Genomic DNA, 52,864 nt, shown 5'->3' on the forward strand with positions numbered 1-52,864 from the left:
GGGAGCCCACACACCTCATGGGGCTGAAGGAAGCCCAGGGTAAGTATAAATACACCACTATTAACCATATCTGGATTTCTTTGTGATCTGATTTTTTTTTTTTTTATGACTGGATTCTAAACTGTAGCCATAACAGACTGATGTAACATCTGCTTCATTCTGCTGCAAAACAAACAGTAAAGCTGGCCATACACTGGCCCGATTTGCCGCCGTTTCGACAGCAGATTCGATCACTGGGATCGAATCTGCTGCCAATCGTTCGCGCTAAACGCACCCGCCGATTTCCGCCTGAAATCGGATTGGTCCATCGATCGCGCCGTGCGGGAAATTACCGTCGATTGCCCGCGGGTAGAGAGCGCGTCGCTAGCGGCGGCCGATCCGATACAGGTATACATTACCTGACGCTGGCTCCCGGGCATCTTCTCCGCGCTGCACCGCTCTGTTCCTGCTTCTATCCCAGCGTACATTAACTTCCTGTGTCACTTCAGTGACCAGGAAGTTCATATAGAGGGCGCTCTATTTGAACTTCCTGGTCACGGAGTGACACAGTGTACGCTGGAATGCGGTGCGGGATGCAGGGATGCGTGCATTGCGGAGAAGAGAACCCGGAGCCAGCTTCAGGTAATGTATATGGAGGAGGGTGGGGGGGACAGGCGGCAGGAGCAGCTCAACAGATTGTGATCGGTTTCAGGCTGAAATCAATTCACAATCTGTTTGCAGTAAAGGCAGCCATACGATCCCTCTCTGATCAGATTCGATCAGATAGGGATCTATCAGTTGGTCGATCTAATGGCAAATCGACCAGTGTATGGCTACCTTTAGTAATGACCTTTAAAACTAAAACCTTATCAGCATAATTTCCTCAGCCACAGAACGGTGTGTTTACTTCTAATTACTTTTCAGGATGTCAGGCTAAATTTGACTTTCTGTCTAGATAACAGAACAAGTTTTTTTTAAAACACTTGTCCAGGAAAACAGAAAGTGACCTCAGACACTTTCTAAGCAGGACTAGTACTTTATGTATATATGCTTCCCAAACACTGGTCCGCATGACAGCCGGGGGCCCCAGTCTCCCTCACTGGCTGGGGCCCCCAAACCACCATACTACACCTAGAGGGAAGTGCAGGCAAGACCTGGACCTCTCACCTCCAGGTAACTCGCCTCCACTGCCTCTAAACTGAATTCTAACTGCAACAAACACAATTGCTAACTTCCAGCTAGAGCAATTTCCTGCCTTTATTTGGTCAGCAGACGCCAGTCAGCCAATCAGGTGTACTATTATACACCCTTTGCCTGTATGCCTAAAGTTTAGATAGTTTACACAGCATATCTAGCTGCAAACAGCTTCAAAAGTTTATGATTATTTATTCCTGTGATACAATAAGGGCAGCCATGTTCTGTTTGTCACAGGCTGAGGGCTGGAGATGCTATCAGCTTGCCTGTGTGTAAATTCAGTCCCCTCTCCTCCTCCCTCCTCCCCTCTGCCTCTGAAATCAATGGCTAGTAACCTCCTCCTCCTCCTGCCCAGACTGAGCTCCCATAAGCCCTTGCTACAGTGCCAAGGCACAAAAGGAGCTGTGGGCGAGGCTTGTTTAGTTTGTATGGAATTAGAATATTAAAACAAAAACAAAAAAGTATTTGGCTTGAGGAATGCCCTATAAACTATATGAAAGGAACACAATTATGCATTTTGGATCCACTTTTAACCAATCAAAGGCTGCTTCACACTAGCAGCAATACAAGTAGGAGCACAGGGATACTATAATATCTGTTATTTTAAAATTGACCATTGGGGGCAGAACAAGCCTCATTTCTGAGGGAATCGCTGCATCATCAATGTCATCCACGGCATCTGCTTTACCCCTTTCTACCACAAGGTGTCAGTGATGCGCTATGGAACGCTCGCAGAAAGAGGTGGAACGCACAATCACGTCCTATGACATGCAACAACACGAGCTTTATTGACAACTTCCGGTTTTGTTGTAGCGGTACGGAGCGCTGGTTGGCAAGAAGTGCAGCAGATGACATTTATTCTGAGATTGGGGAATAGAATCCATAGTTAGGTGAGTGACAGACAGATGTACATTTGTTTCGCTGGTTTGCGATTCCTAAGGATAAAGTTATAACTAATAGTAATAATAGTTTTTAGAATTACAATTGCAATGGGAAATGTTCCTTTTGCACTAATTGCATTTTATTTATTAAAAGCAAAATACCCATCAAAAATACTATTTATGTTCTAATTACCTGATAATGAGGCTGCATGTGCACAAGAATGATGGTGATGCAACATTTCTCTGTTTTAGAACTATGATGACTTTTATGTGATTGTAGCATGCAGATCCTCCCATCTAGCTTTTGGCTGGTGAGCACACCTGTCTGTTCAGAAAAGCATGTGTTTTTTTGAATTTTTTCTTTATTGAAGATAGTGTACTTTAGGGGACCCATCAGGAAACCTCATAGGGAACAGCTGGCCAATCACAGCACCTTTTGCAGTACAAAGCGTTGTGATTGGCCGAACAGTGTGGCTGTAGTTTACTACAAGCTATCTAAAACCTAGCAGTTTGAGAGGGTGCTGTCCACCCAATCACATTACTGGAATTTCCCTATGAGGTTTCCTGCTGGGTCCCCTAAAGTAGACTAGCGCCGCTATTTATTACAATAACAATAAAATACCCATCATGCAACACATATCGGTACTTGTGTATTATACCGTCTAAAAATTTGACAGCTTGCTATTTAAAGGGGAACTTCCCCAGGATTGAACGTCATCCCAATCAATAGCTTATACTCTGTTTCCCATGAGAAATCTTTACCTTTACTGGAATAGATCATCGGGAGGGTCTGTGTGGCTGATATTGTGGTTAAACCCCTCCCACATTGTGATGTCATGACCATGGTCCTGCCAGTTTGCTGTTTGTGAACCTCATTGCATTGTGGGAAATAAAGTCTTTTTGCAATTGCCACGCGAGCAGTATCATCCTCTGTGCAAAGAACTCTCAGTAATGGACATTCCGCGCACATCACCTGGCAGAACTAAACCTGTCACTACCAGTGATACATTTCAGAATGTAAATCAGTGAGAAGAAAGATTATACAATGGGCAAACACTGACTAGATAATCTTTAAGGGCTCGTTTCCACTTGTGCGGCGTGCGTCTGCGAGACACGCGCCGGCACTGAGCGGGTGGGCGGGATCTCAGGCGAATCCCATAATCGCAGCCTCCCGAGCGAATTCTGCGGGGGGTTCTGGCCGAATCGCTACCACAAGCGATTCGGCCGGCGGCGCCATTCTCCCCTATGGCAGAGTTTCCCTGTGCGATTCATGTGCGGGGAAACTCTGTGGAATCCCGGCGGTTTCCGCGATAGTGGAAACGGGCCCTAAATTAATATTGTAAAAAATAAACAAATTTATTCATAATGTTATTTTTTCCCACAATCCTTCAGGGCAAGGTGAGACGTCGCCCCTCCCAGACGCAGGAACAGACAGCACTTCCCCTATAAAACATTGTAACAGTTAGTCCACCCTCAGTGCTGTTTGTTCCTGCGTCCAGGCAGGTCGGCATCTCCCCTAAGGATTGAGCCTGTGTGCTGGGCTGCAGGTTTTAATTCTATGGGCGGCTGAGATGGTGGTACCGAGGCCATCTAGCCTTCGCTTCACGCTGGACACCCGAGTGAAGTTTGCCTACCTTTCTGCTCCTAACTGTAGGAGGGCAAGTGTGGAAGGCATGGCGTTCTTTTCCCGCTCTGAATGAGGTTGGTTCCGGAGCGCAGGTAAGCCGCTGGCGTGCTGTTGCGGGCTGAGCGTGGGGAGGTGCATGGCGCATGATGGACGCCGGTCCAGATGGTTCCCCTGTGGCGTGTATCTTCCGGCGGGTATGTCGGAAGACGCGTTTTAGCTTGTCGGGCCTTCTCTCCGTCACTTCCGGTTCCGCCTCTGTGAATTCTAGGCGGAAGCATAAGAGAACGCTGTGCGTGGCTGGCGGGCATTAGTTACTCTGCAGAGGAGAGACTGCTGTCTTGGCTGCTGGATGTCTCCAGGATGTCGGCGCCGGATAAGGCAGAGAGTAACCCAGCCGCTCAGAAGGTGAGAGTATGGGATCTCTTTCTGAGCCATACGCTAAGGTGCATTTGAATGGTGCTTATATCTGCTGTTTTTTCTCTATATATTTTTCAGATTAAACAGAATGATGCAGGAGATAAGGCGAGGCCTCCTCCTACCTATAAGCGATGCCCTATGTGTAGCGTTAAGATGCCATTGCCATACTCCAAAACTTTGTGTCAACAGTGTATGGAGAAAGTTTTAGGAGAGCAGTCAGGTCCCTCTGTACAGGAGACTTTGCAGGCTTTTAGGGAAGAGATTAACTCTTCATTGGCTTCATTTAAATCCTCTTTAACAGTAGCATGTGCTTCTACTTCTCAGGTTGCTACTGTGTCTGTTCCTGTTTTGAATCCTATCTCAGAAAGTGAGAATCAGGATCAGGGGGAGACAGGGGTTAGTTCGGCTGAGTCTGACTCTAGAGAGATTGAAATTGATACATCTTCTAGATTCAAATTTCGTGTGGAGGATACTGAAGCCTTGATTGCAGCTATTAATGATACGCTGGAATTGAATAGGGATACAGTGTCTGGTCTGTCCATACATGATCAATTATATAAGGGGATGGAGGAGAAAGAAGGTCTTACTTTTCCTGTCCACAATGCTATTAAGCAGTCGATTCTTAGAGAATGGAAAGATCCTGAGAAGAGGCTGCTTATTTCCAAAACAGTAAAACGCAGATTTCCTTTCACTGTTGAGGATTCGGCTCTTTGGGACAAATGTCCAAAATTGGACGCTCCTTTTTCCCAAGTTTCCAAACCAGGTGATTTGGCATTTGAGGATTTAGGGGATCTTAAAGATCCGGTAGATAAGAGAATTGATGCTTATCTCAAGAGATCTTGGGAGGCAACGGCAGCTTCCTTTAGGCCTGCGGTAGCTTCTACATGTGTAGCCAGAACACTAGAATTATGGGTCAATCAACTGAAAGCTAGCATTCTGGCGGGTGCTTCAGTTGAACAGTTATTGGAATCCATCACGGTTATAAATAAGGCGGCTAACTATTTGGCAGATGCCTCGGCGGAAGCGGTTAGGTTTACCGCTAGGTCAACGGCTCTGGTGAATGTGGCACGCAGGGCTCTGTGGTTAAAAACTTGGGATGGTAATTTAGCATCCAAAAACAGACTGTGTGGAGTTCCTTTTTCTGGAGATTTGCTGTTTGGTCCAGATTTGGACTTGGCTCTAGAAAGGACTTCGAATAAAAGAAAGACCTTTCCTAAGAAGCAAAAAACGGCAAATAAACGTTTTTTTCGTAAACCAAAAGCTGATCAAAAAGAACCGGTTAGAGAGCAGAAAGGAGTCAAAAGATGGTTCTCTGACAAATCCAGAAGAGGGGGTTTTAGGTCTAAGCCCTCTGAATCTCAAACGAAGCCACAATGACTCGTTTGTGGCGGTGGGGGGAAGACTAAAATACTTTGCCCACAAATGGTCGATGATGGCAAAAAGTCCATTCATTCGGCAGACAGTCAAATTCGGTTATCAGATAGAGTTTGCTTTATCCCCTCCGTCAAGATTCATTGTGTCAAGACATCCAAAGGATCCGGCTCTTTTTCCCGAGATCCTGCAAATATTAAAAAAATATGTTGGATCAAAATGTGGTTTGCAATGTTCCAAAGAAGGAACAAAAAGAGGGTTTCTATTCAACAATATTTCTAGTAAAGAAACAATCGGGAAGATTCCGATTGATTCTAAACTTAAAGAGACTAAATCCGTTCATGAGAAAGAAAAAGTTTCGTATGGAAACGATTTTTACAGTAAGAGATCTGTTATTTCCCGGGGTTTTTATGGCATCTCTAGACCTCAGAGATGCCTATTGGCACGTCCCAATTCACAAGAGGTCACAGAAATTCTTAAGATTTGCCCTCCAAATAGACGGGCAGGTAAGGCACTTTCAGTTCCTATGCCTCCCGTTTGGGATCACTTCTGCACCAAGGATATTTACAAAAATCCTAGGCGAAGCTCTAATGCCATTAAGAGAAGAGTCGGTCCTTGTAGTGCCTTATCTGGACGACCTACTGATACTGGGAAATTCGGAGGCACAAGTAAAGCATCATCTGCAGAGAGTATCAACTCATTTACAATCCTTGGGCTGGATTATAAATCGAGAAAAATCATGCCTAGATCCAAGCCAAAATATGGTATTTCTGGGTATTCTGATAGATTCTTTAAGTCAAAAGTTGTTTCTTCCACAGGAAAAAGTGGAAAAGGTAAAATTGGCAGTTTGAAAAATTGCAGGAGGAGTTACGACCTACGCTAAGATTGGTCTCCCGAGTGTTGGGGTTGATGTCCTCAACAATGGTGGCAGTGCCATGGGCATTGTCTCATATAAGGAGACTCCAGCGTGTATTCCTGGAGAATTGTGACGGTCAGCCTCAAAGCCTGGAGATTCGTGTAAGAATTCCAGCATCAGTCTCCCTGTCCCTTCGATGGTGGTTGGAAGAGGTCAATTTGTTGAAGGGAAGACTGTGGAAAGAGCCGGTAGATCAGATTTTAACCACGGATGCAAGTTCGTGGGGTTCTGGGGCTCATGTGGGGCATTTGGCCTTCCAGGGCAGATGGTCAAAAACAGAGTCCCAAATGTCCTCGAATTGGAGAGAATTGAGAGCTGTGAAATTGGCCTTGATTCAAGCGAAGACCATTCTGGGTCAATCACACGTCCTGATTCAGTCAGACAATATAACAACGGTGGCGTTCTTAAACAAACAGGGAGGCACGAGATCCCTGTTATTGCAGGAAGAAGCGGAAGAGATTTTATTTTGGGCAGAAAGGAATGTGTTGTCCTTGAGAGCAGTCCATCTCAAGGGCACATTGAACATAGACGCAGACAAATTAAGCAGAAATGCAATTCGGGCTTCAGAATGGTCCTTAAACAAGAAAATATTTTTACAGATTGCGGAGAAATGGGGAACACCATCAGTGGATCTGTTGGCAACACAAGAGAATGCTCAGGTACAAAGGTATTATTCTTTGAACCCGAGAGACGATGCGATTGGAGTAAATGCGTTCAATCACCAATGGAATTTTCATTTGATGTATGTGTTTCCACCTCTAAATATGATCCCGGCTGTCCTCATGAAATGGAGGGATCTGAGAGGACGCATGATTCTGATTGCACCTCGCTGGCCCAGGAGGAGCTGGTTTGCAATGATGAAGTCATTTACAATCGAGGAGCCTTGGATGCTACCTCTCATACCGGATCTGCTAGTTCAGGGGAACCTGTGGCATCCGCATCCAGAGCGCCTGAATCTGGCAGCTTGGATCCTGAATTAGACTGGTTAAGGGGATTAGGAGTGTCCAATAAAGCAGCTCTGACATTGATCGGAAGTCGTAAAGATGTTACGAGAAAGATCTATTTAAAATACTGGAAGACTTTCCACCTTTGGTTGCGAAAGTCAAAGTTTGATAATCTATCTATCCCAGCAGTCTTGGATTTTCTCCAGGATGGTTGGGATAAGAAGTTATCGGTCAGTACATTAAAAGTTCAGATGGCAGCCCTTTCGGCTCTGTCGGGTCTTCCGATTTCTTCATCTCCTCTAATTTTAAGATTCATGAAGGCTGTATCAAGGAAATCTCCGGTTTTTAGACCGTATGTATCTCCATGGGATTTATCCATAGTGTTGCAGGGATTGTCTAGAGGGCCGTTTGAGCCATTGACAGAATGTTCCCTTAAGAATCTCACGCTTAAAGTAGTGTTCTTAATTGCAATAACTTCAGCAAGAAGGGTAAGCGAATTGCAGGCTTTATCAGTTAAAAATCCATATTTTCAGGACTTTCAGGATAGGTTGGTGCTACAGACTGACCCGAAATTCTGTCCAAAGGTGATGTCTAAATTTCATAGATAACAAGATATAGTCTTACCTACATTTTGTGTAGATCCAAGTTGTGAGAAGGAAAGAGTATTTCACACATTGGATGTTAGAAGGTCAGTATTGGAATATTTAGCCAGGACGGCTAGGTTTAGGAAATCAGATTCATTATTTTTATTATTTGCAGGCAAGAATGCAGGGCAGGCTGCATCTAAATCTACAATTGCAAATTGGATCAGGTCAGCTATTATTGAGTCTTATAGAGTAATGAAAGTAGATCCTCCAGCTTCTTTTAAGGCTCATTCTACAAGGGCCATGGCAGCTTCATGGGCAAATAGGGCAGGAGCTTCTCCTGAGCAAATCTGTAAGGCGGCGACGTGGTCGACCTTTTCTACATTCATTCGCCATTATCGAGTGGATGCATTATCGGCTCACGACCAAGCGTTTGGAAGGAAGATTCTCCAAGCAGTGGTCCCACCCTGAGGTTGTATTACTTGTTAATCGTCTCACCTTGCCCTGAAGGATTGTGGGAAAAAAGCAGAGTTAGTACCTGCTAACGATGTTTTGAACAATCCTTCAGGGCAACGATCCCACCCGGGTGTTTTGTCTTTGTCGGATAATGGCACTTTGTGTGGGTTAGTTGGTTGTTCACCTGTCGGTACTTGTCTAAACGCACTGAGGGTGGACTAACTGTTACAATGTTTTATAGGGGAAGTGCTGTCTGTTCCTGCGTCTGGGAGGGGCGACGTCTCACCTTGCCCTGAAGGATTGTTCAAAACATCGTTAGCAGGTACTAACTCTGCTTTTCACTACAGTTCCTCTTTCAAGCGGAACTGAAAGCATTAAAAAAACGAATAGTTTCATTTACCTGGGGCTTCTGCCAGCCCCCTACAGCCTTCCTGTGCCCACGCTGTTTCCAAACAATCTTCTGTTCCCCCGCCGCGTCCCACTGTTCTTCATGCCAACTTTTAAGTCAACGTCCACTGTGCCTGCGCAGCCCTGGTCGTGGCCAGGAACGTCTTGCGCAGGAGCAGTATGAGAAAATCTCTGAACGAGGATGCAGTGGACGCAACTTCCAGTAGCGAAAGTGAGCAGCGTTGGGGGAACAGAGGATCATTTGGTAACTTTGCAGGCACAGGTCGGCTGCAGGGGGCTGGCAGACGCCCTGGTAAGTGAAAATGTTCTTTTTTTTTTTTCAATGTCTTCAGCTCCACTTTAAATTACAGGATCTTCTAAAAAAATTAGCATATTGTGATAAAGTTCATTATTTTCTGTAATGTACTGATAAACATTAGACTTTTATATATTTTAGATTCAAATACACACAACTGAAGTAGTTCAAGCCTTTTATTGTTTTAATATTGATGATTTTGGCATACAGCTCATAAAAACCCCAAATTCCTATCTCAAAAAATTAGCATATTTCATCCGACCAATAAAAGAAAAGTGTTTTTAAAACAAAAAAAGTCAACCTTCAAATAATTATGTTCAGTTATGCACTCAATACTTGGTCGGGAATCCTTTTGCAGAAATGACTGCTTCAATGCGGCGTGGCATGGAGGCAATCAGCCTGTGGCACTGCTCAGGTGTTATGGAGGCCCAGGATGCTTCGATAGCGGCCTTAAGCTCATCCAGAGTGTTGGGTCTTGTGTCTCTCAACTTTCTCTTCACAATATCCCACAGATTCTCTATGGGGTTCAGGTCAGGAGAGTTGGCAGGCCAATTAAACACAGTAATACCATGGTCAGTAAACCATTTACCAGTGGTTTTGGCACTGTGAGCAGGTGCCAGGTCGTGCTGAAAAATGAAATCTTCATCTCCATAAAGCTTTTCAGCAGATGGAAGCATGAACCCACTTTTGAACCATAAACAGCGGCAGAAGCACCTGACCTGGGCTACAGAGAAGCAGCACTGGACTGTTGCTCAGTGGTCCAAAGTACTTTTTTAGGATGAAAGCAACTTTTATATGTCATTCAGAAATCAAGGTGCCAGAGTCTGGAGGAAGACTGGGGAGAGGGAAATGCCAAAATGTCTGAAGTCCAGTGTCAAGTACCCACAGTCAGTGATGGTCTGAGGTGCCATGTCAGCTGCTGGTGTTGGTCCATTGTGTTTTATCAAGGGCAGGGTCAATGCAGCTAGCTATCAGGAGATTTTGGAGCACTTCATGCTTCCATCTGCTGAAAAGCTTTATGGAGATGAAGATTTCATTTTTCAGCACGACCTGGCACCTGCTCACAGTGCCAAAATCACTGGTAAATGGTTTACTGACCATGGTATTACTGTGCTCAATTGGCCTGCCAACTCTCCTGACCTGAACCCCATAGAGAATCTGTGGGATATTGTGAAGAGAAAGTTGAGAGACGCAAGACCCAACATTCTGGATGAGCTTAAGGCCGCTATCGAAGCATCCTGGGCCTCCATAACACCTGAGCAGTGCCACAGGCTGATTGCCTCCATGCCACGCCGCATTGAAGCAGTCATTTCTGCAAAAGGATTCCCCACCAAGTATTGAGTGCATAACTGAACATAATTATTTGAAGGTTGACTTTTTTTGTTTTAAAAATACTTTTCTTTTATTGGTCAGATGAAATATGCTAATTTTTTGAGATAGGAATTTGGGGTTTTCATGAGCTGTGTGCCAAAATCACCAATATTAAAACAATAAAAGGCTTGAACTACTTCAGTTGTGTGTATTTGAATCTAAAATATATGAAAGTCTAATGTTTATCAGTACATTACAGAAAATAATGAACTTTATCACAATATGCTAATTTTTTGAGAAGATCCTGTATATTTACTCCTCTTTTTAGATCTACATATTATTGGAAAGCCAGGAATGTTGGCTTTCATTTGCATTATGCCCGTGTTGGCGTGAAAAACTTTTCCAGTATAATACGAAGTACCTAACACTGTACAGCGCTGCGTAATATGTCGGCTCTATATAAATACTAAATAATAATAATAATTGTAGTTAGATGATCTTTATTTTTCAGATTGATTTTGCATAGAAATGTTTGTTTTATTGATTTGGTAGTGCCATAGACATTATCTACGCACAGTGAAACGACTATGACGTTTAACCACTTGATGACCCACCCTTTACCCCCCCTTAAGGACCAGCGCTGGTTTGATTGATCTGTGCTGGGTGGGCTCTGCAGCCCCCAGCACAGATCAGGGTGCAGGCAGGGAGATCAGATTGCCCCCCTTTTTTCCCCCCTATGGGGATGATGTGCTGGGGGGGTCTGATCTCTCCTGCCTGCTGTGGGTGGCGGGGGGGGCACCTCAAAGCCCCCCTCCGCGGCGAAATTCCCCCTCCCTCTCCTACCTGCTGCCTCCCCCTGGTGTTCCGGGCTGCACAGGACGCTATCCGTCCTGTGCAGCCAGTGACAGGATGTGGTCTGTCACATGGCGGCGATCCCCGGCCGCTGATTGGCCGGGGATCGCCGATCTGCCTTACGGCGCTGCTGCGCAGCAGCGCCGTACAAATGTAAACAAAGCGGATTATTTCCGCTTGTGTTTACATCTAGCCTGCGAGCCGCCATCGGCGGCCCGCAGGCTATTCACGGAGCCCCCCGCCGTGATTTGACAGGAAGCAGCCGCTCGTACGAGCGGCTGCTTCCTGATTAATTAGGCTGCAGCTGGCGACGCAGTACTGCGTCGCTGGTCCTGCAGCTGCCACTTTGCCGACGCACGTTATGAGTGTGCGGTCGGCAAGTGGTTAAATGCTGTGCGCAGAAGGGACATTACACAATACTTGCACGCATGCTCTTGAACATAGTAGTTTGAACGATGTTGTTCACATCCGGCTGACTGCAAGATACCTGCCCAATAGTTGTCGATCCACCAATTGGATCAGGCAGAATACCCCATATCAGTCGCTTATCGTTGTCGTTTGATGTAGTTTGGCTACATTTTTTTATGATTGTCGTCCCATACGACGATATCTTTCGTTTTTTTGGATGTTTCAAATGACTTTAGCCTAGCTCGTGTACAAGGCTGCGCCTGTGACTGGGAGCGCTCTGTGCAGGCGCATGACCTCACAGTGACGTTATGCGCCTGCGCAAAGCGCTTCCAGCCGTGGTCGCGCGCTGTAGCAGTGATACCCGGCCGTCCAAGAAGAGGGGGCTGGGGGGCATTTAGAAAGATTGGAGGGGCAGATTGGAGAATGGGGGGAGCGGTGAGGCAGGACTATGAGCTGCAGCCCTGCCTCACAAGTGTCTGTCTGCGGCGGATCGCCGCCTCTCCCCCGCCCCTCTCAGTCTTCCTTCGCTGAGAGGGGCGTGGGAGAGGCGGAGATCTGCTGTTGACAGACGCGTATGAGGCAGGGCTGCAGCTCATAGCCCTGCCTCACACGGAAGTGCTCATTGCAGCAAAATCCACGACCAAGAAAGTCGTGGATTTTGCGGGGGAGAGGGAGGGGGAGTTAGGGGGGATTTAGATAGTTTACAGCGGCAGGGATGCAATGGTTTAGTTAGGGATAAAGTATTAAAAAGATTTATGACAAAAACCTTTTTTTTTTTTTTTAGAGACTTCAGAGTCTCTTTAACCACTTCAGCCTTCAGTCATTTTTCTTCTTATGCATCCGAGCAATTTTCACCTCCCATTCCTTTCGCCAATATTTTTATCACTACTTATCACAATGAATTGATCTATATCTTGTTTTTTCCGCCACCAATTAGGCTTTCTTTGGGGGATACATTTTGCTAAGAGTTATTTTTTTCTAAATTCATTTTAAACTGAATATTAAGAAAAAGTGGAAAAAAAAATCATTATTTCCCAGTTTTCGGCCATTAGCTTTAAAATAATACATGCTAACATAATTAAAACCTATGTATTTTATTTGCCCATTTGTCCCAGTTATTACACCATTTAAATTATGTCCCTATCACAATGTATGGCACCAATATTTTATTTGGAAATAAAGGTGCATTTTTTTCAGTTTTGCGTCCATCATTATTTACAAACTTATAATTTTAAAGAAATATTAGTTATATACCCTCTTCACATGCATATTAAAAAAGTTCAAACCCTTAGGTAGCTAGTTTTTTTTTTTTTTGTGTTTTTTTTAATTACATTTTTTTTCCATTAAATTTTATTTGGGTAATTTTTGGTGTGGGCGTTAAATGGTTAATTTAAAATGTAATATGTGTTTATTTAATAAAAATAAAGTATATGGATATAGTTTTACTGTAAAACATTTTTTTTTTTTAGTCCTGGAAGCGAGCACTCCAGGAAGTATAGGGAGGACGGGAAACGATTGAAAGATTGCGTGTAACAAACGCTGGAGAGGAAGCCGCGCTGAACAGCGCTACCACCGTGGCTACCTCCAGCTCCCTGTCTAGCAGTGTATCCGGGCCTCAGGCGTCTAGCACGCCGAGGACGGAACTGTCAGTTGCACATAGGGTTGCCTTGTTGCGTGCAAGCGCTCAGACAGGACCTTTATGCGGGGAGGAGGCGCGTCAGCTGACCGGCCGGTCGGCTGACGTCAGAGGAGACGCTCGCCGCTCCTCATTGGTTGTTAGGAGGGGGCGTGCCTGAAGGGTCTCTTCTGCTTCATACGCCTTCCTGTATCACTCGCAACTTGTCTGCTGTTGCGAATACTTGGTGTTAGCGCTCAGACCCTTAGATAGTTCCGGTGTGCTTTGATCCGGGAGGAAACCGAGGATTTCACACAAGATAGGAATTGTTTGATAGCCTTAACTAATACTTACTGTGTTATTATTCGTGTAAGACTCTGGCTCATCCTGACCACTCTCTTGCTCAGTGATTCTGTACCTTTGCCCATCTGATCTCGCTGCTGACTCTGCCTGTTTATATCTTCCTGTCTCTGCCTTCCGATTTTGTACTGCATCTGTCTGTCTGTTGCCGAACCCGATCGGTTTGACCACCCTCCTCTCACCAGAGGGCCCTTGACTCTGGTGAGGGGCGCTGTACTGATAGAACCCACCAGCTCCTCTGGTGAGGTATAGTTACCTATCAGCATTACTGTTGCACCAATCACTCTTTGCTATTTGTTGTCACATCAGCTTCTGATATACCAGCATTATAGGTGATTCTGCAGATCACCATATAATCAGGTATATATCTGCATTATAGGTGATACTGCAGATCACCTAATAATCAGAATTCTGATCCTTGCTGACACAAATCGTTACATTGCGGCTTCTCAAAGAAGCCCGTCAGTCTTTCTCCCGGGAACTTAGGTCAATGAATGGGAACAATGTTCCCATTCATTGATCTCCGGGCTAACGGGTGGCGGCGCGGGCGCACACAGCACCGCAGCAGCAGCCTTTTGGACGTAGTAGAAAACGTCCAAAAGGCTAAAGTAGTTAAGTGAAAATAAACCGATGAGAAAACGATTGCTCCCATCTTTCTACTTCTAAAATGACTTTTAGATACTCACAGTTTTATGTTGTGCTTAAAAACTTAAAGTTCGGTTTAGGTTCAGAGTCTTATGCTGGGCATACACGTTTCATTCTCCGCTCGTTCGTTTTTGACGCTTGATTCTGCAGTCAAATTCTCCTATCTTCCGCTCGTTTTTCTTATCTTTTTCCATTCACTTCTATCAGGAATCGAGTGGCAGAACAATCGAATGGGAGATCGGACATGTCGGAAATTATCTATCTGCCTCAAAAACAAACCGTGTATTCCCAGTATTATTGTTTTGTCTCGGCTCAATGACAGTCTTCCTCTTATCTCTGAGTGCTTAAATATATGAACTATTGACCTTTTTATCTATCCCCTACTCTCAGAAGCCCAGTTCTCTGCCTTATCTTGAATCTGTTTCTGGACTGGATAGGAAGCCAGTGGAGGGATTGAAGGAGGGTAGCTGCCGTGGTGGAGCGATGGGAGGAGTGGATAATTCTGGCTGCCACATTCATGATGGACTGCAGTGGGGCAATTCCGGTCATAGGGAGACCAGATAGAAGGGCATTGCAGTGGTCAAGGCAGGAAATTATGAGGGCATGGATGAGGAGTTTGGTGGTGGCAGAAGTCAGTAAAGGGTGGATCTTGCAGATGTTACAGAGGTGGAAGTTGCAGGACTTTGTGAGGTTTTGGATGTGGGGAGTGAAGGAGAGTGCAGAGTCCAGGATGACTCCCAGACAGTGGGCTTAAAGTGAACCAAGCACCTTTTTAGCACTCAGTACATTTCTATAGCACATGAAAAATGCATGCCAACAATCTGTTTCATTATTAAAATAAACTTTCATTTTACCTTGTATTTTACAATCAAAGTAGTTTTATTAGCCTGTTTCAGCAGACCTGACCGTCCTCAGAGCTCTCAAGAAGCCAATTGTTTTATTGAGCTAATTACCCAGAAGTAAACAATAGCTTTTCATCGACAAAGGGGGTGGGTAATTAGGACTGTTTCTTCAAAGACATTGTGTGTGTCAAACAGTCCTAATTACCCACCCCCTTTGTTGATGAAGAGCTATTGTTTACTTCTCGGTAATTAGCTCAATAAAACAATTGGCTTCCTGAGCGCTCTGCAGACGGTCAGGTCTGCTGAAACAGGCTAATAAAAGGTAAAATGAAAGTTTATTTTAATAATGAAACAGATTGTTGGCATGCATTTTTCATGTGCTATAGAAATGTCCTGAGTGTTAAAAAGGTGCTCGGTTCACTTTAAGAGGTAGGGCGAATGGTAGTTTGGTTAACAGTGACCTTCACATCTGGGAAGGTCAGGAATGACCAGGGTGGGAAGATCATAAATTCCGTTTTCTCCAGGTTGAGTTTCAGGAAACCAGTCTGGAATGTAGATTAGATAAAATATAGAGTGTAGATAGAAAATAAGTTACTTGGTGCTTGCTTTATTACAACAATACATGTAAAATTAAATTGATTATTTAAACATAATCTTACCCTCTCTTCACACGTTTGTCTCCAGAGTTGACCAGGATCAGCAGTAGATTGACCAGGATGTTGTGAAGCCAATTGTGCACTAAGAAATGTTGATTATATGTAGATATAGTTTAGTTATGTAAAGGTAGCCATACATCTAGCGATGATCATGTGGATCATGTTTGTCTGTATGTACCTTATGACTATATTAGGAATTAGATTGTAAACTCCTCTGAGGGAAAACTCAGGTACCCTACCCATACATCTAGCGATGATGGGCAAATTTGACCAAGAGACAGATTTGTACCTTATAGAATGTAATCCTAGAGACATCTTTTAGCTGCCCATACACCGCAGGCCCATTCATGAATGATTTCTGTACGACATCTTTAGAACAATTTGCCTCCTGGCAATGCATCTGCAGACTCTCTGCGCCAGCCATGTCCCCCCATGCACTAATACCTTGCCTGTCCGATGTCTGTCGCTGTGTCCCCACCCTTCTTCCTCATTTGTGCCCCACGTGGGTGCTGGAGTATTGCATGTGGGGCATGTGTGACGTCGCACACACGCACACACACACACACACACACACCATTTGATATATGGCGGCAACCACTTGGGGGCACAAATGAGGAAGAAGAGTGGGGGCACAGACATCGGACAGGCAAAGTATTAGTGACTGGACAATGGGGGGAAGGGTTCATCTACATTTGGGGGGACGCGGGGTCTCCATTGCGAATGTCGTTTGCAATTATCGCATGCCGTTACTGCCGCACATTCAATCTAGGACGTAAGTCCAAAATTATCCAGCATGTCGGATTGATGCATTCAACAAATTTCTCCTGAAATTGTTCAAAAAGTTGATTAAAGCGGACTCAAACCAAACATTTTTTTTAATTCAAAGTATTTAGTTGCACCACTCTGACACATACAAAGAATAAATAAACACTCCTTCAAGCCTATGAGCATTTCAGTGCATGCTTTTCACCTTTCTCTTTTCATAACTAGGGTTATACAGGTGGCAGCCATTACTTCTGAGCTTAGTAGGAGGTTTTAGATCATGGGTGTGTTTGTCATCAGCTACCCTCCCTCACAGGGGCGTCATCTATGTGAAATCTCACACAAGCTGAGATCACCTCCCCTGTGACATCATCAGTAGCAGCCTGCGTTTTGTTTTTTATCTCCTCGACCAGTCTGCCGGATTCTGTCCCGGCAATATGAAAGGAAGGGAGGCAGGGCCGGATTTGGACTTCCCAGTACCCTAGGCCCGGTACCACCAACCACCAACCGCCCCCCCCCCCCACACACACACACACACACACTCAGGGTGCATACACACATCAGACCATAGTCTTTGGAAAATGAAGGATCACAGACCAATTTTACCCCTTCCATGTAGTATGAGGGCCATACCTACAAAGTCTATTCTATTGAGCTGAACTCCCCATCAGATAGAAATCTTTGCAAGATGCTGCACACAAAGATGCTGTACACATGCAACAGATCAGTATCTGCAAAAGATCTGTTCCTGCAAAAGGTCCGTTTCTGCAAAATGCATTCATAGTCTATGATATCTGCAGATCCTCATACACACCTTGTTTAACAAACATTCATCTGCAGATCAGATCCACCAGGATGGATCTTCAGATCTGCAGATGATTGTCTGATCTGCAGATAATTGTCTGTTAAACAAGGTGTGTATGATGATCTGCAGATATCATAGACTATGAATACATTTTGCAGGAACGGATCTTTTGCAGGAACAGATCTTTTGCAGATACTGATCTTTTGAACGTGTTCAGCATCTTGCAAAGATTTTTATCTGATGGGGAGTTCAGCTCCATAGAATAGACTGTGTAGGTATGGCTCTCATACTCCATGGAAGGGGGTAAAATTGGTCTGTGATCTTTCATTTTCCAAAGACTGTGGTCTGATGTGTGTATGAGCCTTTAGGAAAATGAAAGATCACAGACCAATTTTACCCCCTTCCATGTAGTATGAGAGCCATACTCTACACAGTCTATTCTATGGAGCTGAACTCCCCATCAGACAGAAATCTTTGCAAGATGCTGCACACAAAGATGCTGTACACATTCAAAAGATCAGTATCTGCAAAATATCTGTTCCTGCAAAATGCATTCATAGTCTATGATATCTGCAGATCATCATACACACCTTGTTTAACAGACATTCATTTGCAGATCCGATCCACCAGGATGGATTTTTAGATCTGCAGATGATTGTCTGATATGCAGATGAATGTCTGTTAAACAAGGTGTGTATGATGATCTGCAGATCTCATAGACTATCATTGCAATTTGCAGGAACAGATCTTTGGCAAGAACAGATCTTTTGCAGATACTGATCTTTTGTGTCTGTACAGCATCTGTGTGTGCAGCATCTTGCAAAGATTTCTGTCTGATGGGGAGTTCAGCTCCATAGAAAAGACTGTGAAGGTATGGCTCTCATACTACATGAAGGGTGGTAAGATTGGACTGTGAGCTTTCTTTTTCCAAAGACTATAGTCTGATGTGTGTATGAACCTTAACGATCACTTGTTTGCAGGATACCTATGAATGTTTTCTCTCTGAAAAATGATGAATAATTGTTTTTCCTGTTAGAGCAGTGAGTCCCTAATGCCTGGTACGCACCAGATAGATGGGTTGAATCGATTTTCCGATCACTTATACAAAGTCGATTAGAAAAATGATCAGAAATCAGATTAGACCTGTCAGAAATAATCAATTTGAACCCATCTATGGCCTAGTGCACACCAAAAACCGCTAGCAGATCCGCAAAATGCTAGCAGATTTTGAAACGCTTTTTCTTATTTTTCTGCAGCGTTTCAGCTAGCGTTTTGCGGTTTTGTGTAGCGGTTTTGGTATAGTAGATTTCATGTATTGTTACAGTAAAGCTGTTACTGAACAGCTACTGTAACAAAAACCGCCTGGCAAACCGCTCTGAAGTGCCGTTTTTCAGAGCGGTTTGCGGTTTTCCTATACTTAACATTGAGGCAGAAACGCATCCGCAATCCAAAATCTGCAGCAGCCCGGGAGTATGCGTTTCTGCAAAACGCCTCCCGCTCTGGTGTGCACCAGCCCATTGAAATACATTACCCTAGCGGATCCGCACCCGCAAGCAGATCGCAAACAGCAGCGGAAACGCTCCGGTGTGCACTAGGCCTATCTGATGGCAAATTGCATGGTGTGTACCGGGCATGAAGTAGCAGAGCGGCATTCATCTCCCTCTCTGCTCTTCTGTAATCACAGATCTGTTGCATTTATTTTATAGTATTTATTGTACTGATTCTTTCACAGGTGTTTTTTTACTGTTTGCCAACACGGTACAAACATATATTTTTTTAATTTTTAGTATATGTTATTACTTTTGGTATACAAAACAGAATGTAACAATACAAAAGTATACAACAGTACATTTGCAATTATAATTATAGAGAAGTTGTCTATCTCATACTACTGCAGACTACTGCTGCCTTTAAAATGAGCCAGCAAGGGGTTAAGATTTAGCTTAGAAGGGGCTGTCATAAATCTCTCTAAGGAAAAAAAACCCTTATCTATCTGTTTAAGATTTACAATCCAGGGGGAGAGAGGAGAAGGAATGGCTCAAGTCATTAAAGCAGCCCATACACTCAGCCGATTTTCTGGCCGACCGATCGATCGATCGATCGATCGATCGATCGCAAATCGGTTGTCCGATCGACGGCCGATTTCGATCGATTTCGATGGATTTCCATCGAACTAGCAGGGTGGAAAATTTAGGTCGATCTGATGAGATTGCTTATCAGTTTGCATTGGCCTTAATGGAAATCTGATGGCAAAAAAATGCCATCAGATCGAATTTCAACAGATTTCAAACTGAAATCTATTGGAATTCTATCCTGGTAAAAAATGTTCTAAAAACGCATCAGATAGATCATCAGATGCATTTCTTATCTGTCTGCTGCCAATCTGACGAGTGTATGGGCACCTTAACAGAGTCTGACCAGCAATACATTGTTTAGCCCAGCTTGAGTTGTAAAGTGGAAATAATTCTGTTAAAATGTTTACTTTTACTGGATCAGAAATTGTCTACATTGTGATCCATGTTTCTCTCACCCCTGGCAATAAACTGAAGCTTGTATGTTCAGGAGATAGCACTGTCTCATCGCACACCACGAAGTAAGGAAAATACACGGAGCTCTGGAATTCTGACTGTGTGCAGCAAAGCCGGGGCGCTTTCGGAGCAGGAGAAATGATTTATTTTGACATGCAGCCTCTTATCTCTCTCAGGTCCTGCCGCCCTTTTATCCTTCTGATTTTTTTCCGCCCTAGGCCGTGACCTTTGTGGCCTTTGCAGAAATCCGGCCCTGAAGGGAGGGGTTCCTCCAATGAATGTAAAATATTTTATATTTGTCATCATGCAGCTGAAAAAAGGCTGCTATTTATTATTATAATTTAGAAAATAGATTTTATTTCTGTAATCTTGTATTTTTAATTTGAGTCCACTTTATTCATGCTGTTGGTGGCACAGATTTTCATCCCATGCAATAAAAATTATTGAATCGCATGGTTGATCAGTCACCAATATGACAGATATTTGGACTCTATATTGCGCTGCGCAAGATGTCAGAGCTACTTACATACTACATAATAATAAAACTATATATATATATATATATATATATATATATATATATATATATATATATATATACACATACATACAGTGGTGTGTGGCAGTAATCAGGCCTGGGGGGTGACTACAGAAATTGCACTTAGGTATGATAAACCACAGTTAAGTTATTTTTAAACAAGGGGGGCAATCAGTTTTTCACACAGGGCCATGTAGGTTTTGAGTTTTTTTTCTCACTAAATAATAAAAACCATCATTTAAAACTGCATTTTGTGTTCAATTATGTTATCTTTGACTAATAGTTAACGGTTTTTGATGAGCAGAAACATTTAAGTGTGACAAACATGCAAAAGAATAAGAAATCAGGAAGGGGGCAAATAGTTTTTCCCACCACTGTATATATATATACTTTTGCAAACCACTGTATGTATGTATGTATGCATGTATGTGTGTGTGTGTGTATATATATATATATATATATATATATATATATATATATATATATATATATATATATATATATATATATATATATATATATATATATATATATATATATATATATATTATATATATATATATATATTATATATATATATATATATATTATATATAATATATGTGTGTGTATATATATATATATATATATATATATATATATATATATATATATATATATATATATATATATATATATATATATATACACACACATACATACTGTACATATTGTGGGTGGCAAAAGTAATCGGCCCCGTTGAAGTTTTCCATATTTTGTCATATTACTGCCACAAACATGATTCAATTGTATTGGAGTTCCACATGACAGACCAATACAAAGTGGTGTACAAGTGAAATGTGGAACGAAAATCATACATGATTCCAAACATTTAAAAAAAGAAAAATAACTGCAAAGCGGGGTGTGTGTTCAGCAACCATACTTTGTAGAACCACCTTTTGCTGCAATTACAGCTGTCAGTCTTTTAGGGTATGTCTCTACCAGCTTTGCACATCTAGAGACTGAAATCTTTGCCCATTCTTCTTTGCAAAACAGCTCCAGCTCAGTAAGATTAGATGGACAGAGTTTGTGAACAGCAGTTTTCAGATCTTGCCACAGATTCTCGATTGGATTTAGATCTGGACTTTGACTGGGCCATTCTAACACATGAATATGTTTTGTTTTAAACCATTCCATTGTTGCCCTGGCTTTATGTTTAGGGTCATTGTCCTGCTGGAAGGTGAACCTCCGCCCCAGTCTCAAGTCTTTTGCAGACTCCACAAGGTTATCTTCCAAGATTGCTCTGTATTTGGCTCCATCCATCTTCCCATCAACTCAGACCAGCTTTCCTGTCCCTGCTGAAGAGAAGCACCCCCAGAGCATGATGCTGCCACCACCATATTTGACAGTGGAGATGGTGCATTCTGAGTGATGTGCAGTGTTAGTTTTGTGTTTTTGTGTTCTGTGCTGTGTCCCCCACATGGCTTGTGGCAAACTGCAAATGGGACTTCTTATGCTTTTCCTATGCTTTTCTGTTAACAATGGCTTTCTTCTTGCCACTCTTCTATAAAGGCCAACTTTGTACAGTGCATGACTAATAGTTGTCCTATGGACAGATGTCCCCATCTGAGCTGTAGATCTCAAGTTGAGGAGGAGCTTTCTGCACAAAACTGATAGGACGGTAAATTCAGTCATTGAAAGGGGCTAGGATGAGGACGCAGCCTTATGTATGCTACCGGGGCCTAGAGCTGGAGACGGGCCTCCCCCCTGCTATACTGCTCCTGAGGGGCTGTGCAGAGTATTATTGGAGCGGAGAGAGCGCATATGTTAACTCCCTGTTTATTTGTCCTGTATTTAGTGTTAATTTCATGAAAGCGGAGTTAACTTTTTCCCTCTGTTTGATTGGCAGGAGTCAGTCATGCCAATCTGCATCGTCTCCAACTGCCCCAGCAAGTCCAACAAGAGCACCTACTGCCGAGGGGTCATGCTGCATGCCTTCCCCACAGACATCACCAGGATCAAGAGGTGGCTGCTGCAGACCGGGCAGGACTTCGGCAAAATCGATGAGTTTGCCGAGATGGTGTATTCCCGCGCCAAAACCAGCGCCTACCGGCTGTGCTCCCAGCACTTCACACCGAACTGCTACACACTGAAGAAAACATTGAAGAACGATGCTGTGCCCACCTTGTTCTCACACCAAAAGGTTTTATTGCCACCCCTCTCCAAGAAAGGGACAGGAAAAGTAAAAGGGAAAGATGACGGTAAGTGCACAATAGAAAATCTTGTCCATGTCGCACCTTGTTAGATAAAAGCAACAAAGGAAAGAGATCCTGCATAAATACCACCCCACTCTGAATATAGGTGAATAATAATCAAAAAGGGTCTTTATTTATACAAACAATTTTCATAAAAACACTTAGAATCAGAGTACAATAGGAACAGCACACCAATAATGAAATGCATCATGTAACTAACAATTATAAATTAATTCACCAAAACACTCCCAAAAATAAATGAACAGCAACTCAAATTTCTACCCAATAGCACAAAATAGTAAACCAATAAATTATACAGTTATAATATGAGGCTTCCATATAAAGTGCAATATTATTGGTGCGCTGTTCCTATTGTACTCCGATTTTAAGTGTTTTTATGGATATTATACAGTATGTATCAATAAAGACATTTTTGATTACTATTCACCTACATTCAGAGTGGTGTGATAGTTATACAGGATCTCTTTCCTTTGCTTTTTGCTAAACAGTATGAGCCTTTCTGCACACTCTTTTTGATAATTGATTATGGATTGTTGATCACTACGGTTGATGGTGCTTGTCCATCTTTGTTTATAGCGTACACCTTATTGGCTGTCTGCGGGACCTCTCATACCTGCCTGTTATTACAGGTATTTTGTAGTATATTTGGCGTATTTAAGCAAACCTGTGAGGCTTGCTATCGGTAAATGTAGAAACTTGCCTCGGGAGGGGGACTCCTCTGGATCTTAAAGGTGCTTCCCCTGTCCTCGTATGCCAGCTCCTTCTAGTGATGGGACTTCCCTGCGCATGTGCACTAGCACCGTCCTGCTTGGGCTCTGGTGTAAATAGCCGAACCCGATCTATGCTATTGCCCAGGTGCAAACGGCTCGGCCTGGCTTTTTCCGCAGAAAGCCAAGTGGAACGGTGCTATTGCACCTGCGCAAGTGGGTTCCAGTTCTAGACTGGGGCTGCGGAGGAGGTCAAGGGAAGCAGTCTTTAGGATCCAGAGGCTTCCCCCTCCTGAGGTAAATACCAGAGCTGTGGAGTCAAAGTCGAGGAGTCGGAGCAATTTTGGGTACCTGGAATCGGTGGTTTCGTAAACTGAGGCGTCGGACTTGGATGCTTTTTGTACCAACTCCACAGCCCTGGTAAGTATAAGACTAAGGAGTTGGAGCAATTTTGGGTACCTGGAGTCGGTGGTTTTATAAACTGAGGACCCGGATTATTTTTGTACCGACTCCCCAGCCCTGGTAAGTACCCCTCCAGGAGTACTTTTTTTGGTACAGTTACAAATTAAATGAACCTATATTTTCATTGGCAGTATATAAAATGTCACAAATGTTTTGACCAGCAGAGTTTTGTGATCACAAACAGTCTCACTTTACAGCTGTATTAAACTAGCCTTCTAACAAGAATAAATATGTGAATCTCTGGGAAGAGGAAGTGCCAAGAGCGTAATGCTACATACGCATCCAATTTAAATCTGCAGATGACTGGCCAATTTTACCACCCCTATCCGTCCTGTGCTGATATACTCTGTGCTGATGGGGGACTCTGTTCCCTCTCCTCACCTGTCCCTTCTGTTTGTTCTACATGCATATGACTTGTGTGTTTTTATTTTTCCCTAACAGTTGCTTCTAATTGGTCATTTTTCTAGATCATCTGTTGGTGGAGAAGGACATTAGTAACATGAGCATGTTAGACCTCATCCTGGAGGTAATATATTTGCTGACTGGAGAGGTGAGACTTATTAATAATTCTGTCACTGTAATGATACACAGTCCTAACTGGGATTTCCGTGGCTACATAATGGCAATGAATATGTTTATATACAGGACTGCCTTGTATTGAAGAAGCCGTCAGGTAGAGCCCTCACTGCGATCACAGTGCCTCCACGTCCCACCCTGACCTCTAAGAGATACAGGAAGATTCTTCAAGTTATCAAGAAAATGACAGAGCTGCTGAAAGGAGAGGTGAGCAGTGCTGGAAATTATGAGCTATTGTCCAGTAATAGCATTGGTGTGTTTGGAAGGTAACTGCATCATTATGTGTTCAAGTGAAGTGACAGGGATATGGAGGTTGCCATATTTATTTCCTTTTAAGCAATGCCAGTTGCCTGGCTCTCCGGCTGATCCTCTGCCTCTAATACGTTTAGCCATAGACCCTGAACAAGCATGCAGCAGATCAGGTGTTCCTGACATTTTAGTCAAATCTGTCAAGATGAGCTGCATGCTGGTTTCTGGTGTTATTCAAATCAAATTAGCCATAGATCAGCAGGGCTGCCAGGCAACGAGTATTGTTTAAAAGAAAATATATATGACAACCTCCATATACGTCTTGCTTCAGGTTCCCTTTAAGTAAGATGTCAGGATCTATTTTTCATTTTTTTCCAAGTAGGACGGGAAGAATTTAGGAGGCAAAAATCCCTACAAGGATGTCAAGAGTAAGAATCAGCAGCCTGTAACAGCTCCAGGTAAGAGGAGACTTTCACTTTTTTAAAGGAGAGAACAATAGGGAGGACTAGCCTAGCTGTACACATCCTCTAAACATGAACTGGGAAGGACCCATGTGTACTTATAAACCATACACCTTAAAAAAAAATCATATTGTTAGCTCTTCTTGGGCGGGGAGTAGCTAAAACTAAGTTCCTTTGGGGCAGATCTGTGGAGGCTTTTTATGTAAAGTAGAGGATGGTATTGAAGGTACACCTAGATTTTTCTATCATCTGACTGAACATATTATTTCTTTGTCTTCATAACTGTGTATGTGTTTTTTTCCAATATAGATGGATCCAATAACAGAAATCCATCAGAGACACATTCTGGTCCTCTTTATTCTCTGGATTCTCCCACTGAATCTTACAACATCCCACAACATTATCAGGTAGCTGGGCATCTCACCAAACACAAGGGTCCTTATTCAATTCACTTTTTCTCCTAAGTTTTCTCCGAGGTAATTTCAGAAGCAGAAACCTTTTATTTGCCAAGCACAACTGGGTCATGTCCAGAATCAGGTTTGGCACATACATGGCTCAGAGTAGAAATAAGACTATAGGTAATGTAACAAAGCACAATTAACAGCTGTGTCAAGCAGATACATTACGAAACAGTGTTCCACTATACAGTCTATCGACCTTGGTGGGGGAGGGGGAGGAGGGAGTGAAGGGTTGAGCGCTGGGAGTAGAAGAGCATGGAAGGGAGTTCAAGAGGGTGGACGCTGGCTACTCTTTCGGCCTCTGTGTCGTCAATCTAGATTGGAGGTGGGGTGGAGACATGCTTCCTGAAGTCGACTATCATCTCGATGGTTTTGGCTGCGTTAAAGACCAGCCTGATCTTCCTACACCAATGGCCTATTTTGGCAACCTCCTGTTGGTAGGCCTGCTTGTAGTTCTTGGTTACAAGGTTAAAGGGGACCCAAACCTAACATTTTTTTTTTTAATTCAAAATATTTAGTTGCACCACTCTGACACATACAAAGATAAATAAACACTCCTTCAAGCCTATGAGCATTTCAGTGCATGCTTTTCACCCTTCTCTTTTCATAACTAGAGTTATACAGGTGGCAGCCACTAGCAATTCCTCCTTTGCTGGACACCTCCTACTCCACCAGTTTGCCGGATTCTGTCCCGGCAATATGAAAGGAAGGGAGGAGTTCCTCCAATAAATGTAAAATATGTTATATTTGTCATCATGCAGCTGAAAAAAGGCTGCTATTTATTATTATAATTTAGAAAATAGATTTTATTTCTTGTATTTTTAATTTGGGTCCACTTTAACAATGGTGGTTTTGTCAACAATTTGATGACCTTGACATTTTGCCACAGGATCGATGACAGGACGCAGCCTTGTGGGGCACCTTTGTTTGTGACTCTTGGTTGAGAGGAGATATCACCCAGGAAGTCTGTAGGCATAGGGTGGGATGGACCTCAAGTGCTTCAAGATTGTTCTGTAGTATGTGGGGCAGATGGTTGTCCAGTAGGAGGTTGCTGGCATTCAAGTTTGATTTGTACAGATGGTCATTTTTAAGCTTCAGTCAGACATCGATGGCATCATCGTTGGATCTATTTGCTCTATACGTGAACTGAAAATAGGTCCAGTAGGGGACACCTTGGCAATAAAATGTCTTTTAAGCCACCAGTACGCAAGAAAATGCTTGGAATAATTCTGTCAGTAATTTTCCACTTTTTGTCTCTGTGTTGTATCATCTGTAGGGAGACTGTGTAGATTTTATTCAGTGATATTTTTCATATTCCTTCAAATCTCAAATCAATGTTTTCTGGATCCCTTGTAGAACATTGACCAGATAAATGTTAAAGAAGAAGAGGAAGAAATGTACGTGGATGGCGATGGCTCCTTTATCACAGATCCACAAGATCAATATACTGGTCCTTTTTATTCCCAAGATTCATCTGAGGAGCATTACAGATTCCCTCACTGTCAGCAGGTAGCTGAAACTGATGGCCATTATTAAATATCTAATGTGCAAGATAAGTTGTGGTCCAGGAGCTGGGGATACTGGGACTAGGATAAGATGTGTGTATGTGGATAGAACTGGTTACTGTGAACCTGAAGCGAGGAAACTTGCTTCAGGTTAAGGGATGGGAGGAGGCGCCCCAATTGGAACCAGTTAAAACATGAAGGTTGGCTTACCGTAAGGGACAAAAAACAGCAAGGACTAAGTAAAACAATATTTATTGAAAACACTATAGACAAAGCGTTTCACAGGTTGAATTCCGCTTCCCCAGGTCAGTAATTGTTTTTCTGCGATAAGCAACAAAGTTTGGAGAACCTACTAGCTTAATAGGCTCTCCATTCGGTGACACAAGTACTTCCGAAGGCTGCCCGAGAAGGGCCGATGAGGTGTTTGACCTAGCAGATTAAAGAACTTCACTGGGGCCCGGCACTGGAACAACGAGAGAGAGGGAGGAACGGGAAGGCTTTATGCTATCTGGAGCCTTCCCCCTACATAGGTAAGTATCTAACTTTTTGGTTTTTTTCCCTGCTTCAGGTTCACTTTAAGGGACAGAAAGCAAAGAGTGGTGGTAAACGGATCATACTCAAAATGGTAAACTGTTAGCAGTGGGGTCCTGCAGGGGTCAGTACTAAGTCCAATTATTTTCAATTTATCAATGATTTAGTAGACACAATACAGAGTAATGTAGCCACCTTCACAGATGACACATAATTGTTCAGAATAATTAACACTAAGCAGCACAGAGACATTTTACAACAGCATGGCCATATAGGCAGACACATGGCAGATGAAATTTAATGTAGATAAATGTAAGGTCACTTTGGACGTACCAGTGGTAGAGCTGGTGCATATAAGATAAATGGCATGTAGCTGGGAAAATGAGATTTGGAGATGGACTCCAGATGGCAGTCAGATGAATCCCTGGATCAACTCTGCCTGGAATTACCTAGTCATTATAGCCATGGATGTCCTTCAATGCAAGGAAAGCATCCAAGCCCTCTTTTAGGGCTCATTCACACTGGGGGTGTTTCTGAGATTTTTTTAAGCTCTGGCGATTTTCAAAATCACCCTGAAAGCCCTTGTGCAATGATTTTCTATGACAAAGTTCACATCTGAGCAGTTCGTTTCCGATCCGCTCAGATAAGAGGTGTATGGGTCATTCCTGAGGCGATTTTGCCTCAATGGAAGGTATAGGAAAACGCAAAACGCTCACAAAATTTGTGCAGCGATTGTGTAAGCGTTAAATACATTGTATTTATTCTTTTCCGGATCTAAGAGTTCACTTTCTCACTGACGTAAGGAAGTGAAAAAAAGCTCTGCAAAAGCGCTCAGAAAAGCGCTTAACAAAAACATCCAACGCACAGAAACCGAAAAGAAAACTTGTCAAAAAACGGCCAACGCGAGCGGAACGCAATGTGAACAAGGAATCCAAGATACCAGAGCTGAAATATATAGGAGAAACTGGGGAGCTGGCATGTATGGTGAGCTTTCCAGATGCCCACTGTTCCCCCCCATTCTCATTCCTGCCTCTCAGATTCTCTTAAATGCCCGTCTTCCGGATGGACAAAGTCGGGCAACACTGCGCCTGTACTAGCTGCGCGCATCCACTCTGCGCATGCGTGTGAGATCACGCTTACCTCATGCGCAGAGCGCTCCTTGACTAGGTCGCGCAGTATCCTTTAAATGCAGATAGACAATTTTACTATGGTAAAATATTCCAGATTTTAACCACTCTTACTCTAAAAAAACTCCTTCGTGAATAGATGGGAAAAAACTTTTTTTAAATATGGTGGTTTGTTTAGAGTAAAAGCTTGACTAATTTTCAGATGGATACAGAAGATGAGGCTTTGGGATATGAGATGGATGATGAGCCGTGGGAAGAGGAGGAGATTCTTTCAGAGATCAGCCCAGGTGAGGAATAAGGGAAAGAGTAACACCTAATTCAGCTCACCCCCCCCCCCCCCCCCCTCCCGTGTCAGTTAATTTAGAGACTGCTAGTGCCCAGTGGGGCTGCCAAGAGCTGTCATCTCCTAATAAAAGTAATGATGAAACAGAATGTGTCTAGTAGTAGAGTCAGAAGAAGCCAACAGGTCCTTGGAGAAGTTACAAGGAAATAGATCATGCTCACTGAGGGAGTCAGGAGGCATCCTATTCTATTTTGAAATTTTGGGGCAACAGTATGTATCCATTGGGGGAACCAGGAGACACCAGACCCCATTAGCAGTAACTGGGGGACCGTATGTGCCCAGTGGGGGAGTCAGGAGACTTCAGCCTCTATTAGAAGTAATGGGGAGACAGTATGTGCCCAGTGGGGGAGTCAGGAGACATCAGCCTCTATTAGAAGTAATGGGGAGACAGTATGTGCCCAGTGGGGGAGTCAGGAGACACCAGCATTAGAAGTAATGGGGAGACAGTATGTGGCAAGTGGGGGAGTCTGGAGACATCAGCCCCCATTAGAAGTAATGGGGAGACAGTATGTGGCCAGTGGGGGAGTCAGGAGACATCAGCCCCTATTAGAAGTAATGGGGAGACAGTATGTGCCCAGTGGGGGAGTCAGGAGACATCAGCCCTAAGAGCCTCCCCCCTGCGTCATGCTCCCATGTATAAAAGAGGTGGGCTGTCTCTCTCTCTGGTGTTTCTTATACAGCCCAGTAAAAGTGCTGTCACTCTTCAATTTATTCACAGACACCGGAGTGACTGAAGATGTTAAACTTGAGGAAGAGGAAAGTCTTGTGGTGATTAAAGAGGAAGAACTTCCTGTAGAGATTAGCACAGGTGAGTGATAAACATGATGTGTGTGCAGTGAAATTTGTCATTCTATTCCCTCTGCAGTTTCTTAGCAGAAGGGCTAGGGTTAGTTCTACCTCCTGCACCAGCTGTCAATAACCAGGACTACATGTCCCATGATCCCTGGTAGTGGCCTTTAATTGCTAATACTTAACTATTCAGGAAGTATTTTAATGCGCAATCAAAGGATTGTTTAAGCAGTGGTGCTGGACAGATGATTTGGGCAGGTTTTCTGTGTGACAACGCTGAATGCCAATGGAAGTAAAAGGGGAGAAAGTCTGTGGCCAGTGGGGGAGACAGGAGCCACCAGCATTAGAAGTAATGGGGAGACAGTATGTGGCCAGTGGGGGAGTCAGGAGCCATTAGCCCCTATTAGAAGTAATGGGGAGACAGTATGTGGCCAGTGGGGGAGACAGGAGCCACCAGCATTAGAAGTAATGGGGAGACAGTATGTGGCCAGTGGGGGAGTCAGGAGACATCAGCCCCTATTAGAAGTAATGAGGAGACAGTATGTGGCCAGTGGGGGAGACAGGAGCCACCAGCATTAGAAGTAATGGGGAGACAGTATGTGGCCAGTGGGGGAGTCAGGAGCCATTAGCCCCTATTAGAAGTAATGGGGAGACAGTATGTGACCAGTGGGGGAGTCAGGAGACACCAGCATTAGAAGTAATGGGGAGACAGTATGTGGCCAGTGGGGGAGTCAGGAGCCATTAGCCCCTATTAGAAGTAATGCGGAGACAGTATGTGGCCAGCGGGGGAGTCAGGAGACACCAGCATTAGAAGTAATGGGGAGACAGTATGTGACCAGTGGGGAAGTTAGGAGACATCAGCCCCTATTAGAAGTAATGAGGAGACAGTATGTGCCCAGTGAGGGAGTGAGGAGACATCAACCCCTATTAGAAGTAATGGAGAGACAGTATGTGGCCAGTGGGGGAGTCAGGAGACATCAGCCCCTATTAGAAGTAATGGGGAGACAGTATGTGGCCAGTGTAGGAGTCAGGAGACACCAGCATTAGAAGTAATGGGGAGACAGTATGTGACCAGTGGGGAAGTTAGGAGACATCAGCCCCTATTAGAAGTAATGAGGAGACAGTATGTGCCCAGTGAGGAAGTGAGGAGACATTAACCCCTATTAGAAGTAATGGAGAGACAGTATGTGGCCAGTGGGGGAGTCAGGAGACATCAGCCCCTATTAGAAGTAATGGGGAGACAGTATGTGACCAGTGGGGGAGTCAGGAGACATCAGCCCCTATTAGAAGTAATGAGGAGACAGTATGTGCCCAGTGGGGGAGTCAGGAGCCATTAGCCCCTATTAGAAGTAATGAGGAGACAGTATGTGGCCAGTGGGGGAGTCGGGAGACATCAGTGCTAATAGAAGTAATGAGGAGACAGTATGTGGCCAGTGGGGGAGTCAGGAGAAACCAGCATTAGAAGTAATGGAGAGACAGTATGTGACCAGTGGGGGAGTCAGGAGACATCAGCCCCTATTAGAAGTAATGAGGAGACAGTATGTGCCCAGTGAGGGAGTGAGGAGACATCAGCCCCTATTAGAAGTAATGGGGAGACAGTATGTGGCCAGTGGGAGAGTCAGGAGACATCAGCCCCTATTAGAAGTAATGGGGAGACAGTATGTGGCCAGTGGGGAGTCAGGAGACACCAGCAGTAGAAGTAATGGGGAGACAGTATGTGACCAGTGGGGGAGTCAGGAGACATCAGCCCCTATTAGAAGTAATGAGGAGACAGTATGTGGCCAGTGGGGGAGTCAGGAGACATCAGCCCCTATTAGAAGTAATGGGGAGACAGTATGTGCCCAGTGGGGGAGTCAGGAGACATCAGCCCCTATTAGAAGTAATGGGGAGACAGTATGTGGCCAGTGGGGGAGTCAGGAGCCATTAGCCCCTTTTAGAAGTAATGAGGAGACAGTATGTGGCCAGTGGGGGAGTCGGGAGACATCAGTGCTAATAAAAGTAATGAGGAGACAGTATGTGGCCAGTGGGGGAGTCAGGAGAAACCAGCATTAGAAGTAATGGAGAGACAGTATGTGACCAGTGGGGGAGTCAGGAGACATCAGCCCCTATTAGAAGTAATGAGGAGACAGTATGTGCCCAGTGAGGGAGTGAGGAGACATCAGCCCCTATTAGAAGTAATGGGGAGACAGTATGTGGCCAGTGGGAGAGTCAGGAGACATCAGCCCCTATTAGAAGTAATGGGGAGACAGTATGTGGCCAGTGGGGAGTCAGGAGACACCAGCAGTAGAAGTAATGGGGAGACAGTATGTGACCTGTGGGGGAGTCAGGAGACATCAGCCCCTATTAGAAGTAATGAGGAGACAGTATGTGGCCAGTGGGGGAGTCAGGAGACACCAGCAGTAGAAGTAATGGGGAGACAGTATGTGGCCAGTGGGGGAGTCAGGAGCCATTAGCCCCTATTAGAAGTAATAAGGAGACAGTATGTGGCCAGTGGGGGAGTCAGGAGACACCAGCATTAGAAGTAATGGAGAGACAGTATGTGCCCAGTGAGGGAGTGAGGAGACATCAGCCCCTATTAGAAGTAATGGAGAGACAGTATGTGGCCAGTGGGAGAGTCAGGAGACATCAGCTTCTATTAGAAGTAATAGGGAGACAGTATGTGTCCAGTGGGGGAGTCTGGAGACATCAGCCCCCATTAGAAGAAATGGGGAGACAGTATGTGGCCAGTGGGGGAGTCAGGAGACATCAGCCCGTATTAGAAGTAATGGAGAGACAGTATGTGGCCAGTGGGGGAGTCAGGAGACATCAGCCCCTATTAGAAGTAATGGGGAGACAGTATGTGGCCAGTGGGGGAGTCAGGAGACACCAGCATTAGAAGTAATGGGGAGACAGTATGTGACCAGTGGGGAAGTTAGGAGACATCAGCCCCTATTAGAAGTAATGAGGAGACAGTATGTGCCCAGTGAGGGAGTGAGGAGACATTAACCCCTATTAGAAGTAATGGAGAGACAGTATGTGGCCAGTGGGGGAGTCAGGAGACATCAGCCCCTATTAGAAGTAATGGGGAGACAGTATGTGACCAGTGGGGGAGTCAGGAGACACCAGCATTAGATGTAATGGGGAGACAGTATGTGGCCAGTGGGGGAGTCAGGAGACATCAGCCCCTATTAGAAGTAATGCGGAGACAGTATGTGGCCAGTGGGGGAGTCGGGAGACATCAGCCACTATTAGAAGTAATGGGGAGACAGTATGTGCCCATTGGGGGATCAGGAGACATCAGCCCCTATTAGAAGTAATGAGGAGACAGTATGTGCCCAGTGGGGGAGTCAGGAGCCATTAGCCCCTATTAGAAGTAATGAGGAGACAGTATGTGGCCAGTGGGGGAGTCGGGAGACATCAGTGCTAATAGAAGTAATGAAGAGACAGTATGTGGCCAGTGGGGGAGTCAGGAGAAACCAGCATTAGAAGTAATGGAGAGACAGTATGTGACCAGTGGGGGAGTCAGGAGACATCAGCCCCTATTAGAAGTAATGAGGAGACAGTATGTGCCCAGTGAGGGAGTGAGGAGACATCAGCCCCTATTAGAAGTAATGGGGAGACAGTATGTGGCCAGTGGGAGAGTCAGGAGACATCAGCCCCTATTAGAAGTAATGGGGAGACAGTATGTGGCCAGTGGGGAGTCAGGAGACACCAGCAGTAGAAGTAATGGGGAGACAGTATGTGACCAGTGGGGGAGTCAGGAGACATCAGCCCCTATTAGAAGTAATGAGGAGACAGTATGTGGCCAGTGGGGGAGTCAGGAGACATCAGCCCCTATTAGAAGTAATGGGGAGACAGTATGTGCCCAGTGGGGGAGTCAGGAGACATCAGCCCCTATTAGAAGTAATGGGGAGACAGTATGTGCCCAGTGGGGGAGTCAGGAGACATCAGCCCCTATTAGAAGTAATGGGGAGACAGTATGTGGCCAGTGGGGGAGTCAGGAGCCATTAGCCCCTATTAGAAGTAATGAGGAGACAGTATGTGGCCAGTGGGGGAGTCGGGAGACATCAGTGCTAATAAAAGTAATGAGGAGACAGTATGTGGCCAGTGGGGGAGTCAGGAGAAACCAGCATTAGAAGTAATGGAGAGACAGTATGTGACCAGTGGGGGAGTCAGGAGACATCAGCCCCTATTAGAAGTAATGAGGAGACAGTATGTGCCCAGTGAGGGAGTGAGGAGACATCAGCCCCTATTAGAAGTAATGGGGAGACAGTATGTGGCCAGTGGGAGAGTCAGGAGACATCAGCCCCTATTAGAAGTAATGGGGAGACAGTATGTGGCCAGTGGGGAGTCAGGAGACACCAGCAGTAGAAGTAATGGGGAGACAGTATGTGACCAGTGGGGGAGTCAGGAGACATCAGCCCCTATTAGAAGTAATGAGGAGACAGTATGTGGCCAGTGGGGGAGTCAGGAGACACCAGCAGTAGAAGTAATGGGGAGACAGTATGTGGCCAGTGGGGGAGTCAGGAGCCATTAGCCCCTATTAGAAGTAATAAGGAGACAGTATGTGGCCAGTGGGGGAGTCAGGAGACACCAGCATTAGAAGTAATGGAGAGACAGTATGTGCCCAGTGAGGGAGTGAGGAGACATAAGCCCCTATTAGAAGTAATGGAGAGACAGTATGTGGCCAGTGGGAGAGTCAGGAGACATCAGCCCCTATTAGAAGTAATAGGGAGACAGTATGTGTCCAGTGGGGGAGTCTGGAGACATCAGCCCCCATTAGAAGAAATGGGGAGACAGTATGTGGCCAGTGGGGGAGTCAGGAGACATCAGCCCGTATTAGAAGTAATGGAGAGACAGTATGTGGCCAGTGGGGGAGTTAGGAGACATCAGCCACTATTAGAAATAATGGGGAGACAGTATGTGCTCAGTGGGGGAGTCAGGAGACATCAGCCCCTATTAGAAGTAATGGGGAGACAGTATGTGGCCAGTGGGGGAGTCAGTAGACATCAGCCCCTATTAGAAGTACTGGGGAGACAGTATGTGGCCAGTGGGGGAGTCAGAAGACATCAGCATTAGAAGTAATGGGGAGACAGTATGTGGCCAGTGGGGGAGTCAGGAGACACCAGCATTAGAAGTAATGGGGAGACAGTATGTGTCCAGTGGGGGAGTCTGGAGACATCAGCCCCCATTAGAAGTAATGGGGAGACAGTATGTGGCCAGTGGGGGAGTCAGGAGACATCAGCCCCTATTAGAAGTAATGGGGAGACAGTATGTGGCCAGTGGGGGAGTCAGGAGACATCAGCCCGTATTAGAAGTAATGGAGAGACAGTATGTGGCCAGTGGGGGAGTCAGGAGACATCAGCCACTATTAGAAATAATGGGGAGACAGTATGTGCCCAGTGGGGGAGTCAGGAGACATCAGCCCCTATTAGAAGTACTGGGGAGACAGTATGTGGCCAGTGGGGGAGTCAGGAGATACCAGCATTAGAAGTAATGGGGAGACAGTATGTGGCCAGTGGGGGAGTCAGGAGACATCAGCACCTATTAAAAGTAATGGGGAGACAGTATGTGGCCAGTAGGGGAGTCAGGAGACATCAGCATTAGAAGTAATGGGGAGACAGTATGTGGCCAGTGAGGGAGTCAGGAGACATCAGCCCCTATTAGAAGTAATGGGGAGACATTATGTGCCCAGTGGGGAAGTCAGGAGGCATCAGCCCCTATTAGAAGTAATGGGGAGACAGTATGTGCCCAGTGGGGGAGTCAGGAGACATTAGCCCCTATTAGAAGTAATGGGGAGACAGTATGTGCCCAGTGGGGGAGTCAGGAGACATCAGCCACTATTAGAAGTAATGGGGAGACAGTATGTGACCAGTGGGGGAGTCAGGAGACATCAGCCCCTATTAGAAGTAATGGGGAGACAGTATGTGCCCAGTGGGGGAGTCAGGAGACATTAGCCCCTATTAGATGTAATAGGGAGACAGTATGTGGCCAGTGGGGGAGTCAGGAGACATCAGCCCCTATTAGAAGTAATGGAGAGACAGTATGTGGCCAGTGGGGGAGTCAGGAGACATCAGCCCCTATTAGAAGTAATGAGGAGACAGTATGTGCCCAGTGGGGGAGTCAGGAGACACCAGCAGTAGAAGTAATGGGGAGACAGTATGTGGCCAGTGGGGGAGTCAGGAGCCATTAGCCCCTATTAGAAGTAATAAGGAGACAGTATGTGGCCAGTGGGGGAGTCACGAGACACCAGCATTAGAAGTAATGGGGAGACAGTATGTGGCCAGTGGGGGAGTCAGGAGCCATCAGCCCCTATTAGAAATAATGGGGAGACAGTATGTGGCCAGTGGGGGAGTCTGGAGACATCAGCCCCCATTAGAAGTAACAGGGAGACAGTATGTGGCCAGTGGGGGAGTCAGGAGACATCAGCCCCTATTAGAAGTAATAGGGAGACAGTATGTGGCCAGTGGGGGAGTCAGGAGACATCAGCCCGTATTAGAAGTAATGGAGAGACAGTATGTGGCCAGTGGGGGAGTCAGGAGACATCAGCCACTATTAGAAATAATGGGGAGACAGTATGTGGCCAGTGGGGGAGTCAGGAGACAGCCCCTATTAGAAGTGATGGGGAGACAGTATGTGGCCAGTGGGGGAGTCAGGAGACATCAGCCACTATTAGAAATAATGGGGAGACAGTATGTGCTCAGTGGGGGAGTCAGGAGACATCAGCCCGTATTAGAAGTAATGGAGAGACAGTATGTGGCCAGTGGGGGAGTCAGGAGACATCAGCCACTATTACAAATAATGGGGAGACAGTATGTGCTCAGTGGGGGAGTCAGGAGACATCAGCCCCTATTAGAAGTAATCTGGAGACAGTATGTGGCCAGTGGGGGAGTCAGTAGACATCAGCCCCTATTAGAAGTACTGGGGAGACAGTATGTGGCCAGTGGGGGAGTCAGAAGACATCAGCATTAGAAGTAATGGGGAGACAGTATGTGGCCAGTGGGGGAGTCAGGAGACACCAGCATTAGAAGTAATGGGGAGACAGTATGTGTCCAGTGGGGGAGTCTGGAGACATCAGCCCCCATTAGAAGTAATGGGGAGACAGTATGTGGCCAGTGGGGGAGTCAGGAGCCATTAACCCCTATTAGAATTAATGGGGAGACAGTATGTGGCCAGTGGGGGAGTCAGGAGACACCAGCATTAGAAGTAATGGGGAGACAGTATGTGGCCAGTGGGGGAGTCAGGAGACACCAGCATTAGAAGTAATGGGGAGACAGTATGTGGCCAGTGGGGGAGTCAGGAGACATCAGCCCCTATTAGAAGTAATGGGGAGACAGTATGTGGCCAGTGGGAGAGTCAGGAGACATCAGCCCCTATTAGAAGTAATAGGGAGACAGTATGTGGCCACTGGGGGAGTTTGGAGACATCAGCCCCCATTAGAAGTAATGGGGAGACAGTATGTGCCCAGTGGGGGAGTCAGTAGACATCAGCCGCTATTAGAAGTACTGGGGAGACAGTATGTGGCCAGTGGGGGAGTCAGGAGACACCAGCATTAGAAGTAATGGGGAGACAGTATGTGGCCAGTGGGGGAGTCAGGAGACATCAGCACCTATTAGAAGTAATGGGGAGACAGTATGTGGCCAGTGGGGGAGTCAGGACACACCAGCATTAGAAGTAATGGGGAGACAGTATGTGGCCAGTGGGGGAGTCAGGAGACATCAGCCCCTATTAGAAGTAATGGGGAGACAGTATGTGGCCAGTGGGGGCGTCAGGAGACATCAGCACCTATTAGTAGTAATGGGGAGACAGTATGTGGCCAGTGGGGGAAGCAGGAGACATCAGCCTCTATTAGAAGAAATGGAGAGACAGTATGTGCCCAGTGGGGGAGTCAGGAGACATTAGCCCCTATTAGATGTAATGGAGAGACAGTATGCGGCCAGTGGGGGAGTCAGGAGACATCAGCCTCTATTAGAAGTAATGGTGAGACAGTATGTGGCCAGTGGGGGAGTCAGGAGACACCAGCCCCTATTAGAAGTAATGGGGAGACAGTATGTGGCCAGTGGGGGAGTCAGGAGACATCAGCCCCTATTAGAAGTAATGGAGAGACAGTATGCGGCCAGTGGGGAGTCAGGAGCCATCAGCCCCTATTAGAAGTAATGGGGAGACAGTATGTGGCCAGTGGGGGAGTCCGGAGACACCAGCCCCTATTAGAATTAATGGGGAGGCAGTATGTGGCCAGTGGGGGAGTCAGGAGACATCAGCCCCTATTAGAAGTAATGGGGAGACAGTATGTGGCCAGTGGGGGAGTCAGGAGACATCAGCCCCTATTAGAAGTAATGGGGAGACAGTATGTGGCCAGTGGAGGAGTCAGGAGACATCAGCCCCTATTAGAAGTAATGGGGACACAGTATATTGCCAATGGGGAAGCTAAGAGCTGTGACTCCAAAGAGCCTCCTCCCTGTGTCATGTTGCCATGTGTAATAAGAGAGGTGGGCTGTCTCTCTCTCTGGTGTTTCCTATACTCAGTAAAAGTGCTGTCACTCTTCAATTTATTCACAGACACCGGAGTGACTCAAGATATCAAAGATGAGGAAGAGGAGAGTCTTGTGGTGATTAAAGAGGAAGAACTTCCTGCAGAGATTAGCAGAGGTGAGTGATAAATACATTGTGTGTGCAATGAAAGTCTTAGCAGCATGCTAGGGTTAGTTCTACTTAGGGATGGTCAATGAGATGCAAATCATTTTGAGTTGATGCAGGATTCTGCAAATGTTGTACACAAATTTATGCATCTGGAAATTGAGATTGAGATTTTACCTCAGCAAGATTTGATTTGTTTATGTTTAAGGTGCATGCATTTGATAAGAACATTTGCATAATGCTGCATCAACTCGAAATTATTTGCATTTTGTTGACCATCCCTGGTTCTACCTCCTGCACCAACTGTCGACAAACAGGACTACATGTCCCATGATCCCTAGCATTGACTTTTAGTTGTTAATATTTCACTATTCAGGAGGTATTTTAACTAGTTACTGCACAGCGTGCAATATATGTACGCCCTGCAGAACTTCATCTGAAGTGACGTAGATATTCATTCGTACGGCGCTGTGGGGGCTGCGTGTTCTCGTCGCTGCCCGTTAGTAGGGAGAATAAAGAGAACCCGAGTTGGGTTCTAATAATCCTATTAGCACACAGAGGCTGGGTCTGCACATAATGCCCAGCCTCTGTTGCTATACCGCCTCCCCCCCAGGACTCTCCTGCGCTCTGCTGTCCCCATAAATCACACAGCTGTGCTAGCGACATCGCTAGCCGGCTGTTTACATTTGCACTGCCATTCAGCTCCGCTCCCCGCCTCCTGTATGTCGCCGCTCCTCTCCTGCATCCCTTCCCTCGCCGCTGATTGGAGTGAAGGGACGCAGGCGGGGAGCGCCGACATAGAGGAGGCGGGGGAGCGGTGAGAGTGACAGTGCAAATGTACACAGCCGGCTATCGACACGCTGAGTGTCGCTAGCACGGCTGTGTGATTTATGGGGGACAGCAGAGCGCAGGGGGGGCCTGGGGGGAGACGGTATAGCAACAGAGGCTGGGCATTATGTGCAGACCCAGCCTCTGTGTGCTAATAGAGTTATTAGAACCCACCTCGGGTTCTCTTTAATGAATGCAGTTCCCATTCATTGATCTAAATCCCTGTGTCAATGATCGCTGGCATCAATGAGATGCCTGCGGTCATTGTAAGAAACTAAGTGAACACATACACAAGTTACTTCCTGTTCACGTACCAACAGTATGCTCAGGAAGAAAGAGTACGAGGACATCTTCTGTCCAAATAGTAAAATTACACCTATGCACATTAATTTTAATAAAAACACATAAATATATTATTAAAATTAACCCCTTATCTCACCCACTCTCCCATAGTTACACAAATAATTCATTTGCATATTAAAAAAAAAAGAAAAAAATACAATTTAAAAAAATACATAAATAGTTACCTTAAGGACTGAACTTTTTAAATGTGTATGTCGTAAGGGTATATTACTGTTATCTTTTGTAAATATGGGCTTGTAATTAGTGATGGACGCAAAATGGAAAAAAAATACACATTTATTTCTAAATAAAATATTGTCCCGCACATTGTACTAGGGAAATATTTTAAATGTTGTAATAACAGGGACAAATAGGCAAATAAAATGTGTGGGTTTTATCCACAGTAGAACGGTTTATTTTAAAGCTATAACGGCCAAAACCTGAGAAATAATGAATTTTTTCAATTTTTCTTATTACTCCCGTTAAAATTCATTGACAATAAAATAATTCTTAGCAACATGTACCACCCAAAGAAATCCTAATTCGTGGCGAAAAAAAATAATCAGATCATTTCATCATGATAATCTGTGATTAAGTTATTAGTGAATAAAAGGGTGGAGCGCTGAAAGGTGAAAATTGCTCTGGTCCTTAAGGGGATAAAACCCTTAGTGGTTAAGTAGTTCATGCATAATCTGAGGATTGTTTAGTCAGTGTTGCTGGACAGATGATGTGGGCAAGTTTTTTTGTGTGACAATGCTGAATGCCAATAGTACTGTACTGTAATAGGGAGACTGTAATAGGGAGACAGTATGTGTACAGTGGAGGAGTCAGGAGACATCAGACCCTATTAGACGTAATGGAGAGACAGTATGTACCCAGTGGGGGAGTCAGAAGACATCAGCCCCTATTAGAAGTAATGGGGAGACAGTATGTGGCCAGTTGGGAAGTCAGGAGACTCAACCCCTATTAGAAGTAATGGGGAGACAGTATGTGGCCAGTGGGGGAGTCAGGAGACATCAGCCCCTATTAGAAGTAATGGGGAGACAGTATGTGGCCAGTGGGGGAGTCAGGAGACATCAGCCCCTATTAGAAGTAATGGGGAGACAGTATGTGACCAGTTGGGGAGTCAGGAGACATCGGTCCCTATTAGAAGTAATGGGGAGACAGTATGTGCCTAGTGGGGGAGTCAGTAGACATCAGCCCCTATTAGAAGTAATGTAGAGACAGTATGTGCCCAGTGAGGGAGTGAGGAGACATCAGCCCCTTTTAGAAGTAATGGGGAGACAGTATGTGTCCAGTGGGGGAGTCGGGAGACATCAGCCCCTATTAGAAGTAATGGGGAGACACTATGTGGCCAGTGGGGGAGTCAGGAGACATCTCTCAGTAAAATTATGTACTTAATGTTACTGAGAGATATTTCAGCCTCATAGTGGATAAACTGTATCTGCCCATAGAGGGAGCTAAGAGCCATCACTCCAGAGAGGCATCTCCCTGCATAATGCCTTCATGTATTATTAGCCAAGAGAGGTGATGTCTCTCTATCCCTCTATCCCTCTCATCTCGCTCTCTCAGCCCAGTGAAAGTGCTGTCACTCTTCAATTTATTCACAGACACCAGAGTAACTGAAGATGTCAAAGATGAGGAAGAGGAGAGTCTTGTGATGATTAAAGAGGAAGAACTTCCTGCAGAGATTTGCACAGGTGAGTGATAAATACAATGTGTGTGTAATGCAAGGTGTCATTCTATTACCTCTGCACTTTCTTAGCAGCAGGGCTAGGGTTAGTTCTACCTCCTGTACCAACTGTTGACAAACAGGACTACATATCTCATGATCCCTAGCAGTGACTATTATCTGCTAATGCTTAAAGGGACACTTAAGCCAGAAAAAAATGAGTTTTACTCACCTGGGGCTTCTACCAGCCCCCTGCAGCAGTCCTGTGCCCTCGCAGCCACTCACTAATCCTCTGGTCCCCCGCTGCCAGCTAGCTTCGCTTTTGCCGACAGGCCCGTCAGGACTGGCCATGCGTAGCTGTTTCCGCATTCCCGACTGTAATTAGTGCTATTGCAGGCCGTAACACGTACAAAAATACGCGTTGCTGCATTACGAACGCATAGATATGCGGCAACGCGTCTTTTTGTACGCGTTGCGGCCTGCAATAGCACTAATTACAGTCGGGAATGCAGAAAAAGCTACGCGTGGCCAGTCCTGACGGGCCTGACGGCAAAAGCGAAACTAGCTGGCAGCGGGGGACCAGAGGATTAGTGAGTGGCTGCGAGGGCACAGGACTGCTGTAGAAGCCCCAGGTGAGTAAAACTCATTTTTTTTCTGGCTTAAGGTTCACTTTAACTATTCAGGGACTGACTAAGCTGTGGTGCTGGACAGGTGATGTGGGCAGGTTTTCTGCATAACACTGAATGCCAATGGAAGTAAAGGGGAGACAGTATGTGGCCAGTGGGGGAGTCAGGAGACATCAGCCTCTGTTAGGTGGGTTCCATGGGTTCAAGCTGCTGTCACCAATTCACAGTCCCACTGTGAATTGGTAGCCTTTCCATCTTCTTGTACCAAATGTGCTCCTCTGACCTCAGAAATCAGCAGGACTTTTTTTTTTTTTAACTGCAGACGTGCTGCTAACTGCATCTTTTTCTTTTTCCGCTATTCTGAGTAAACCCTGGAGACTGTTGCACATAAGAATCCCAAAAAGTCAGCAGTTTAAGAAATACTCAGAGCAGCCCTACTGGCATCATCAACATACGACTGTCAAAATCACTGTGATTGACCTTTCTAGTTTTTGATGGGGCATGAGCAGAGGATGCTAACCTGTGTCTGCATGATTTTATACATTGCACTGTTGCCATGGGATTGACCGATTAGATAATTGCACAAATAAGCAGGTGTACAAGTGTTGCTAAGTGATTATGTTTATAAATGAGCTCCTGTGAAAATGTAAACAAAAACATGCTGCATTCAAACATAAACTAATTATTTTTCATGTCCTGTAGGTGGAGAGAAGTCAAGCAATACCTCCGAAGGACATTCTTTTTGTTTATCAGAGTGTAAAAGAGAAGATTGTGATATGACAGCAGATCCTGTTGCTCCAGAACTTTCTGTGATGAATCCCTCACCTAATCTCAGCACACATGGGCATCTTCCTGATCCCACCCAGGCTGGCACCCCCAGTAACACTCAGGGACCAAGTTCTTTGTTTAATTGTACAGGCTGTAGAAAATGGTTCCTATTGAAGCTACCTATTGATCAATATCAAAAGCTCAGCACTGGCAGTATCAAGTTTATATGCCCAAACTGTGGTCAGTGCACTTTACAGAACATGGGGGTTCCTCAAGCAAACACAGTTGATGATGTTCGTGACAAGATTCTCACTTGTTCAGATGTCCAGAGTTCCCCACAGACAGTAGCTGCTCCTGGGCATCAGATCAATCAGACTGAAGAAGAAGGCCCTAATCATTCTGGGCATGAAGAAACATGTCTTGGTGAAGCTCAATCTTCTGCTCATAAACAAATGTTTAAATGTTCCGAGTGCTCAAGATGTTTTACACGTAGACAAGCCCTACAACAGCATGAGCGAATTCATACAGGAGAGAAGCCATTTCTGTGTTCAGAATGTGGCAAGTGTTTTACTCATGATTCCTCCCTTATGAGGCATCGGAAGGGACATGCTGGGATAAAGCCATTCTTGTGCACAGAGTGTGGAAAAAGTTTTTCCCTTAAAGAAAATTTAACCTCGCATATGAAGATTCATCTGGGTGGCGAGCTATTCCCCTGCTTTGAGTGCGGAAAACTTTTTAAGTATAAATCCTATTTGGTGGACCATCATAGAATCCACACAGGTGAGAAGTTGTTCTCCTGCTCTCAGTGTGGGAGACGGTTTTCTACTCGAAACGTACTGCGTCGTCATGAGCAGCAGCACACCAGCAAGAAGTCTTTGTCCTGTCCCATCTGTGAAAAGTGCTTTTCTAATAAACCTTTGCTGAGGTCTCACCAGTGGCACATCCACACGGAGGACAAACCTTTCCCGTGCTCTGAATGTGGAAAGCGTTTTGTGACTGAGTTTCACCTGCTCAGGCACCAGAAGAGTCACTCAGCTGAGAAACAATTCTCATGTCCTAAGTGTCAGAGAGGCTTCAAGCACAAGTCAGATCTTGCCAGGCACCAGAGGAATCATGCTTGTCCCAAGATGTCTCCTCAGAGGTTGGAACCTACTGAAAATATATTGTCACATAGAGGTTCCTCAGGTGGGGGAGATATTCCACTTGCAAGCCATCATGCAACTTCTAAAGATCAGGAGACACTTTCCTGTGCTCAGAGGGTGGATTTTATGAACCTGGAATGATTTTCTCACAAAGAATCTTTAAGGGAGAGAAGTTCCACTCGTGAATCAGATCTCACCGTGAACAAGTGGGTTAATTGATTCAGTTGCTAGTCTGAGTTCACCAAGAAATTTTAGACTAGAGAGATGTTCTATTCTTGAATAAAATCCCACAAGAGGAACGTTTTTAGTAGGTTGTGTAACAAAACTTGTGGAGAAGCATGTGATCTTATTGATCAGGTGATAAATCCAAAGGCTCTGACTTGCTGGCCATGATCATGTATGTTCTAAAGGAGAAAGAGAGAAGAATTAAATTATAGCCATAATCATTTATAAGCTGATCAGACTGATCACATGGTTCACCATGAGTTCTGTTACACACGACTAACACTGTCATAGAGGTTTTTCGGTGGAAGTGATATTTAGCTCATGAAGTACCCTAGGTCCTATTTTCTGGTATAGAAAACAGTGGGAGTCCTTTGTTTAGGTTCTCCGGGGCTTGGTCATAGTAGACTATTCTTAAACAGGTTTAATCTGGCCTGGTTTTTATTTAATACATTTCTCACTGAGAGTGCTTACTCGTAACGCCAAATGTGGGATCTTTAACACACTGGCTAATTAGTACCCTTTGTTATGGTTCAGTATGATCCATACAAGGACTGCAAACTTTTGTCATCTTAATAGCTGAGAATTTTAAATGAACGTTTCGTAGGTTTTCCAGTTTCCTTCTCGAATCTTAGTAAAGCAGGCCTGTTATGTTTTTGTGACAGGAAAATTGTAAGAGCTATGGGCAAACCTTTCATTGAGATTTCTTGGAAAGGAAGGTATTTATATGCTTCTGATATGCCACTCTAGCTGTTAAGGCCTCTTTCACACTACATGTGATTCCGATTTTTTTCTTATACAATCCGTTTTTTGATGCCGATTAAAAAAAAAAGTACTGCATGCTGCTACGTTTCTTAATCAGAATCAAAAATTGGATCGTATAAAAAAGCAGAATCGCATGTAGTGTGCAAGAAACCTTAAGAAACAATCCGCTTAAAGCCCTAACATGCTAGATGATGGATGTCACCCAACTGGGATTAGGACTTGATCCCTCGGGCAACATTGATGGTCCTAGGTTGTATAAATGTGTAGTTAACCTGTAGGCTAACAACGTGCTCTGTTGTAATGCAGAGGGGGTGGGGTGAAGGCCCAGAGTGACGCATCTGTAATGTCACAGGTGTGGGTGGGGCGAGTGAGGAGTAAAGCTAAGTACACACACTCGTTGCCTGTTGGGGGTCTGGAAACATTCCCTTGGGCGATAAATTGGTAACTGCTGCTGTACAGATGCTTGAAGGATAGCGATTCATTCTGTTGCAATGAAGGAGGGTTGAGGGACGACGATCAACGCACAATGGAGCTGGTAGAGGGTGTGAAAATAAGATTGCGATCGGGCATCTTTAGGGTTCAGTAAGGAACCAAGATGATGGATTCTTGAGCGTCCTTGGGCTTACACTGTACACACAGAGAATAGATTAACGATCGTCAGTGGAAGCGACCGTTGTTGGCCATTGTCAGCCTTTTCATTCTACTATTATCTAGTATACTGATGTGTTGTTCCATGCATTGCAATACTGCCATGTGATTGATTGATTGACTGATTAGACAGGTGTTGCTAATAAAGTGATCAGTGAGTGTAGTTGGTTTCAGCATGCTTTTTGCTTACATTTTCACAGGAGCTCATCTCTATAAGTGTGAGAGTAATTTTCTTTATTTCCTGCAGGTGGAGAGAAGACGTCCGAAGGGCATTCCGTTTCTTCAGCAGAGTGTAAAAGAGAAGATATCAACATAAGCGCAGATCCTGCTGGAGGAAACCTTTTTCCTGCAGAACTTCCTGAGATCCATCCATCGCCTGATATCACCATACATGGTCATCTTCCTGACTCCGCTGAGGCTGGAACCCATAGTACTGCTCAGGAAACAAAAAACCCATTTCATTGCACACGTTGCAGAAAATGGTTCCTAATGAAGTCACCTTCTGAGCAATCTCAAAAGCTCAACACTAGTGGGATTAAGTTTATGTGTCCAAACTGTGGTCTCTGCACCTTAAGAAACACAGGGCTTCCTCTAGCAAACCCAGTTGACAATTGTGACAAGATTGCCACTTTTTCAGCTGTCAAAAGTTGTTCCCCACAAATGTTAGCTGCTCTTGAGCATCAGATTAATCAGCCCAGAGAGGAAGCCTCTAAGGATTCTGGGCATGAAAAACCATGTCTTGGTGAAGATCAATCTTCTACTTTGAAAAAACTCTTCAAATGTTCTGAGTGCACAAGATGCTTTACCCGTAGACAAGCCCTACGTCAGCATGAGCGAATTCATATGGCAGAGAAGCCATATCCCTGTTTGGAGTGTGGTAAGTGTTTTATCCATGAAAGTTCCCTTATCCTACATCAGAAAGGACATGGGGGGCAAAGCCATTTTTGTGCAAAGAATGTGGAAAAGGCTTTTCCCTTAAAGAAAATGTAATCTCACACATGAAGATTCATCTGGGTGGCAAGTGATTTCCCTGCCAGGATAAAACTCTTAAAGTATAAATCATACCTGTTGGGCCATCATAGCATCCACACAGGTCGTATATGGAGCCCTTGTTCTGTTTTGTTTTATTTTTGTTCTGAACATTTGTTACGCTCATTTCGTGCAATTATACACCCTTACCACAGTTGGGTTGAGTGTCCAGATATTGGCCTCAATTCACTAAGATCATGCTGATTATAATAAGGCAAGAGAAAACTTACCACCACACATCGATCAATATTTTCAGTGTTAAAGGAATACTGTAGGGGGTCGGGGGGAAAGGAGTTGAACTTACCCGGAGCTTCTAATGGTCCCCTGCAGACATCCTGTGCCCGTGCAGCCACTCCCCGATGCTCCGGCCCTGCCTCCAGTTCACTTCTGGAATTTCAGACTTTAAAGTCTGAAAACCACTGCGCCTGCGTTGCCGTGTCCTCGCTCCCGCTGATGTCACCAGGAGCATACTGTGCAGGCCCAGTATGGTCTGTGTCGGCGCAGTACACTCCTGGTGACATCAGCGGGAGCGAGGACACGGCAATGCAGGCGCAGTGGTTTTCAGACTTTGAAGTCTGAAATTCCAGAAGTGAACTGGAGGCGGGGCCGGAGCATCGGTAAGTGGCTGCCCGGGCACAGGTAGTCTGCGGGGGACCATTAGAAGCTCCGGGTAAGTTCAACTCATTTTCTCACGACCCCTACAGTAGTCCTTTAACTTAAAGACAGAAGAGTTAACTTTAGGTTTGCCTGAGGTAAAAAAATTGTTTCCTGAATACTACATGCCTTATCACCATGGTGATAACACTAGAAACAGCTCAGAAACGTTAAGGACAGGAGATAAGCTTAGTGAATTGAGGCCAATGTCGTTTTCATTTGGGCTCTCAAGTATCCGAACTGTCTCTAGTTCAAAATCCATAAACCTACTAGGTTCAGGATATATGGTTGTCAAGTGTACGGTCCCTTTACATGAACAATTTAAAGGACACCTGAAGTGAGAGGAATATGGTGGCTGTCATATTTTTTTTCCTTACAAAATACCAGTTGCCTGGAAGTCCTGCTGATCTTTCATGCAGTAGTGATGTCTGAATCACACAACGGAAACAAGCATGCAGCAAATTCAATCAAACATCTGATCTGCATGCTTGTTTCAAGGTCTATGACTAAAAGTATTAGAGGCAGAGGATCGGCAGGACAGCCAGGCAATTTGCATTGTTTAAAAGGAAATCTGGCAGCCTCAATAGTTCACTCACTGCAGGTGTTCTTTAACCGTTTGCTCCAGAAGCATTGTCCTCTGCAATTTTACCTGTGCTTTTTGCCTTAGGGTAAGAAAACACTAGGCAGAAACGCTAGCGTTGCGGAAAATGCAGCAAAAACGCACATAATGCAAGTCAATGGGCCGCAAGAAAAAAATGCATATGTTTGTGTTCTGCAAGGTGCATTTTTAAAAACGCTGGTCTTACTGGAAATGTTTCCATAACACATCTAAAATGCACATAATGAAAGTCAATGGTGACACAGAGGCATTGCGTTTTATTGCATTTTGTATGTGTTTAAAAAAAACAAGTTTGACGTATTTCTGCTTCCTGTTGACTTCCTAGTGATGTGCATAAAAAACCATGCAAAACGCATATTGGATTTATATATGCTAACCGCAAATTCACAGAAAACGCACAAACGCTTATGCAGCAATTCGCTACCTTTCCCGCACTGCCTAGTGTGTTCCCAGCCTCAATCTTATTTTTGATTGTCCTTTTCATGTTCATATTTCTTTTTGCTGAAAATTTTAATTAAAAAGATTTAATGAGAAGTTGTTCTGCTTTCAGTAGCTTTTTGGAAAGTTCACACACCTTCAAGGTTAAAAGGAACCACTGAGAAGGGACAAGAGGAGACACAGGTGTATAGCCACCTATAGAGGGGAGACCGATGCAAGCAGGGATGTAGTAAGAAAAGGAGGCACCAAAGGAAATAAATGCCATAGGAGATAGCAGCGTGGAAAGGGTGGGGCAATGGGACAGAGTTGCAGACAAGGATGATGGAATTGACAAACAAGAAGGTATAATGAATAAACATGATTATCAAGCTATCTACAGTAATTTCCCACTTATGGGATAATCCGTCTCTCACTGTTGAACAAGGATTTGTCTTTCACCTACAAAAGTGATAGAGATGAATTTAAAGGGAATCCGAGGTAAGAGGGATATTGAGGCTGACATGTTTATTTCCTTTTACATAATGCACATTTCCTGGCTGTCCTGATGAGCCTCTTCCTCTGATACTTTAAAGGAATATTTAAGTCTAAAATAAAAAATATTAGCTTACCTGGGGCTTCTTGCCCCCCCTGGAGTCGACCCATGCCCACAATGTTCCCCTGATCCCCTCCCGCCAGCAGCGGCAACCCCCCAAAGCTGGCCAGTCACTGACAGTCGCCCCACTACTGTACATACATGGCCTCGTTCCACACGCAACCTGATGGCACTCCTGCGACCAGGAGCACCCTGCGCTTGCTCAGTATGCGGAAATCATTGCTGCACATGCGCAGAGTGCTGCCTGGTCACTAGGAGGCAGGATGTAAGCCTGTGGTCATCAAGACTTTAAAAAAAATGTCTAAGACTTAAATATGTTCCATTAAAATTGCCAGGGTGGCGTGCAGACAGTTTTAAAAAAAAAATAAAATTTTTTTTTGTGAATCATTGTAGCTAAGTGAAAGTTAGCTACATGATTCACCACTAGAGAGCGCATCTGCCCATCTAGCCCGATCGCCGCCGGCTTTTATAGCAAGCAGAAAATCCCGTTGTAAATGGGATTTTCTGCTTGGCTTCCCTCGTCACCATGGCGACTATCGGGTTGACGTCATGGCGTCGGGGGGGGGGTGTCCCGATCCAGCCCCATAGCGCAGCCTGGCACTGATTGGCCAGGCTGTGCAAGGGGTCTGGGCGGGGGGGGGGGGGGGGGGGGCTCCCTAACGCCGCCGCTAGCGGCGAATCGGTGATCAGACTCCACACGCAGCTAGCAAAGTGCTAGCTGCGTGTATGAAAAAAAAATGATCAAAATCGGCCCACAGGGGCCGGAGATATCCACTGTGGCGGTAATGGACGAGCTGAGCTCGTCATTACCGCTAAGGTGGTTAAGCCATAGACTGTGAATGGGAATTTAAAAAAATAATCAGATACTTACCTAAAGAGAGGGAAGGCTCTGGGTCCTATAGAAAAGGAAAAGGCTTCACAGAAAAGGCTTCTGAAGTCTGCGGGAGACTGAGTGCTACCAAAGATGGGCGGTTCCGTACTGCATGCTCTCTTGCGCGCTCACGCAGGCATAGTACAGAGCCACTTCCGAAGTCCCCTGCTGTGGGGCATTCAAACGGGGCAGCCACCGCCTAAATAAGGGGACAGGGAGAGGCGCGGGGAGCCTCTGCAGAGTTCCCCAGCCCTATCCTCAAGGCCCACCAACAATTCATGTTTTGCAGAAAACCACAAACATTCACAGGTGAGGTAATCAGTGTCTCAGAAGAGCTGATTAACCACCTCTGTGGATTTCCACAAAACATGCACTGTTGGTGGTACTTGAGGACAGGGTTGGGGAACACTGCTTTATAGGACCCAGAGCCTTTCCTCTCCTTAGGTAAGCATCTGGCTGATTTTTTTTTTATTATTTTTTTTAAGTTCTCATTGAAGAAATAAAAGTTGATAACGAAGAATAAGTTGCTTCTGGATTTCATTCTATTGTTTGTTAAAATAAATTACAATTTAATCCCCAGCACACTTAACATGGCCTTACGCTGGGCGTTTTTTCTGCTGATGCGCACGTCACATTCCACGTCACTCCAATGCTTCCTCCTTCCGGATTTGAAGGAGGAAGCATTGGAATGACGTGGAGCACAAGTGAATGCGTCGTGGACCGTATCAGCTATAGGCGGTGACATGGGTAATTTAACCCCTCACTCTGCCACGGTGGGCAAGAGGTAATCAAAATTACGAACAGCTGGGCTATTCCGAAACCCATCACTATTCCTAATGCCAAAGTAAACCACCACCAGCCTGAACTGGTGACACACGGCCGGTTGGCACCATGGATTCAGAGCTTTGAGTCCACGTCTGCTCCAGACAGATTTGTGGTGCAGTTGGGTTGCATCATGCTTCTCCATACAGGGCACGTTCTATTGTGCTCCATCTGGAAAACCACAAATGCGTTACAACTGTGGTACAAGTGTAACAGCATCACAGTATGAACACAATGCATTGGTATAGCAGAGTCCTAATTATCCGGAACTCAAACAACCGGCACTCAAGTAATCTGGTGGGAGCCATGCTTCTCTCCCTCTACTCCAGCAGCAGCTTTGCAGAGAAGCACACAGCAGAAAAGACTTACCAGAGTCCCGGCGCTATCCTCTCCTCCTCATACAGCTGTTGGCTGTATTGTAACGTTCTCCGTGGCCGTGGGGTCCCGATGTGTGTCACCTGACATGCAGCCGGTCATGTGACACACATCGAAAACCTATGGAAGATGCAACAACATAGCTGGCATAGTAGGATCATCCACAAGCAACCTAGGCAGGTGTCAATGGGCCCACCTGCCACATTTTCTGATGTGTTATAACCTTTGCTTACCAAAAGGACCATAAGAGGGTGCCAAAGCTACAACCTATTTTGGGTCCCGTTTCACCTTAAAGGACAACTGAAGTGAGAGGGATATGGAGGCTGCCAAATTTATTTCCTTTTAAGCAATACCAGTTTCCTGACTCTCCTGCTGATCCTCTGCCTCTAATACTTTTAGCCATAAACCCTGAACAAACATGCAGCAGAAGAGGTGTTTCTGACATTGTCAGATCTGAAAGACTAGCTTCATGCTTGTTTCTGCCATTATTCAGACACTACTGTCTCCTAATAGACCAGCGGGGCTGCCAGGCAACTGGTATTGTATAAAAGGAAATAAATATGGCAGCCTTCACATATTTCTTACTTCAGTTGTCCTGTAATCCATGTCTTCTGGTGTGTGCTGCTCTGCAGAGCTAGAATACAGGGAGAGAGGCTGATCGCTTTGGACTCCATGTAAGTGCCGGTTACTTGAGTTCCAGAACACTGGGACTCTACAGTACAAATGCTGCATGCATTCTGTTCATCCTGTGCTTCTGCTGCTGTCGTACCAGAGTTGTAATGCATGTGTGGTGTTCCCTGTGTGGTTTTCCAGATGGTCTAGGTCTAGGAAGTGAGGGGCTGCACACACACTGTGCAGCTGGTTTCTACAGCATAAGTATAGCAGGAGCTGAAAACTAACTAATCTATCTGTAAATGACAAACATTATTTCAGCTTACCTTGTTCTTAAAAGAGGAACTCCAGTGAAAATAATGTAATAAAAAAAAGTGCTTCATTTTTACAATAATTATGTATAAATGATTTAGTCAGTGTTTGCCCATTGTGAAATCTTTTAAATCGCTGATTTACATTCTGGCATTTATTACATGGTGACATTTTTACTGTTGGCAGGTGATGTAGCTGCTGCATGTTTTTTGGCGGTTGGAAACAGCTGTAAACAGCTATTTCCCACAATGCAGCAAGGTTCACAGACAGGAAACTGCCAGGAGTACATACTAGTTTCTTGTGGGAGGGGTTTCACCACACTATCAGTCATACAGAGCCCCGCTGATGGTCTGTTTGGGAAAAGGAATAGATTTCTCATGTAAAAAAATCAGCTACTGATTGGGATAAAGTTCCATTTTTGGTCGGAGTTTCTCTTTAAGTGCATATAAAACAGTGATTCTGCAGAGTTCCCAACATAGACCATCACTTGTAAATTAGGGAAAACAATTGGCAAGGCTGCTTACTCTTTGCAGCCAGTTACTTGCACTTAAAGAGCAACTCCAGTGAAAATCATGTAATAAAAAGTGCTTCATTTTTACAATAATTATGTATAAGGCTGGGTGCACACATAGCAGAAACGCTAGCGTTGCGGAAAACACTTCTTTTTAACCGCTAATGGAAGTCTATGGGCAGGAAAAACCGCAAATTTGATGTGTGCGTTTTCAAAAATGCTGCTTTTGTTGCATAATCTTCAAAAATGCATGAAAAACGCACATAATGAAAGTCAATGGAAACGCAGTGGTATGCGTTTTCCATGCGTTTTCCATGCGGTTTTCTATGCATTTCTGGAAAAATATGTTTTATGATGTATTTATGCTTCCTTCTGTCTTCCTAGTGATTTGCAAAAAAAAAGCGCATACAAAATGCACATGCGTTTTGTATATGCGAACAGCAAACGCATCAAAAAGCACACCAAACAAAACGCATCTGCGGTTAAAAAATGCTAACGCAAACGCAGCAAAAACACAGTAAAAACGCAGCAAAAACATAAATA

At 44.8% G+C, this 52,864-nt stretch overlaps 1 protein-coding gene across 6 annotated transcripts; it reads left to right on the forward strand.

The window, feature by feature from the left end:
- Positions 1-1,981: 1,981 nt before the first annotated feature.
- Positions 1,982-46,795, forward strand: LOC137534587 (gastrula zinc finger protein XlCGF48.2-like). 6 transcript variants are annotated; one of them, XM_068256156.1, is made up of 14 exons: positions 1,994-2,063; positions 8,611-8,691; positions 22,283-22,634; positions 24,286-24,368; positions 24,464-24,601; positions 25,026-25,101; positions 25,414-25,511; positions 26,919-27,071; positions 28,928-29,012; positions 29,787-29,876; positions 38,396-38,485; positions 41,254-41,343; positions 42,644-43,489; positions 45,734-46,795. In XM_068256156.1, the coding sequence occupies exons 3-14, from the start codon at positions 22,292-22,294 to the stop codon at positions 46,474-46,476; spliced, it is 2,835 nt and encodes a 944-aa protein (XP_068112257.1). In that variant the 5' UTR covers positions 1,994-2,063; positions 8,611-8,691; positions 22,283-22,291; the 3' UTR covers positions 46,477-46,795. The 6 variants fall into 6 exon arrangements, 5 of the variants coding, with proteins under 5 accessions (XP_068112255.1, XP_068112258.1, XP_068112259.1 ...); XR_011024371.1 differs by lacking the exon at positions 8,611-8,691 and having other exon boundaries at positions 1,982-2,063; positions 42,644-44,057; positions 45,734-45,818; XM_068256154.1 differs by lacking the exon at positions 8,611-8,691 and having other exon boundaries at positions 1,982-2,063.
- Positions 46,796-52,864: the final 6,069 nt, after the last annotated feature.

The sequence above is a fragment of the Hyperolius riggenbachi genome, chromosome 10 (assembly GCF_040937935.1).
Source record: "Hyperolius riggenbachi isolate aHypRig1 chromosome 10, aHypRig1.pri, whole genome shotgun sequence".
NCBI lineage: Eukaryota > Metazoa > Chordata > Amphibia > Anura > Hyperoliidae > Hyperolius > Hyperolius riggenbachi.

Coding starts and splice junctions, on each gene's coding strand:
- LOC137534587 (XM_068256154.1), top strand. CDS start 22,292: ATGCCAATCTGCATCGTCTCCAACTGCCCCAGCAAGTCCAACAAGAGC. Junction 29,877..38,395: donor TCCTGTAGAGATTAGCACAG/GTGAGTGATAAA, acceptor ATTTATTCACAG/ACACCGGAGTGACTCAAGAT. Junction 38,486..41,253: donor TCCTGCAGAGATTAGCAGAG/GTGAGTGATAAA, acceptor ATTTATTCACAG/ACACCAGAGTAACTGAAGAT.